The 72,089-nt window shown below is 39.5% G+C and overlaps 2 protein-coding genes and 1 long non-coding RNA gene across 7 annotated transcripts; 2 read left to right on the forward strand and 1 right to left on the reverse strand.

The window, feature by feature from the left end:
* Positions 1–1,806: 1,806 nt before the first annotated feature.
* On the forward strand, positions 1,807–13,572 carry LOC120303314. The gene is made up of 3 exons (XR_005555402.1): positions 1,807–1,896; positions 2,812–2,900; positions 13,485–13,572. It is a non-coding gene; the product is annotated as an uncharacterized LOC120303314 (long non-coding RNA).
* A 3,291-nt stretch (positions 13,573–16,863) lies between these two features.
* ARHGEF25 (Rho guanine nucleotide exchange factor 25) lies at positions 16,864–43,226 on the forward strand. 5 transcript variants are annotated; one of them, XM_039332741.1, is made up of 13 exons: positions 16,864–16,994; positions 17,494–17,586; positions 20,707–20,810; positions 21,313–21,382; positions 23,626–23,715; positions 24,547–24,639; positions 29,705–29,755; positions 30,200–30,277; positions 30,839–31,033; positions 31,770–31,950; positions 36,771–36,991; positions 38,632–38,736; positions 42,750–43,226. In XM_039332741.1, exons 2-13 carry the CDS (start codon positions 17,554–17,556, stop codon positions 42,858–42,860), a joined length of 1,332 nt encoding a protein of 443 aa, XP_039188675.1. In that variant the 5' UTR covers positions 16,864–16,994; positions 17,494–17,553; the 3' UTR covers positions 42,861–43,226. The 5 variants fall into 5 exon arrangements, with proteins under 5 accessions (XP_039188675.1, XP_039188677.1, XP_039188679.1 ...); XM_039332745.1 differs by having other exon boundaries at positions 16,870–16,994; positions 17,520–17,586; positions 38,632–38,747; XM_039332742.1 differs by having other exon boundaries at positions 16,872–16,990.
* Positions 43,227–46,583: 3,357 nt separating this feature from the next.
* On the reverse strand, positions 46,584–56,450 carry LOC120303311 (transcription factor Sp5-like). Its single transcript, XM_039332739.1, has 2 exons — positions 55,855–56,450; positions 46,584–48,898 (listed from the first exon to the last, which is right to left on the reverse strand). The coding sequence occupies exons 1-2, from the start codon at positions 55,921–55,923 to the stop codon at positions 47,954–47,956; spliced, it is 1,014 nt and encodes a 337-aa protein (XP_039188673.1). The 5' UTR covers positions 55,924–56,450; the 3' UTR covers positions 46,584–47,953.
* Positions 56,451–72,089: the final 15,639 nt, after the last annotated feature.

A 72,089-nucleotide genomic window follows, 5' to 3' on the forward strand; every position in this document is an offset into this window, starting at 1 on the left:
GTAAAATCTTCTCCCAGAGACCAGGAATCTCATAAACAAGTTCAGGAAATACAGAAAAAAGGAGAATTCAAGTCCAATAGCAGATTCAATATTCACAAAATTTTCCAAGACCCCAAAGTGAAGGAAAAAAAGAAAAAGAAAAAAAAATCACTTTAAATTAATTCAGTCCATTTAAGCTTCTTTTTTCCACACTCAACAAACACTGCTTTCTTAGAGTAGGGAAATCATTTCAAAAGTGCTCTTTACAGGCACAAAAGAAAAAAGAAACCCAAGAGAGGGAGAAAAAAAAGTCTCACCCAGCTCAGTCACGGTGGTTCCTGTGCTTAGATGTTCTTCTGACTTCTGGTTACAGCAGCAAGGTGAACGGCCATTGTACTGGCCGTTCTTTCCACCGTCAGCCCAAAGGAGCAATCGCGGTCCATGGAAGAAGCTGCCGCTCTCCCACGGACGATGAGGACCTCCTCAGCAGTAGCCGCTCCTCCAAGGCAGCTTTTCAACCCGATTAAGGGTCTACCGGCAGCAGAGAATCAGCTGGCAAAGAGAGCAGTCTTATCGCGCAGCTGCGAGTGCCGCGATCCAGAACCGGAAATACTTAGCTTTTTTGATTATGTTTTACTGGAGCAGTTTCCCCAAACTGGTGCCCTTCAGAAGTGCTTGGGTTACTGTGCCCAGAATTCTCAGCCAACATATGAAAGGCACCAGAGTTGAGAAGGGTGCTTAGATTACTAGTTTCTTTATTCATTGTTTTGATTAAAACAAATCTTACAACTAGCTTAAATTCATGGCTTGCGCTATTAATGTTTGATGGTTAGCTACATTACACTTTTAATATGCAGAAATAATTTAGTCTTCATCTGTTTTGCCTTTTCAACATACTTGTGAGGTGAATCACAATCATTCCCACATGAGAAGATTGAGAGAATATATTTGCTAACAACTTGTTAAATAGAACAAGGATTTGAGTCCAGGCCTTCTATTCTATATCCAGTGCTCTGTGTACTCTCTCTTAACTTAATTGCAACAATCTTCAGCTCTTCCAGATGTGGAATGTTTTATTTGACTCTGTGGCCTGACTATTTTCTTTCTTATTTACTGTTAAATGCCACATTTCTTTCTTTAAATCTGCCTTTTGTTGGTGATTCCTTTTCTTCTTGCTTTTCTTTCTACCTCTTTGATTCTCTGTTAGCTCATGGCTGTGACACCAGTAATACGATTCATATAATTGATGAGATAAAAACTCATGTTCTATGGAATGCCTATATTAGGCTGAACTGTCATACCCTGGAAAGAAAAAAAAATTCAGGTGTACTCATTAATCATTATCATCCTCTTACTCAAGTTAAGGAGCCCTGGTGATGCAGTGGTTAGAATGCAGTATTGCAGTCTGTTTCTGCCAAGTGCCAGCAGTTCAAACCTGATCGGATCAAGGTTGACTCAGCCTTCCATCCTTCCGAGGTCAGTAAAATGAGGACTGTTGGGAGCAATATGCTGACTCTGTAAACTGCTCAAAGAGTGCCATAACGCACTGTGAAGCGGTATATAAGTCTCAGTGCTATTGCTATTTAAATTTATGTAGATTTAAAACAACATTCAGTTTTTTAAAAAGAAATATTAAAAGGAAATGTGAGGCATTTTGTGTTTACCTAATGTACATGAGAGTAGGAATTTCTTGGCAAATTGACTTTGTAGTTTGTCCCATGTTTCTGCCGTCACTTGCATCGATTTGTTATGCCTTTTTCCTCCTCTACTTCCCATAGTCCACAAAGAAGAAAGAACCTCTTTAGTGCTGTCATTATGCAAATAAAGCATAAACAACATCAGGAATAAGGACTCCAAGATTTGACAGTGAACCTTTTTCTGGGACATACAGATGCTCACTGAAGCCAGTCTGATATTGTAAGAACCCAGTTAACTGTTTCAATCAAAATAAGAATTGTCTATTTCAACATAAAATGTTATGAGCCCTTTAGAAAGTTTTTTTTCTCCCCCCCTTCTGCCATCTGTTCTTTTTCAGCAAACTGCAAATCAATTTTATTAGGAACTTCGCAGGGTGAATTAATTATGTAGGTCTTGTGAATCAAATGACCAACTTAAGTCTGTGTTGTTATTGTTTTTTTAAGTGGGGATTAGAATGTTTGGTAGGGGTAATACTGATAAAAAATTAGAAAAATACATTTTAATAAGAATTCCCTCTTCTCTGGGAAACTTGGTGCGTGACTAGGATTAGACATTTCTAACTGTGAAGTTTCATTAGTATCATGAAACTGCAATTTCCAGAATTCTCTTGGGGAAAACTATGATATTTAAGATTATGCAACCAATATATTGCAGTCTAGAATGGAATTAAATGAGGCAAGAATGCTGAATCTAAATGAATCCTTAAGAAATATATTTTTCTTTTTTACTGTTGCACTTGGATCATAGACATTTCTGTATTATCCTTTTGGGATGGGTCCATAACTCTGAAATAATGTGTGTATTGAAGAATATATAGAAGGTCTCAAGTTCAGGAATTTCAGACAGCACAGCTGAAAAAATTCTTCCTTTCCTCTGAGGTCTTAGGCTACCAATGCTATTTAGGCAGTATTGAGTCAGAGACCAGATGGATCAATACTCTAACTCTCTACAGGAGCTTCCGTTATGGATCTATCTAAAGCTGGGCCAGCCCTGCCTTTAGGCGTAGCAGAACAAACTTACAAAATAGCATATTTTGGGAGTGGTAACATTAGGTTGTATTTGCTTTGTGCACTTAAGGCAGCTTGGTGCTTTCAGATGCAAAGAAGTAAACTGTTTATCACCAATGTTCCATAGGCGTTTTAGAGGCTGATAAAAGCCCAAAACTGAATATACCTGCAAAGAGCAACAATGCAAGAGATAAAGGAAGAAGCAAGAGAACAGAGGTGAGCCTTAGAGATTGGCAGAAAACTGTACTAATAAATCAGCTACTGTACTAATAAATCAGCTACTCCCAATTTCAGATATTTCTTCACCAGTATGTAGAGTGTGGGAAATAAATGGAAAACCTGAAATACTAACACAGGAGGTACTAACACAGGTATGATATCATAGGCATCACTGAAACTCAGTGGGATCATTGCTTATATTCTAGTTAGTAGATCACAAGTTGAACATGAGCTGAAAGCGTGATGCTGCTACTAAAAAGGCAAATCTATTTTGGGATGCTGTATTAATAGAAACGTAGAGTTCAGATTATGAAAAATAACTATCCCATTCTAATCTGCCCAGGTCAGACCCCAGTTGGAGTACTGTGAGCAGTTCCAGATATCACCATCAAAAAAAGTAATGGTCAAACTGAAGTGAATTTAGAGGAGGGCCATCAGAATGGTGAAGAAATTGGAAAACAAGTCCTGTGAGGAACAGTTAAAGCAGTGGTTCTCAACCTGTGGGTCAGGACCCCATTTGGGGTCGAACGACCATTTCACGGGGGTCGCCAAACAACGCAGTCCACCATTTTTTCCCCTTTTCCTTCGCTGTGCTACTCCCTTTTATTCTATTGGCTTTAGAAAGCCAATAGAATAGACTCTCTTGAATAGAGTCTAATTCTATTGGCTTTCAAAAGCCAATAGGAATTGTCCAGGCTGTCTCTGCCCTGCTGAGCCCGCCAAAAGTCCCATTCTGCAAATGGTGCTGCAAGTTGTCTGCAGTGAAGGCGAGCTATCTGGAAGTTTCCACCCCTCCCTGCTGAGCAACTACTAAAAATGTAAGTACAAGAGGGCCAGGGGTGGGAGGTGGGAGGCCAGCGAGCGCAGGGAGGGTTGCTGGCGTGCGTGGCACCCAGCGGGTGCCTTACCTCCCTTGGGCTGGGCCAGCTGGTGGCCCAGCCGGTGGTCGGCCTGCTCCATCTCTGCCGCTTGCCAGCTATGCCTCGGCTGGCACAGGGGGCGGCACCACGCATGCGCGGCGCTCCCGGGCAGGGAAAGTCCTCGACTTACGAACGGTTGGGTAGTCCTCGACTTACGATCGGTTGGGGTCACGGCATTAAAAAGGTTGAGAACCACTGAGTTAAAGGAAATTTATATGTTTTACCTTGGAAGAGAAAATAGAGGAGATTCAATAGTAGCCTTCAGATATCTAAAGTATGTTCCTATATAGGATGGAGTGTTTTCTCTGGAAGGCAGAACCAGATCCATTGGATTGAAACTACAGGAAAGTACATTCAGGCTAGGAGAAATTTCATGAGGTCAAGCACTGGAAGAGGCTGCCTTATGTAGTGGCGGCCCCGCTTTCGATGAAGGTTTTTAAACAGAAGCTGGATAGCCATAACAGCATATTTATTCTAAGCGATAGGCTGGACTAAATGAAATCTAAGAATATTTCCAACTCTGTGATTCTGGTCAACTGCCTGGTCACCTCACATTTTGTATATGAAACATAAAGAAGGAAGGAACATGGTCTTATTCTTTACCTCCAGGGAGGAATCTTCCTTGTGCTCACTCTATTGTTGAAAAAAAATGAACTTTTGGGTAGTTTGGACAAACTTCCACACTTTCACTCTATTCTTTCCCCTCCCATGTCAATAACTTTTCTATATACTGAACCTAATAAAGACATCTTTAAAGAAGCAAATGTTGGCATTATCTTGCAGGCTGTTTAAGAGAACCTGCTTTAATCTCTTCTTCATTGCTTTTCCTGGAATGAAGTTTAAGCTTTTTTTTTTTTTTTTGCCCCTGTAGTGTCATGACTCTTTCTTTCTTTCTTTCTTTCTTTCTTTCTTTCTTTCTTTCTTTCTTTCTTTCTTTCTTTCTTTCTTTCTTTCTTCATACATACATACATACATACATACATACATACATACTTTATTTTTCACTTTTTTGAATTGCCCAGCTCCATCAGATTTGGAACTCTGGATATCTTACCATCAATCAAATCTTGTTCATCTATTAGAGCTGCAGTGAAGGAAAACATATCTTTATTGTTACTTACATTCATTCATTCTCCCTCAGATTTGATATAAGAGCCTATATGTGGTAAACGTCTTGTCATCTCAAAACCTTGTGCTATGCCAGAGTTGTTTATAGAGCATTCAAATCTTATGGTCCCTCTGTTCATTTTCTATGTACAAAAAAAATGCCCCCATCTTTTAAAGCACTGGTTCCCAACCTTTTCTATACTTCGCACCCCTAGAACACTTCTGATATATTCTCACACCCCTTACAAAAGTTCAAAATAACAGCAACAAATTATGCATATACACTATAATTTTGAAAACCCAAGTTTTCACACCCCCTGGAATATCATCTCGCACCCCCAGGGGGTGCAAGCAGCCCTTGTTGTGAAACCCTGCTTTAAAGCCTGGTCAATAGACCTATGAGGTTTTCATGGGATCAGTTGATTAGAAACAGGAATTTTTGAAATGGATAAATGCACCAGAAACAGGACATATGCCAATGAACTACCTGTATAATGGAATCATTTTGGCTGATGCATGTGGATCATAGGCAATGCCTTGAATGCAAGGTAGAAAAGCCAAAGATAACTACCCTTTTATCTCAAAGTATAATAGGGAAGTGAATATTGAATAATCTGTTTGCCTGTATTGATAACATCAAATGTTCTGCTGGAGGCAGGCTACTTTGTTGTATTCAGTGAAAAGATAATGCTCTCAGTGTTAACACTTTTAACATTTCTTTTTGTGCTTTGGTATGTAATTTGTTTGTAATACAGTCATCTACATGTCTGTTCAGAAGTAAACCTCTGGATTTCAACAGGATGTATTGCTGGGTAATGTGCATAGCAGTTTTTTCCTACTTTGATACTCTTCAGTTCTCAGAAACCTTAGAAAGCACAGCTAATGAGAACTGAGATCTACTGTTATTTAGGTTGTGGGGTGCTAATATGTAGGGTTGCAGCATTAGGGAGTGAGCATTTCACTCTAGATCCATTTAAATAAAACTTCCCATAGCAAAGGAAGAGCTAGGAAGCCAGCAAGATTATCTCACCAATCCACCCCCAGTCCCTCATGTCCATTTTTGGATTTGGGGGCACACGTCTCTTTATGCTCAGCTAAAGAAAGAAATAAAGGTAGGAGGATCTCTCAGCTGGAAAATTTCTTTTTAACTTATCTACACTCACCTCTGTCCATTAAGTCATATTGAATGTATCCCAAAATTATTTCAGCATTTAGAATTAAATATATTTTCTTTCAAGATCTAAGAGGAAGCATCAGAAACTATGCACCCTGGAGAATAGGTAGGAAGAAGAGAGATACAAAATTAAGTTGGAGGGAACTCAAATTAGTGGATAAAATAGATAGAATCTAGCTGTTTTTATTTTAGAAGAGGAAGGGCACAGTCCATCTGCAAGGTTTTTTGTTTTTTGTTAATAAACATTGCACAGTTACTGTTTATTTCAGTGAGGTTTGCTTAGGAGAATTTCTTAGGAAATTGAAATCCTAAGTTTAATTACTAGCTTTCATGCTTAAAAGGGGGGGAGATATGTCATTTTGAAATATGATTCTGCCTGCTATTAATTCTAGAGTTACTTAAAAACAAATACCACAAAAAGAAGTTGATGGTTTTGTCTTCGAAGTCTGGAGATTTTGGATAACAATATTTTATTTTCAAGACCTTACTCATTATATTTGCTATTGTCTGCAATTAGTGAATCCCGGAGTTGGCTGGACACCTATGTTCATGCTGCCAAATGCCCTTATATTAGATAATCCTCTCTATTTCTGCATTGGAATCCTCTATCTTAAAAATGTTGAAAGCAATGATGATATCTTGTGCTGCTTTATGAGGAAAGATAATGGTTTTCAGAAAGTTGGCACAGAATGCCCTCTCCATTACAAACACAATAATATTACCATCTTTTTCTTTATGGACAGAAAGTCTCATATTCCTGCAGCAGTTCACGGAAAGGCAGTTTTAAGCAAGGTTTCATCTCTAAATTTTGCAGTTTGTGAAAAAGTAATAACATAGAACATGTCTCCATAAAACATGGAAACATTAGAAGCTACAAAAAGAGAAAATTCAACCAAATGGGTTTTGTGGCTTGCCTTCCATTAAACCCCCCCCCCAAAAGGCGGATAATGACTTGTACTGTGCCTCACAGCTGGGTATGTAAACCATGTGCATGATCATGGTTTGAATCAGCCACCATAGATAGACTGGTAGTGTTCTCATTCAAACAGCCATGAGCCCAGCTTTTATTTCTATACTTCCATAGACTTTAATGCAAGTTCTTCCCAAACCTTTTTCTTCATTAGCCAAAACTGCTTATTAGAAAGTCCCTTTTTATCACCATTTATAAGAAAGGGTTAGGGATCAGCTTTTTTTTTTCTTTTTTTGGGGGGGTAATATAGGTTGAGAATTGCCATTTTTTAAAAAAAACATGAAAAATACATTGGTGAAGGATAAAAAAAAATGTGTAAAGAAATCCTCTTCCCCTGTGTTTTGAGCCTTTCTTTCCCTCACATGGCTCCACCCACCAGTACACTGAACTCCTGAAGAACAGATGGTGGAAGGTGCAGCCAGTTACACAGGCCTTGCCAAAGAACGTGCTGTGCACATTCCTCCTCCCCTGATATTAATGGTTGCCCCCATCACCCACAAGAGTAGCAGCAGGAATCTGAAGGAGATCAGCATTTAGCAACATATAGCCTACATGAACATAGTTCTTGCACTCTTTATTCTTGTTTATTTCTGCAGAGCAGCCAGTGGGAATGGACTGGCATAATGTGTGGTTAAGACAGATTTGTACAGCTATTTCTGACATATCTTTTTGGAGGGTGCTCCACCAATCACTAGCTGGGACCCAATAGATTCTCGACAGATCCCCATTTCTTTTTTCTTTGTTCTCCCATGCCAGAAAAACTAGGAGGTTTGTCTGTTGCCAGAAATGATGCTAGGCTAGCCTTAAAGAGGGTGAGGCTGAGGTAACATGTGGTAGGGTGCCATTAAAAACAGTTTTTTTTAAAAAAAGAAATCATATTCCTCATACAACACAAAATAGATTTAATATGCTTTGTGTACTCGTTTTCTATTAAAATGCTCAAAAAGCTCCACTACACAGAAAATGTTGACCCTTCCCTTACCAATGATACCCCTGTAGTCACTCTTATACCTCCTCCAATCATCAGAGTCTTGGCTCAATTGTTTAAATTAGAAATTTCCCCACCTCAAAAAACGTGTGTTAGGGATAAAAGGTAGTTGGCTTGTGGAGTTAAAATAGCACATGCATTTGTTGAAGATGTGGCATACTTAGCCAAATTTACAATTATCTAGACTAGGTAAATACAGTCTACAATTCTACATAAACTGCTCTTAAAGTAGTTCACACGTGCAAACATATAGATACTTCTTGCAAGGTTGGATTATATGGTCAGTTTGAACTTTTCTTTAAAGTCATTTGATTTGGAGAGTCTTTGCAAATATAAATAAAAAACAAAAACTGGAGTGCAGTGAAGCTGCTTCTGATTTTTATCAGTTTAGAGTGCAAATGAGAAGTCCTTTCCATTCTCCTTTCCATTAGCGATCCTTATATAAGCTTTCAACCTTGTCCTAGACTTGCTAGTTTTCTCTAGAATTAGTATTTTCTATGGAAGAACATTTAGTCAACACGAATTTCAGCAGTTATAGGCTTGAGACCGTGGAGTAATAAAGCAGCTGAGGTAAGAATGACATTGCATGATATATTTTGTGGGTGCATATTGTTTTTTTTCCTAAGCCTTCATCTCCAAGTAGACCATGGACATGTACAGAGCTAATTAGTTGCCATAGCAACACCCCTCACACTGTCGTGTTAGTTTCCTAGGTGGGTTTAGATGCCTGTGGCATTGGCTTGACACATCTCTACTTCCTGACGCAGGCAGTGTTATTTCAGGAGCAGGTGCCATGCCACTGTATTGAATTATGGCCCCTGGCTAAATGGGTTATTACTGCAGTACAGTAGTTTTTTTTCTGAAAACAAGACTGTCATCATCTTCTTTATCTTGCTAGTTGCATTGGGACAATATTGCTTGCTTACAAATATTTATCGGTGTGTCTCCAGCATGCATTTTCAAATATAATTCCATGCATTCAAGCTCACTTCATGAGAGTAAGCAGAAAATGGGCCAAAGTAGCCAAACCAAACATTTCTGTTGAAGCTAAGCATGACTACCCTGATTAGTTTTGAAACAGATGTGGGGAAACTGCTTTTTCCACATATGCTGGACTCCAGCTTGCAATATCCCTAAGCAGCATAGTCATGGTGAAAGATTCTTGGAGTTGCAGTTCAACAACATCTGGAGAATAGAAACCCCTTGCAGATTTAAAGCACGTTTGAATCACTTTTCATCAAATTCAGATTTTATGGTGGTATACAGTAAAAACTGCTCAGGCGGAGCCATATTTGAATCATTCTCGCATGTCATACAGCAAGGGTCCCCAACCCCCGTCCATGGACCAGTACCTGGCCACAGCATGCCAGCAACCGGTCCGCACAAACAAGCAAAGCCCCATCTGTGGGATGCAGGCAGCACACAAAACCACACACTCTCTGGTCCATGGAAAAACCTCTCTCCATGGAGCTGGTCCCCTGGTGCCCAAAAGGTTGGGGACCTCTGTCATAGAGTAATTAATTTACACAGTTATGCTGAATATTTAATTACCAAGTCTAAGTGATGGATTTTTATAGAAACGAAGTAGATACAGACTTCACACAACATCCATGAACCTTTATGAATCAGTTTATATGTATGTTCTAGTATTTATAATGTAAATTAAGACCAAGGAGACTTCTATTTATATCCTCATATGGTTATTGCCGGGAGAAATATTAACAACCTAAGATATGCAGATGATACCACTCTAATGGCAGAAAGTGGAACTAAAAAGCCTCTTGATGCGGGTGAAGAAGGAGAGTGCAAAAGTTGGCTTGAAACTCAACATTAAGAAAACCAAAATCATGGCATCTGGCCCTCTCAATTCCTGGCAAATAGATGGGAAAGAAATGGAGGTAGTGACAGATTTTATTTTTCTGGGCTCCAAGATCACTTCAGATGGGGACTGCAGCCAAGAAATTAAAAGATGCTTGCTCCTGGGGAGGAAAGCTATGGCAAATCTAGACAGCATACTAAAAAGCAGAGACATCACCCTGCCAACAAAAGTGCGTATAGTCCAGGCCATGGTTTTCCCAGTTGCAATGTATGGCTGTGAAAGCTGGACCATAAGAAAGGCTGAGCACAAAAGAATTGAGGCCTTTGAACTATGGTGCTGGAGAAGACTCCTGCGAGTCCCTTGGACTGCAAGGCGTTCAAACCGGTCAGTCCTAGAAGAGATCAACCCCGACTGCTCTTTAGAAGGCCAGATCCTGAAGTCGAAACTCAAATACTTTGGCCACCTAATGAGAAGGAAGGACTCACTGGAGAAGGGCCTAATGCTGGGAAAGATTGAGGGCAATAGAAGAAGGGGATGACAGAGAATGAGATGGCTGGATGGAGTCACTGAAGCAGTAGGTGTGAATTTAAATGGACTCCAGAAGATGGTAGAGGACAGGAAGACCTGGATGAACGTTGTCCATGGGGTCGCGATGGGTCGGACACGACTTCGCAATTAACAACAACAATGGTTATGAAACTTCCTTATAGCCTTCTCTCAGGATAACTGGCTCAGGAATTCTGGGAGTTGAAGTCCACAAGTCATAAAGAGCCATCATTCCCCACCCTTGATCTAAGAAGGTAATCATGGAGGATGAACTAGAAAGGACAGGGCTGTGTATATTACACAGAGTTCCATGAAGAAGGTGAGGTAAAAATTAATTCATCTGCGAGCCATCAGTTCTTGGTTCACATATGCATGAATTTTACTTGATTTCTTCCCTCCCTGTGGTTACATTAATTGACGGTTTTGGTCTGGTGCACAGGGAAGTAAAACTGTGTATGTGCTCTTTTATTCATAGATTCAACCAGTCATCAGAAAATAAATAAACCCTAGACCTCAAATAAATATCTATTTGTACGAATCTGGCATAGATCTGCATGCAATCATTCTACTATGTAGTCAGCTTGCAATGCAACCCATGTTTATTGTCTTGTAAAGAATAAAATGATATTGAGCTAGTAACTTGATTTGTTTGAAAAATTACACATATTCTGTAGCTGATCTCATAACTGCTGCTGTACACAGCTCAATCAATCTACTTTCTGACACAGAACTTGGATTGTGTAAATTTAGCCTTTGTTCTCATCCAGATGATTGCATTTTCATACATACTCAATAAATATTAATGCACACAAATGAACACCTGGACCCATCAACAAGGATTTAATTTAAACCTTATTTCATAATGTCAACTCACTACTAGAACATAGGAGAAGAATATTAATGTCTTGTCTTTGCTTCAGATTTCAGTTTCTCTAAGCCCATCAGCTGCAGATAAAGACCATGTCTTTTTTTAAAAAAAACGGTTGTATTCTGTGCTTCAAAAAAGAAAATATTCTGTTCATGATATTGGTTGGGGAGGAAAAGAGAGAATCAGTTTCAGTGCAAAAGCATTCAATTCACTTCAATATATATCCTTAATTTCAGGGGGTGGTAGTTGCTTTTAGTGAAATTGAGGGACCTGCCACTTGCAGTGGCTTTTCACCAGACTGGATGCTGGATGCTTTGTGTGCCATATATAAAACGAATATGCAAGTTTTCTGTCATTTAAGAAACTATCCAGACCAGGCTGAAATGTTTGCTAATTACATGGGACTATTGGTAATGTAATTTCTGACCATCTTCAAGTTGCATTGAAGTTGTCCCAACAGGGTTTACAATGAATACATATAGAGCAGATGTGCTATAAGGCACATAATTATTTGATTTGATTTGGGTGCCACCCAATTCCAGATCAACTCTGGGTGCCTCAAAGCATTAAAAGACAAAATAGCAAATACACTCAATACAAGTAAACTGTAGAACATTAAACAAGATGGGGAATCTGGCCAAAGATAGAAAAACACATATCACCCACCCAGCGGGGGGCACCAGTCACCCTAGCCCAGAATATGGGAAGTTTTCCAGAATACCAGCTGGCTGAAAGACATCAAATTTCAGGAGGAACCTTATTCCAGAGGATAGGTACAGTACTGCAGTAGAGAAATCACACTTCTGAGGTCTGATAAATGACATTGCTTAACTTGAAAGAACTTGGAGCATGCCAACCCTGTCAGATCAAATCAGCTGGGCAGACACCAGGGGGGAGAGGGGGTCCCATGCTCCATGCTACATAGGACTAAACAGATCGTAACCAGCATCTTGAATCCCATCCAGAAGCAGGCTGGCAACGAGTACAACTTACGTAGCAGGGCTGTCACGTGGCATAACACAACATGCTTCTCAGTGCTCAAACTACTGCATTCTGAATCAGTTGAAGCTTCTGAGTGGGATTCAAGAGCAGCCCCACGTGGAGCATATTGCAGTTCATACAAGGAAGCTGTGTTACGCATAAGGACCTGCACTGATTTTTGAAGCATAAAAGCATAACATGGAATTTAGTATTCATTTCAAATAAGCTTGGAGAATGCAGAGGGATGCAGTTAGGGTGGCTTCAGCTCTTTGACATTAAGACCATTAATATCTGGTTGTATGATGATGTGCAGATATCCCATTGCATTTTGTGACTGTTTATATTGAAATAATGTTTTCTTGGTGACTTAGGATTTTTTAGTATTAGTATTGGTGATCGTTTTGTATGATTTTAACCCTGGTTATGAAGATTGCACATATACTACTTTGAGCTGAATACAAGTGAAGCATTCTGTAAACCTGAAAAATAAATAAATGTTCTTCAAATTAGTTGTTAAAGTATGTATCATGGGGTCTGTTTCCAAATGGCTGGGTCCTAATTCCTCCCAGCTCTTTTAACTACTATAAATTTTCATTGTGGTCACCAGTTCAAATATGATTCAGAGACAAAAGAAAAACCCTATCACCCGATACTGCAAAGCATAAAAGGATATTTTGAGGCCTCCAAGATTATGTAATTCATACACATTTCATTAGCTGATCTTTGAAAACTGGCCCACTTTCTGCTATCCATCTCTTGGTAACCATGAGAGCAAATGGTGCAGCAACTTTTTTTTTGAAGCTGGACAGTATGTATTTTAAGGCTAGCCAAAACCCCCATGCATGCAGCAATGAATTCTATTGTTGAAGGAAAATAGATAATAAAAAAAACCAACAAAATAGAAAGTTGCTTTGGGAAGGAAAAATAAAATAAAAAATACATCAAAGGGCATTTCCCATCTTACTACCTCAGGTTATTTCAGTTGGACTTATTTTTACGTGCAACGTGTATACTGCAATATTGAGTGATGATCCTGTCCTCAGAATGTATAGAATGCCATAGAGTACACTTTCATAACTAATGTAAGGACTTAAAGGTTATGGAGTATAACTTATTTGGGCAATCTTGAGTCCCATTTACTTGCATATTTGGCTTTGGTGCTTTAGATTTGTGATGATACACTCACTGTCTCTGTTTTCTTCTTGCAGATCCATATTCTGTTGCAGGCAGTGATGGCAGCATCTCTGCCTCAGTGGCCTCAATCCAGCCACAGGCATCCAGCAGCTCAGCTCCCAGTTCCCCTGCTTCCCGCCACTCAGTTAGCACCCTCAAGAAATGGCTTACCAACCCTGTGCGCAAGCTAAGTGGTGGTGGGCTACCTCGGGGAGAACGCCCACTCAGGAAAACAGAAGGTCGGACAAGGCGCCATGGGCGCCAGGAGGATTGCAAGAGTATTGACCTCGACCTCCTCAGTCAAGCAGAGGGACCCTTTGCTGTTCCACAGGAGTCAATCAGCACAGTAAGAACAAAGAAATGCATGCCTGTGCAAACAAAAGCTATTTTGTTCAGTCCCTCACTGTGAAGCAGGATTAGACAATCACCAGCCCTCACAGAATAGTCAACATTGAATCCAGGCTAGCTTCATGCAATCCAGATGTCTGTGGCTGAGGATTCTCTAAATTAAGATCCACACATGTGGAGGGTACCCAAGTTGGGGAGGTTGATTTAGATTGTAAGATATAGAACAAATAGTTCATTTGAGCAAACAAGACAAGACACATGCTGTTGAAGAACACCAGCATCATTATGCACATGATACTATGAATCAGAGACAACTGATCACCTATTGTCCATCAAAGTGAATTAGAAAGAGTCAACTTCAAAATTGCATTGGATGATTGTCCTTTTTAATTTGTCAGTACAATAGCATTAGTTATTCTGATTTGTCTTGTGACGTGTTTTTATATGGAGCCAGTTTTCTAGATGCACCTTGATGCCTTTTTTTGAACTTTACACTTGATTTACAGAAAGGCTTTGATTAAGTGTGTTAATTTTGCTGGTAGAACAAACTGGCAGCTGTATAGAGATTTGTGATGCTAAAACTGTGTAATGATGTGAGCAATAGTGCCGTTATCCAAAGGAAATTTAAAAGTGGAGGATCAGAAACTTCTGTATACCCATTTATAAACCTGGACATGAAATTGTTTGATACATTTCTCTTATAATTTCAGGATGGCAATACTCATCTACCAGACCTTTCCTTGCTCTCTAACCTGCTAGAAGGAGATGGCTCAAAAACGCTCAACCAGGTGGGGAGAGGCAGGAAGAAAAGATGTCTTGTATTAGATGTTATTCAGTGCACATCTTGATGGATGCTGTTATATCTAAAGCAGACTTTAAAGAAGAATCAACCATTTTTTTGTGAAGCAGTGAACACATTTGGAATTTAAAGATTGAGACACTATAAAATGTCTTCTTACTCCTGGAAGCAAATGTGGGAGGGTTTGTTTCACCAACTCTCAGGATACTTTTGTTATTTATTTATTTAATTAAATGTATAGGCTTACTTTATATAAATATAAATTTATATATTTTTACCTTTTCTCTGAGAAGATAGGTACAGTTCCCACAACATTAGGATATAGGCTAGAAACCTCCAAAGTTGCACCCATGTGTACTATGTTGCCTACCTTGGTTCAGAAAAATACTTTGACATTGAAGTTAAATATTTGCAGTTCATGCACTTAGTGTTGCATGAAATGAGATTAGCTGCAGACAAAGGCGGGCAAAGAATAAAAGTAACTGGACAATCTTGTGATGACTTCTTTAACTGGTCTCAGTTGTGCTTTACATCCCATTTTCTCTCCTTTTCTTTTTCTTTCCATTCTTGAGCCTATTTTCCCTTTTAAAGAATTATGTCATCTTCATAGAAACCAATCTGTACTATACTTACAGCTCAGATGATACCAACATTCACAAGGAGCTAGGAGAAAAGACATTTCTGTGAGAAGAATTTTAAAAGAAAGTAAAATAAAAATGGCGACAACAGGGTGAGGTTAAGGGAATCTTCCAAAATCTCAAAACCACCTAACTTATTAATAACTGCTATTAATAACCCTTTCTTGTGAATGTTGGGTTGCTTATCTGAATAGTTAAATAGGATAGCTTTATATGTAAGGTCCCAAATTTAATCCTTTGTCTTTCCTAAATACAAGATTTAAGAGAAAAACTGATGGAGCTATGGAGAGTTATAGCCATTGTGTTTAAGTAGTATAGGACGGTTGACCAGGTGTATCCAACCTTTTGGCTTGTCTGGGCCGCATTGAGTGAAGAATTGTCTTAGGCCACGTATAAATATATAATATAGTTAATATATACACAATACATAACAAGCTTCCTTCATTTTTAAATATTTTTATTATGATCTTGTGGGGTCCTATTATTAACTTTCTACGGTTGCATACAGTCCATGGGCCGCAATTTGGATATACCTGGTTTAGACCATTGGATTGATTCCACATAAGATAGGTTCTTATGTTCAGATGAAGCCCATTGTTACTCAGATGTTTATGTACAAACATTTCTGACTACAGTCTATTAATGCTTTGTTGACCAAAACATTACTAGCAAATTTCAAGATATATTTGTAATAGGTGTTCATTGATTTATAATCATGCCATACAGATTCAAACTTTAAAAGCCATAATACTGTAGTTAGGTAAGGTGGGAAAAGTGTGATGTTTCCATATAAATGTTTCTCTAACAAAAGTGTTATAGAATGAAACAGATTGCACTCAAGAACCACAGAATTCAATAATACTTTCATTGTGAAATTTGGCAGGCATTAAAGAAGGATGAATGTCTAGTTTTTACAAATAACCTCAGTTTTGGAAATTGATGTAAGTCTTATTGAGAAGCAGTTCTTGATTTGCTCACAGATTATATACCTCTTTAATTTTCTTAAAACAGATGACCTGAGAACCAAATCCACGTAAATCAGTTTCACTTTCCGTGTATACTGTATATGAAAAATAAGGCATTTAAACTGGGAGGCCTTTTTTGTTTTGTTTTGTGTGGTTTAAAAAGAAATGGGTTCTGTAACTTTCTTCTCTTTGACAAAGAATCAGCTACCTGCAAAGCCTCCAATAACTTGGAGCATTAGCGTATTTTCTTTCCCTTTGGGATTTTTGTTATCGCAAAACCTGGAGCAGCTCATGGTAGGTTAGCAATTTGCTTTATTTACCTCATAACGTCTAAAATTTCAGAAGTAAAGAGGTTTCAAATTGCATTTCAGAAGCTGGGAAATCAAAAGGGATGTATGCCCAATGTCAATAGTGTCTAGCATCAAAAACAAGTAATCTGCTCCAAACAGGAAAAGTTAACTTGGATTGGTGATTAATATTCCTTCCTGAGCACCGTCAAACTTCTCATATTCTGAATGAGATTAGAGGAAATGGGAAACCAAGTAACTCTTCTTGCTTGAGTAAGACATCTTGAGTTGCATTGGGTACCCATCCTACCTTTTAACGTATTATTGTCTATTGCAAATTTTAATATGAAATGGAATCTTTTTCTCTTCTTTTTTGACAGGATCCTGAGCCCTCTCTGCTCCCTACAGATCCCAGAACCTCAGCGTCTCCCTTGGAACCTCTTGTGCAGCCCCCAGGCTCTGAGGAGCAGGAAGAGGAGGAGAGGCGTAGTGCCTTAGAAAAGAGTATGTAAGTGATTTTCCTTGGTGCAGTAGCTTACAACCATGACGGGAGAAATGGTCAAAGACAGGACTAGGTGGAAGGCAAATGTAGCAGATGTTGGGATATTGAAAAGCACGGAGGCACAAACTTAATGTGGGTGAAACAAGAGTTATTTCATAGCTTTTATACTCAGGGCATATCCCACAAGTCCTAAGTGTTCATTCCAAACGTGCTATGACTACATGCTATATAGAATCAATTGTTAATTATGCATCAACATTCCTGTAATACTTCAGGAAAAACTGACTGCACGGATATTTGCAGCATACTGTACTTGCTTTATCACATCTTAAGCAGCTTGCAAACAAGGTCCTTTCTCTATGTCATACAAGTCTCTCCTCAGCATAGAGAAGGCTTTAGTGTAGGTCTGTAAATAGCACATGTATGCAGAATAAGGAGATGGGAGGGATGCCGTGCATAAGAAAAGAGGGAACAGGGCTCACACAATGCATTTCCTTCCCCTTAGACACTGCTGCTTCGTCTTGTCTGCAGGTTTGTTCTCAGGGAGTTGATTGAAACCGAGAAGATGTACGTGGAAGACCTGGGCCAGATTGTGGAGGTGCACACATATACATTACACCTTAGACACTAATTCCCTATCAATCAGCGGGCCATCTCCAGATCTTTTGGGATCTTGGGCAAAATATTTTCCATCCTCCAAACAGAATAGATTGCTTGAAACTGCCTGTCTTCTTGCTTGACGAGAGTAGAAGAAAAGAAAAATTAATGCTTGATTCTAATCTTCAGTCTGAAGAGCCATTCAAGTACCTATGGACTGGCCCAAGGCAATCCTGTATGATTTGGGGAATTTGTTGCATTGCCACTCAGGACATACAATGCTCCTTTGAGGTTTGAAAACCCCAGTTTCTTATGAAGAGAGGACTTTCCCTTCAATTTTTTTTCTCCTCTAGTCTGTATCTTGTTTTTTTGAGATGGGCTGCCCATGTCCAGAAGTTCACAGTATATTAAAATTTGACAAATGTTTGTCAAAAGTAGAATCCCAAAGACTCAAAATGACAACTGGTTGCATGCTTTATGGGTACAAAATATTTATTGGCTATTGGGGGAAACATAAAACAGGGTGAGATGTAATATCCTGTCGAGAGCATAGTATTTTACAATACAATATTCTGTTGAATGTCTTAATTGTAAATTTTAACATTGAATCAGCTTGTTCTTTGTGTTTACTTCCATTTTGAACCCTATTTATTTATTTCCATCTCCTATTGCTTGTCTTTCAAACTAGCAACCAGTCCATCCTCTTATGTCTTGACTAATTGTGTACAAATTGTTTGGCGTTCAAACTCAGCTTGAAAAGCCCAGATTTTTAATTCAAAAGTGCCTATTTCAACCCTAACTGTATGTGGGTCAAACGTGAAACAACCTACTTCATTTGGAATTGGAATTAGAATTTAGAAATGGAAATGTTTGCATATATCTCTATATTTGACTGCTGCATATGCAGGGTGAGCAACATTTTTGTAGTCGGGAATTTCACTCATTAAAATCACATTTTTCTGCTAGGCTGGAACTGTTGACTTCTTTTATATCTCTTTTTGAAAATTTGATAAGGTTTTTCTTAAAAGCCAAAATATGTGGGTTCATCCTTTTGGAGGCTTGTTTTGGAAGAAATATATTAGAGAAATAGTGCTAATATTAGCCTTTTAGTACTGAATATCAATGATTTTCCATCAGTTTTCAGCAGCAGAGTTGGGGAATCATTTAGGTTGTCCCAAAAAGGAAGTTGAAGGTTGCATGGGAGCTGCTTTCTCATCCCATTATAGCTTTCTGAACAGCTGAGAATACAGTACTCACTGGATCACTTACTGTATCTGCAACTTTATTATTGACGACTCTATGGTACGGTATTTTAAATGGCTGGCAGAGCAGAACCTCCCTTCACAAAAAATCTTCCTTAACAAGATTTGTGCTTATGCACATTTTTACAATACCAGTTATCTTGAGTTTTCCATCAATGTATCTCAGACAAGCCTGTAATTTCCTGGATGTTGTTTTCTTTTTTCCTCTCCCTCAACCCCAATCCCTTTCTTTTAAAAGTATTGCTAATATATTGGCTACCTTCCAAGTTCTCTGTTAAGAAGTCGGATTTAAGAGATGTTACACGTTTTATCTCATGCTTCAGCAGTTCCTCAACTGTTCTTTAAGATCTGTTGGGTGAATGCCACCTGGCTGCAAAGCCCTGATCTGTTTTGGGGAAAAAAAAAGTATTTATTTTCAATCAATTCTGATTCAGGCAGGGGTACACTTTCAGCAACTTTTAAAGTAAAGACCAATGTGCAAAATTCATTTGATTCATTTGCCAATTTCCCTGATTCCTATAATGACTCCTTTTATATTGTTATCATATAATGATTTCATTGCACTTCTGGCTAATTTTCTGCTTCTTATATTTTTAACTTGTATTAAAGTAATACAAGTGGTTGTGTGTTTAATATCCTTAAACAAGTGGTCTTTCATTTTCTGGATGTTTAAAATATTTTTCAAATACAATTATTTTGCAAAATGTGCATTCAGTTACACTTTTTCTTGAATTGGGCAGAAACCTCCCTTTGTAATAAGAATAATGCTTCCTTTTATACTTTACTGACTTTAATTTTCTGTCTGCTTACTGCTGGTCTGTCTTCTTTCATTCCTCCTCCTCTTCAACTTGTTACCCATTTTATTTGAACTTCTATTACTACATACCTAAAATGAATTTGTATTTTAAAGTGTCCTCAGTTCATTACTGCCAATGAGTTATTTCTAGCTGAACTCTCATAGTTTTGCCAGAATTCAGATTTTTCAGGTTTATAGTCAAAGCGCTATAGTCAAAATGGTTTAATGGAAAAGCGAGGGTAGTACAGAAATAATTCCTAAACTGGTGAATACCATGAAATGGAAGAAAAGTTAGTAGTAATGTGTGTTCCTTGCTTGTCAGTCATCCTCATATTTTCTGAAGACCTTGAAAAAGAGCACCTGTTTGCTTCTTATTGTGCAGTTCAACTGGGTGCTTCTTTTCCCAAATTAATAAAAGCACTAGCGAGGGAATATAAATCTCTCAACATAGTACAGTACTCCCCAGATATTTTGGTTTTAAACTGCAATAATCTCTTTACTTTGAGATACTGTTAACTGGACTAATGGGAGTTAAAGTCCAAGCAAAATATCACAGATGCAGAATGCCTATCTTACTATGAGATAAAGGCTTACATTCTAGGTAAGGATTTTTGAGTTCATAATGCTTGGTATAGACTTGGTATTTGTACCATGTTCAAGGTAAACAATGTGATCTTTATTTTAGCAGGTCAATGTATTGTTAACCATTTCTCTCTAAAGGCATCTTACCAGCCCCAAAATCTTCTTCTGTGACATTTCATTGATGAAATGGGCAGACTTTTTTTTTAAATGGAATTGCTTAACTCTGCTCTCATTGAGGAATCTGTGATGTGTTTCTGAATATCAGGGATTCTCAGGGTTTCCTCAAAACCCAGAACACCATAGTTGCTATAAATAAGGTCTTTGCCCATGTACTCCCTTTCTCCCAGTTACCAAGTCAGAGCCCATCACTCTAATTTCTGTCAGGACAGGAATCCTGTCTTAATTCCTCCTTCATTCACTTCTTCCATGTTTTAAAGAAGAAGCAAAATAGTTCCTCTAGCCTATTCTTCTGATTTTGCAGGGCTATATGGTGACCATGAATACCCGTGGCATCCCTGAAGGTATGAAGGGCAAGGATAAGATAATCTTTGGGAACATCCACCAGATCTATGACTGGCATAAAGAGTGAGTGAACAAGCAAACAGTCGTTTCTGGGTAGAGCATGGCATGGGGTAACTATATTTCCTGAGAATGGAGCTTTCTATTGAAAGGTAGAACTTTCCAATAATTAGGCCAAATTGCTATAATGGGAACTGTATTCCAGTGGCCATATTTGGGAGAAGTCTAGTGTAACTTTGGATTATGACTTGGCAACTGTTTCAAGGGCTAATATTGACTCAGTGATTACCTAACTAGGTTAATGTGGCCAATGTGAAATTAGCAAGATAAGGGACAAGAACTACAATGGGCCACTATCTTATGGCTGAATGGATTACTGATCCTCTTTCCTTTCTTTCCCCAAAGAATCTGGTCCTGAGAAGGACTCCTATTTCTTAGCCTCATTTTGAAAAGCACTTTGATTTAAGTCTATAATATAAAAGCCGGGGGGGGGGGGAAATGGGAAGATGGGATAAGGGCACATATCTCATGGATACCATATCTGCTCCCTCTCCTCCCCCAACTGCAGTTATTTACTCAAGCAGCTGGAGAAATGTCTGGAGGACCCTGATCTTCTGGCTGAGCTGTTCATAAAGCACGTGAGTCCCTACAATTGCTATAAGGAGGGTAGAAGAGCTGTCAAAATAGAAGCAGAATGATTAAATGAAATTTCTGAATCGAGGAGCATATGGTTTTGGTTTCTAAAGACAGAGACAAAACAATTATCCTGTTTATCTGCATTAAAACATTTTCAGAATGGCATTGTCAGAAGCAGAATGCTGACCTAGATGGAGCTTCAGTTTGATTGAATCAGCTAATTCCTCTGGAAAGCATGTCCCATAGCCCCATTAACTCAGGGATTATGCAAGTTTAAGCATAAAGGAGGAAATCTGTTACTCAGCTTAAAAAAGCTAGATGCTCTAATGATGATGATATTGATCCCTTTTTCTTATCAAGCATTTGTTAGACTGATCTATGGCATATTTGATAGAAGAGATTTTTCATTGTCTTCTAGGAGTATTGGTAATTATTGTCCCACTTCTGGTGATCATAGCATGATCACAGTGCAAGTGAAATGAGGTATAGAGTTGCAAAGTGAAATGTTATTTACCTGTGGCACAGATTTCCCCACTTTGTTGGATTTTAAATCTCATAATCCTCAAGCATCATAATTTTTGGCCATTCAGTTGGTGATTATGAGAGTTACCAATTATATGAAGATTGGAGAAAGGAACATTCTTCTGACAGAATGAAGGTGGAATTGACTATCCCATATCAAAGGCTGCATCTGTCCCAGTCAATTCACAAGTACAGCATAGGTGGCACCATGCTCAATAGTAGTAACTGTGAGAGGGACCTCGGAGTCCTAGTAGACAATCACCTAAATATGAGCCAGCAGTGTGCTGCAGCTGCCAAAAAGGCCAACAGTGGTAGGCTGCATTAACAGAGGGATAGAATCAAGATCAGGTGAAGTATTAATACCACTCTTCAATGCCTTGGTAAGGCCACACTTGGAATACTGTATCCAGTGTTGGTCACCACGATGTAAAAAAGATGTTGAGACTCTAGAAAGAGTATAGAGAAGAGCAACAAAGATGATTAGGGGACTGGAGGCTAAAACATATAAGGAACGGTTGCTAGAATTGGGTATGTCTAGTTTAACGAAGAGAAGGACAAGGGGGGCCATGATAGCAGTATTCCAATATCTCAGGGGCTGCCATAAAGAAGAGGGAATTAAGCTATTTTCCAAAGCACCTGAAGGCAGGACAAGAAGCAACGGTGGAAACTAATCAAGGAGAGAAGCAACCTAGAACTAAGGAGAAACTTCCTGACAGTGAGAACAATTAACCAGTGGAACAGCCTGCCTCCAGAAGCAGTAAATGCTCCAACACTGGAAGTTTTTAAGAAGAGACTGGACAGCCATTTGTCCAAAATGGTGTAGGGTTTCCTGCCTGAGCAGAGGGTGGACTAGATGATCTCCAAGGTCCCTTCCAACTTTACTACTATTAATATTACTATGCTGCACAAGACCATTTAATAAAACAATTTCAGTATACAGTAATGAAGAAGTCTGGACACTATAAATTTTAAAAGCACCTTTGAAAACTAGGAACGTTGCTGCCTTAGAACCGATAACTTTGTACTTTTTTTTTTAAAGGATTCCATTCTAAATAATATCAAACTCCAAAGAGAGGAGGGATGCCATGAATCATTCACACCCTGGTTGGATCTTGTTTTCCACAAAATTATTTTGTTGTTGCTCCAGTGAATTTCCATGATCAACCCATAATTGTAAAAGGAAAATTTGTTAAAATCATATGTTTTTCCTAGCCTACTATTTGACTGTAGCAATTCAACAAAATAAGCTCCTGTAATTGAACAAAATTGACTGTAATCATTCAACAAAACAAGCTCTGATTCCAAATAAATGTATGTTATATACGTGTGTGTGTGTGTGTGCATGCACACACACATGAGATCAGGAAAAAAATATTATGTTTATTTCTTAGTAAGTATGTATATTCAATAGTACAACCACAAGCTGTGAACTATAAGCTATGAAAATTATACATGCATTTACTTATAATTTGCTAGAAGAAACTAATTCTGAGTTCCCCAAAGCATAATTGGAAGCATTATAGAAGTAAATGCTGGCTTAAGCATAGATAATGATGAAACAATAAAAATGTCTCAAGGGCAAAGACAGCATGTGTCATAAAATAAGATTTTCATCAGAATTAGTAATTTGTATAAATTGCTCAGGAGGCCTGGCTCTTTAACATACGTGTTGTTAAGTTTTATCCAAAGTGTTCAACTGAATTGTTTCCCTGTTGTATTCTAGGAGCGTCGTTTGCACATGTATGTTGTTTACTGTCAGAACAAACCCAAATCTGAGCATATTGTTTCTGAGTTTATTGACACTTACTTTGAGGTAAGGGGCTATGTGCCTTGACTGCTGCTTTGTTCTTTCTTTTTGCCCTCAGCCTCTGCCACATAACTTGCTTGTGTCTCACTCATCTCCTGCCAGCATAAGGGACCCTTGATCTTGTGCTGTTGTGTGCCCCTCTCTGAGCCAATGCAGATGAACTCCAGGCAACCTCTTTGGTCCGGTCACCTAATAGCTCCCTTCTTGAGGAAAAGCATTTGTATGGAGCCAGTGCCACCCAACACATCTGCCTCTTCTTGCACACTACCACACATTCATCTAAATGTGGGTAGGCAATGATTTGTGAAACCCATGGGAATAACTCTAGGCATCTGTTAGCCATAATTGAGGTGAGAACTCCTGGTTGAGGAAGACTTTAAAAGCCATGTACCATCAGAGGTTGCCTGTATTAACTCTTTAAATTGGCATAAGGAGTAGATGAGCAGCTGGTTGACTGGCTCCAGGCTACAGAATTGTCTTTTCTTTCAGAAATACCTTTCTTTGAGCTAAGTGGGAAAGAAAGGTCTTTTAAAAGAATGATGAATTTGCTATCTCTGGGGTCCTTCTGCTCAGAGATAAAGAATAATAGACTGCAAATGTTCTTCTATACTAACTTCCATTCTAAATATGTAAATGTGTGAAGCTGCTTTTAAATGTTAGCTTTTTTTTTTTTTTTTTTGGTCCCATCTTGCTTTCCCAAGTCTCTAAAACTAGTCTTTCCCTTGCAGGTGTCCTTTTAAAGCATGTCACATTTTGTGTGGTATCTGTATAGCATGCACAGTCAATCTCCCACACATTTTTTACAGACTTGGCTGTACATCATTTTCTCTTTTCCAGGAACTGAAGCAGGAGTTGGGGCATCGCCTGCAGCTCAATGATTTACTTATCAAGCCTGTACAGCGGATCATGAAATACCAACTGCTGCTCAAGGTGCTGAAGCAGAAAGTGGATTGTTGCTCTCCAAAGCTAAGGCAAAAAGACTAATCTCCAAAGGTCCCCAAATCTGAAGGCAATTCCAGCAGGGAAGAATCTGTACACGTATTTCCTGTTGATCTTTAAAGAGCAAGCTTCCCATGCCTGTTGTTCTCCAGATGGCTGAAACTCCAATTGCCTTAACTCCCATTAATTACATGAATGCCCATCTGGAGAGTACCAGGTTGGAGGTGGCTGCTGTAGAATCCAGAGGAAAGCAGTTGGTGAAAAGGGATTCCTAATAGCATCTGGGTTTTCTCTGGGGCAGTAGGCCAGTGAAATGTCACAAAAGGAGTGGCCACTCCAACTGGTGGTGTTCTGTCACCCCCTACTGGACATTCATTCTATCTAGTCCGCAGAGAGAACAATAATTCAGGCTGAGGGCAATTCCACACTGTAGTCTAAGCCACTTGTTTCTTATGCCAGCTTCAGACATTCTACTCTAGACAAGGGCCACTCCAAGTTCCAATTGGTCTTTTTGTTTTAGATTTTTTTTAAATCCCACCTTTATTATTTTTGCAAGTAACTCAAAGCAGCCAACATACTTAATACAGCACTCCTTCCTCCTCCTATTTTTCCCACAACAACTCCTCTATGAGGTGGTTTGGGCTGAAAAAGAGTGACTGGCTCAAAGTCACTCTGCTCACTTTCATGCCTTAAGATGGGACTCCTTCAATGAGGAAGATGCGTGGTTTAAAAATGTAATAAATTAAGTCACCATCTTCTGCTTTGTTGGTTGGATCCTGTGAGTACTACTGTACTAGTGCCTGCCTTTTCGCTTTAGAGATTGCTTCCTTATGCCTTGCCTTTGCTTCTTCAGAAGTTTGCATGCATAAATGCCTCCACCTTTCCCTTATCAGATTATTTCCTTTGACACTAAATGCAGATGCTATGATACCTTTACAGCTCCAATGATACAATGATACAGCAGGGGCTGGTCTTAGTCATGTTATCTGGAGCGAGTTTGAGCATGTGACCCCTGATGAAGTGGACAAGGCCGTGAGGGCAATGAATGCCGCCACCTGTTTATTGGACCCGTGCCCCTCCTGGCTGGTTTCTGCCAGTAGGGAGGTGACACGAGGCTGGCTCCAGGCGATAATCAATGCTTCCTTGATAGAGGGGTCTTTCCCGCAACCTTTAAAGGAAGCGGTGGTGAGGCCCCTCCTCAAGAAGCCTTCCCTGGACCCAGCTGTTTTGAAGAACTTTCGTCCCGTCTCCAACCTCCCCTTTGTGGGGAAGGTTGTAGAGAAGGTGGTGGCGTCTCAACTCTTGCGATCCTTGGATGAAACCAATTATCTGGACCCTTTTCAATCTGGTTTCAGGCCCGGCTACAGCACTGAGACTGCTTTGGTCGCACTGACCGATGACCTCTGGCGAGCCCGGGATAGGGGTCATTCCTCTATCCTGGTGCTTCTTGACCTCTCAGCGGCTTTCGATACCATCGACCATGGTATCCTTCTGCGTCGTCTCGGAGAGGTGGGGGTGGGCGGCACCGTATTGCGGTGGTTCTCCTCCTACCTCTCTGACAGGTCGCAGTCGGTGTTGGCGGGTGGACAGAGATCGACCCCTAGGCGCCTCGATCATGGGGTGCCTCAGGGCTCGGTCCTGTCCCCCCTCCTTTTTAACATCTACATGAAACCGCTGGGTGAGATCATTCGGCGACACGGGGTGAGGTATCATCAGTACGCGGATGATACCCAATTATATATCTCCACCCCGTGTCCTTTCAGTGAAGCAGTCGACGTGATGTGCCGGTGCCTGGAAGATGTGAGGGTCTGGATGGGGGTGAACAGGCTTAGACTCAACCCTGACAAGACCGAGTGGCTCTGGGTCTTGCCTCCCAAAGGCCAACTGGATGGTCCATCTTTAGTCCTGGGGGGGGCAAATTTACCTCCCTCAGTGCAGGCACGCAACTTGGGTGTCCTCCTGGACTCACAGCTAAATCTGGAACAACATCTATCGGCTGTGGCCAGGGGGACCTTTGCCCAGGTTCGCCTAGTGCACCAGTTGCGGCCTTATTTGGACCGGGAGGCTTTACTCACAGTCACTCATGCCCTTGTCACCTCAAGACTGGATTACTGTAACGCACTCTACATGGGGCTACCCTTGAAGAGCGTTCGGAGGCTGCAGTTGGTTCAGAATGCAGCCGCGAGAGCGATTGTGGGCGCGCCAAGGTACGCCCACATGTCACCTATCCTCCGCGAGCTGCACTGGCTTCCTGTGGGTCTCCGGACGCAATTCAAGGTGTTGGTTATCACCTTTAAAGCCCTTCATGGCATAGGGCCAGGTTACTTACAGGACCGCATACTGCCGCACAGCTCCCAGAGACCGGTGAGGTCCCATAGATTGGGCCTCCTTCAGGTCCCGTCGGCCAGACAATGTCGGCTGGCGGGCCCTCGGGGAAAGGCCTTTTCTGTGGTGGCTCCGACCTGGTGGAATCAACTTCCCCCCGAGGTTCGAACTACTCCCACCCTGCCGGCCTTTAAGAAGGCCGTTTAAACCCTCCTGTTCCGGCAGGCCTGGGGCTGATGTCCCCGGGGGGCCGGGATATGATCGGACTCGTGGTATGACTGTTTTATTTTATTGTTTTATCATTGTTTTAACTTTGTACGCCGCCCTGAGTCCTTTGGGATTGGGCGGCATATAAATATTTGAAAATAAATAAATAGAAATAAATAAATAAATCATCAACGCAATAGGGAAAAGGGTTGTTTGCATCTACATTTCTCTACAGGACTATGGAATCTGCAGCAAGGAAGAACTGATTATTCAGCTTCACAGAAGTAAAGTAGCAATGTTTCTACATTGCATGTAAAGATGATCAAATGAAATGAAAGGCAGGAAAGGAAAGGGAAGGGAAAGCTCAGATGCTGGAATACTAAGGGCAGGACCCCCCAGTGGAGGAGAGGCAGTGTACCAGGCACCAGAGCCAATCAGAATTGCTCTTAGAACAAAATGGAGCATGGAGACCATCTTCTCCAAAGAATCCAGGATGGCTTGAGTTTGAAAACAGCAGTTTTGAATTGAAGATGGAAAACTTGAGAATGGGGTGCATTTGGAATGGAATTCGAGTGGAAGGAAGACAGTCATCCATTCCTGCATTCAGAAAGTAATGAGTCGCCTGCATTAGTGATGGGCCAAACAGAAAGTATGCCCAGTTCAGACATTAATGACAACAAATTTGAATTTGTCATCCTGTCTACGTTTTTTACATCAACTGTCTCTTGACTTTTGCCACCATTTTTAATCCTCCTCCTCCTCCTCCCCCTCCTCCCCCTCCTCCTCCGGTGGCCTCAACCATTGTTGATGGTGTTGTAATGTATCTTTGATGTTGTCTGTCCATCTTCTTCTGGGTCTACCTCATGTTCTTCGGCCTTCTCTTTTTGTATATGCCATATTTCCAATTCCCTGAATACTAAGGCCTTTAAAGGATAGCACTGTTGGTTTTTGTTTCCTTTGGATAAAGAGAGCCCTGGATGTTTTCTGTTTTTGGAATGGTGTGTTATATACACAAATACAGGCAACACAACTTAGAAGCCAGATAAGCAGATATCCATCTGAGCCAGATTCCCATAGAGGAATTATTACAACATTATTGCTCTCCCTCCTGCTCTGTTGTTCCAACTAAAAGCTGCTTTGGGCCCATTTTTTGTTAGGTACTGCTGTCAACCCTATACCTACCCCACTGAGTTATCCTAGAAGCATTAACATTCTTTTTTTTTCTATTTAGAAGAAAAGTCACTCACCGATTTCCCCAAAAGTTCAGTTAAACTGAAAGCCAGCACATAATTTTGTTAAAGCAAGGTTGCTTCTGTTGCCTCTAGTACTATAATAAACAAACCTAGAAGGGGGTAGAGATTCAGTTCCTCTAAACAAAGGAATTAATTATGTAAATTAGAATGTAGATGTGATTGGATATAACAGTACAAGTGTATTTGTTTGGGTGTAGCAACACATGATGTGTTTGGAGAGGTCAATTGTGGGCTAGATTCTATTAGGCAATGGGAGCAAGTACTATAAAGACAATGATGTATTTGAGAAAACAAAGAGGCAGTATTTCAGGCAGGGAACTTCTTTTATGTATTTATTTTCTAATGGTTTTACTTGCCTGAGCCTTTTTCATCTTTTAATATCTTCTAAATTTATTGATATCACTCAGGTTGTTGAGTATTTTATGGCAAAGCTAACAGGTTTTAGTGTTTCCCAGGACCCTGGGAATATAATTTAGAGAAGGGGATGCTCTGAAAGAATTATATTTTCTCTTACATTAGTCCAGTTATACAAGCTTGCATTTTTTTAAAAAAAAAATTATTGTTCATCTTTAGAATTTTAATTTCAGTGTTCTCAAGATTAATATAGTTTAATGTGTTTTGTCAAGATAGTCACAATGTGATGAGTGTGATTATGATTTGAAAAACTGGCAGATGTAAAAAAAATCCTCAATATTTTTGCTCCAAATGGCGTTACCTCTGCACAGTACGTGAATGTACACAAATGTCCATGTAGCTGATTTAAAAGTTGGGAAATTGATCCAGTTATAGATTCCTGCCTAATGGGAATGTTGGCCTTTATGCAAACAAAATACACAGCGGTGAGGTTTTGTAATGGCTCTGCTGCTGCCAACGATCTTCGGATAGGATACAATTTAGTTCTAAATCATGACTCATCTCTTCTCGAAGGAGATTGGAGTTTATATCACTCTTGCCACATTTGGTAGCCTTCAAATGTGTTGGATTGTAAGCTTTCATCAGTGGTCATGCTGTTAGAGGATTGTGAGTTTAGTAGATGCTGAGTGCAAAACAGTCAGTTATATTCCCAATGTATTTGAAGGGGACACCAAATTGGTGTAAGCTGATGTAGGTAAGTCATAGAACAATGGTTACTAGGTAATGGTAACAATGGTAACTATAGAACAATGGTAACAATGGATGGAACTCATGAGCAACTAGCTCCTGTTACTCTCTTTCTCTCCCTTATAAAAACACTTATTCTTCCCCTCTTTTCTTTCTCTTGCTCTCTCCAGGATTTCCTGAAGTATTACAGCAAAGCTGGGAAGGACACGGAACAGCTGGAGGTAGGAGTTGAAACCAATGAGAGCTATCATAGAGCCACTGTTCCTATATAAATAATCTTGATATTACACTATTGCTTTTGAATGAAAAACTACAGTCTCATGGGTCAATTGAAATATCATGTGGATTGGCTGGAATACCACCCAGCGTTTACAAGATTGACAGCTGTGAGAAGATTGGCAGATGGAGAATCCACATCCTATATCAGTTATTGTATATTTGATATACTGTATCTTCAGATCTCAGGCCAGTGAAGCCTTCTATATGACTAGCAGATCTTATTTTGTGATTTCCCCTCAATTTTCCCTCGCCTTTGTAGTTTAAGATGTAGAATAAAAGGTTATTATAGCTCATTGATGAGCCCTGAAATTGATATATCCAGTGGCATCAGTCTTGGAGAATCCAGTACATCTTCTGTAGCCTCATTCTCTACATTTGAATTTCAGAAAGCTGTAGATGTTATGTGCTTTGTTCCCAAACGCTGCAACGACATGATGAATGTGGGACGTCTTCAAGGCTTTGAGGTAAATTCTGAAGATCAGTGTCTGGTTGGAGACTCTTAGTTCTGATTTTTCTGATTAGCTAGCTCAGTATAGTAGACAGCATTGAAACGATTCTCTTCTTCCACCGCCCTCCCCCCTATCATCACTCTAGTCTTACAGTGATAGGAAGGCTGTACATCTTCAAGGAAGGGTCTTAATTGGTTATTTCTGAAGAATCTCAACTTCAATACCGATTTACTTGGGTATGTGAGCCTAAAATATAGGATATCATATGGGTGGGGGAGGGCAAGATTTAGGGACATTTTGGCCAGAAGGAAAATTTAAGATAGATGTTTTGAAATGCTTGATGGTGCAGTTGTTGAAACTACCACTTCAACTATAGTGGCATGTGTGAATGCTGTCCCAAGCTACCTTTTGGAAAATTGTTGACAGGGAAAGCTTCCATTTTGGCGGGAAAGAACCTTTGACATAGAGCAGCATTAAAAGGGTGTGCTAGGCCGTACTAACCTTCAGCTCTCAGAGTAGGGTAATTTTATGCCATTTAAACAGTTGAATAAATTGCAGGTTACTTTTTTTCTTTAGGGGAAGCTGACTTCTCAAGGGAAACTGCTGCAGCAGAACACTTTTTTGGTAATAGAGCAGGCAGGCGGGATCCTGGCCCGGGCTCGTGAGCGCCGCATCTTTCTCTTTGAGCAAATTGTTATCCTAAGTGAGACCCTGGAGCGAAGGCGTGGTCCATATGCTGCCCCAACATATGCCTTTAAGAGCAGCATCAAGGTATTCCAGAGTTAACAGTGGGGAACTGAGCTACATTTAAACATCTGGCACTTAACTCATAAGGGACTTTACAGTGAAAATGTTCCATATCCAAAATTAGGTGTCCCATCTTTCTACAGGGGCCTGGTCTGTTTGTATACTGTAATATCACATAGTAAATTTGGTATGCTGTTTGATATATGCAGATATCTGGACTTACAGCTGCAATTCGAGAATATGTGGATAATACTAATAGTAAACAGTACAGCAGATCTAATGGAAAAAAGTAATATTTGTTTGATTTCCATGCCTTACGCCAATCAATGAATGTAGCTTCTGTTTGCATCAGGATATAACCATATAACCAAAAAGCCATACAATTTCTGTATTGGCAGCCAAAAAATAAAAGATGATGTTGAGACTGGGGTTGTAATACTGTACTTTAAACACTTGTAATATATCACTGTATGGCACATGTTTTATGTTTTATGAATTGGAATAAGCTAAGTCTAAGTCTTCTCTCAAAAAAATAAGTAAAGACTTGTATTTACTTGACTGCTGAATCTCTTCCTCTCTCTGAGTGCCTATTTTATTAATATAATTTTCTTGCTTTTTAGCACTGTTGCCTGGGAAAAGATACCATACTCATGTGGTCTGGATTAATCCTGGGCCAATTTCACTTTATTGTCTTTATTTAATCTAGTGTCTCAGTTGCAGTCACAACTCTAGGTTGATCCATTATCCATTTCTCTTCCAGGTAAGCTCTTTGGGCCTGGAGCCTTGTGTGGACAATGATCCCTGCAAATTTGCACTGATCTTTCGTGGCGCAGAACGGGGCACCATCCGTTATGTACTGCAGGCAGAAACACCGGAGATTGCCCAGGCCTGGGTGACTGACATTAACCTCATCTTGGAAACACAACGTGACTTCCTTAATGGTAGGAGTAAAAACATAGCTGCCTACCAATTTTGGCCATTCAAATCATGCATTTGGAAACTGCCTTTTAAACTTTGCCCAATCTTCCTCCATGGCTTCAGGATTCCTTACATCACATTCTCAGCTCATCATGTGGACTGGATAGGATGACAACTATGAAATTTCCACACTGCTTTGTGGAAATATGGGAAACAGTAGTTCATAGATAAGAAGGAAAATTTCAAATTGTAATTTGAGTTAGAGGCTTTAAAATAATATAGTAAGTTTTGGCTTTTGCGGAATTTGATATATTTTGGATTAAACGCCCAGAGACTAAAACATATGAATAACGGTTGCAGGATTTGGGTTTGGCTAGTCTAAAGAAAACAAAGACTGGGGGGGGGGACATGATAGGAGTATTCCAATATTAGAGGGGCTGCCACAAAGAGGAGAGGGTCAACTTATTTTCCAAAGCACCAGAGGGCAGGACAAGAAAAAATGGATGGAAACTAATCAGAGAAGCAACCTGGAATTAAGGAGAAACTTCCTAACAGTGAGGACAATTTACCAGAGGAACAGCTTGCCTTCAGAAGTTGTGGGTGCTTCATCACTGGAGGTTTTTAAGAAGAGACTGGACATTCACTTGTCTGAAATGTTACAGGGTCTTCTACTTGAGCAGGAGGTTGAACTAGAAGACCTCCAAGGTCCCTTCCAGCTCTATTCTGATTAACTGATCTTGTATTTCACCAAGTCTCATAATTTTGATCCAGGTACTGTTTCATCAATGAAGGGACTGTTTAATTCTCCCCTTATTAATTATTTTGCTTTTTTTATTCTTGACCTTCAATATCATATATATCAGTTTCTTATCTCAATTTTGCAGCTTTTTTTCTTTGCCACAGCAGTACCTAGGTTGATCACTGTAGGCAGAAATTGGGCTTATTTCTCAGGGAATCCTTCTAATAGGTAAGGAACCAGGGCAACAGTTCCATCTCAGCTTGCTGCCTACATGCTGGTTTTCTACTCCTAGGAAAGTTTTTGTTATTCACAGATGTGATTCCCACTTGTCAATTCGTCTATAACTTTCATTCTAATAAGATCAGGTCTTAATGAAAGTGAACAAAGAAGCAACAAACATATCTCACAAGGGGGTGTTTTGATTTGTACAGATCAAACACAGTACAAAACACATTTGAAGGAAGGGAGCCCCAGAATCCCAAATGGAGGTCGTTCTACTCATTACATAGAACGTGGAGGCAAAACCTGCAAGTTTGCTTATGCTGCCTTTTCAATACTTCCAATTTTTTAGTTGGAATATTTACTTTTAATTTTAAAATTTAGAAATTATCTGAGTCCACAAGACAGTAGGCAACTAACAACTTTTAACAACAAGAATGATAAAGAAGCAAAAATCATTGACATACAAACAAACAATTCATAACCAATGACAAATCCTACAAAGGCTTGATACTATTCCTATTTCAAGGCCTGGGGAAACAGCCTGGTTTTCTGTCAATATTGACTGGAACCAACCACAAGAAAGAAGAACCTCTAAACATGGTATCATGATATCAAAATCACTGACAGACCAAGGAGCAGATGCTTGCTTAGCAAGGCCTGAGCCATCTTAAACAGAGCCTTTGGGAGGCTAATGGTATATGCAATAAATGTGAAGAAGTAATACCATTATACTATTCTTATGCTTCATCAGATTATAATAAAATTAGCACAATAAAGAAGTAATCTTATATTAAGCTCTGTAGTGTCATTGATATTAGGTATTTCCCCCCCCCAAAAAAATCAGGAAACATTGTGCAAATAAGCACAGATATATATGTCTAAACAAAAACAATTTATATCTTTATAAATTGATTATAAATCTTCCTGGTCATATGATATAGTTAACATTTCAGTTGTTTATAAAAAAATTGGCCTTCTGAATAAATGAGAGCCAGAATATAACAGCTCTTCTCTAAATATTACACTGCCATGAAAATAGTTGATAAGGAGTGCATTTCAGTATAATAAATCCCCTATTATTTTGGATTGGTGACAGCAAGTGTTTAAAGTACATTTATTTATTTCCAAATTAAATTTGCTATTTCTAATCAAATAAACCTGGTTTCAGCACATGAAGCCACAGCAATATAATATGGATTCCCAGAGGAGTTTGTTTGTTTATCTATTTATCTATTTATTTATTCAACTTGTATACTGCCAAATCAATTTATCTGACTAAAAAGCTTTTAGAAAAAGTGAGGCAGAAATGAAGAAAATCTGAGGAAAAAGTTAGTTTTAAAGAATAGCACAGAAAATTAGAAACCATAGAGAAAATAGGTGCGTAGAAAAAAGAAGAAAATTGATACAATAGCACTTAGATTTATATACAGCTTCATAGTGCTTTACAGCCTTCTATAAGCGGGGGCCCTCATTTTACTGACCTTGGAAAGATGGAAGGCTGAATAAACTTTGAGCCGGTCAGGATTGAACTCCTGGCAGCGGGCAGAGTTAGCCTTCAATACTACATTCTAACCACTGTGCCACAACGGCTTTTTGATTTAACAAAACTTAATTCCATTTCCTGGACAATAAACAAAGCTAGCTTTTTTTTTTTTAATGTGAGGACAAATGGTTTTATGTTATAAAACCAGCATGAAAGGTATGAGACTGTTACTGACTAAAAAAAAAGAGTAGTTAAAGAAATGAAATATTTATAAATATTTTCAGGGAACAGAACAGGTTAAGGAAATAAAAGCTGAAAGAAAAGAGAATAAAACAAAGAAAATTCAAATGGCTTTGAGATATAGAGGCTCACCATTATGAAAAAGAAATATTGCAAGTTAAACTTCAACTGAACGATACCATTAGGTTTTATCATGTATGGTTGTGGAAGATCCTAATCCATACATCTTTCTGTTGGTTTTTAATGGAACGTAAGAAACAAGAACTTAATGATATTCATACTATGTTTGATTTGAGGAGAGCTGGCAGATATATACAACAACTTTTCTGAAGAACAAGTGCTTTGAATGTCTTTAAACCAACTATGTGCAAGAGGTTTACATTTTTTTCAGCAACTTTAAATACACAATAGTTGCAGAAGAGTTACATAGAGGACAAGTTATACTGTAACTGTGGTAAGAAAAGGATCATGTGAAGACTATTATTTTAGGTAGCCCATTCTGGCCAAAAAAAGGAAAAGATAGTACAATTGAAGTATGCAAATATGGGCTTTTAATTATGAAATGTGATGGAATTGACAAATAAGAGAATCCCAGTTTGAGGAAATGAGAAACATATCTGCCTCCTTGTCTGCTTTATATAGAAAATCAGTGGATAGAAAAAATATCTGTATTGACAGACAAATTAGGAAACTAAAACCCTTTTGTATCACCAGTGGCAAGTCTCTCAGTGAAAGGAGAGGAAAAGGAGGGTTGCTTGAAAGAACTATAATACAGTGCAGCATCAATTTGTACCATTTATTATAGAAGGGTTACTGTGGGTCCCAATACTAATCCTTACCAGGAGACAACAGGGATTATTAGATTGGATAACTATATTCTTGATCATTGTATCCCTGATTCAGAACATGGGCTGAAGCTAAAGAAAAGGTAGGTTGTCTAAAGGAATCAATTAAAAAAAAAAAAGAAACTGAGGAAAAAACTATTAAGAAAAAAGTAGCTGTCAACTGGATATTTGGGGGGAAAAGAAATACTTGTGGTTTTGGTTGCTGCAGAACATGCAGGCCTACTTCAGTAACAGAGGTATTAATAAAATCTGTGGTTGAGGCAGGAGAAGAAAAACATTATGCTCAACAATTTCTGCTGTTAAAAAAATGGAACGCCCTGCTGAAAAGGCAAACCAGCCAGCCACAGTTGTAGTTGGGGGGGGAAAAAAATCAAAGCCATCTCTACAGAAATTGATTGGGAAAAAAAGGAAGAATTTAGAGAATCCTTGAGCTAAAAAAAAAAAAAAAAAAGCACTGCCTTTCCAAAGGAAGTTATTTCTCTGGGTGATGTCAACCAATGACATAAAATAAAATCTGAAATTGCTGCTGAGGTAGAAAGAAAAGAAAGGATGATTGGATAAAACAGGATTTGAAGGAGATACAAGGGAATGCAGTGTAGCTACCTTGGCTCTGACAGTAACTCTGGTTTGTAGATTGTCTAACTTTTCACATGGTATTAAAAGTGCTAGAACTCAGCAGTCCTATTTGGGCAAACAGTTGATGGAGTTACAGACACTTTCCATATTGTTAAAGAAAGAGGGAAACTGGAGAAGAAAGAAGAGGAGGAAATATAAATCTGGCTAGATTTTTTGAGAATTCCAATTGTTTTGGGTTGGAGGGCAATGACGTTTTAAACTATATTTATCCCCAAAATTATGCTACTTCAGATCAAATAAACCCAATCTCACCAAACATGCCAGCAACAAGAAATCTATTGTTAAAGTCTAAGAAAAGTTATTTTATTTTTATTTATCAATTTTCTATATCACCCATCTCGCCTAAGTGCCTCTGAGCAATTTACAGAATGATCACTCAAAAATGATCAGGGTTCTCACTCTCCAGCCTTCTCCAGTAGCCACCTCAGTACATTAGTCAGGGGAGCAATTGGTAGATGATGTTAGGGTACAGATAAGCCTAATCTATGATGGCTAATTCAGACAGGCAAATCATCATGTAGTAATTTTACTCAATGAAATTACCTCTTGGTTCAGAAAGGGTTTCTTGTTATTCTCGCTGAACACCATACAACTTCTTTTTGGCATGTACATTATTTTATGTTCCCAGGTTGACCCCATTGTTCAAAGTCTGTTCCTATTGTTTTTTTCCCTTCCCAGCACTGCAGTCGCCCATAGAGTACCAGCGTCGGGAGAGCAAAACCCACAGTCTAGGACGAACGGGGGCTCTGCACCACTCACTGACAGGTGGCTCAACTCGGCCCTCCTCCTCAACCTCCATGGACCAGAACAAGGGATCCAGCCTCCAGGCCCACAATGCCTCCCTGCCCTCCCTTTATCTTCCTGGTCCAGCCCCATCTGACCCCCTCCCCTCTGTCGAGGTAAGGCAAGAAGGTCATCAGTCGGGCTCCCACCTCAGATAGTATAGCAATTTGGTGTGTGTAGCTGACACAGATTTTCTACTTTGGAGAAGAAAGCTTAACGTTCGATGCAGTAATTTGATTTAATTAAGCAGTAGCGATGAGCCTACTCAGAATTTGAATGCCCAAAATAACCATTATATAAAAACAGCAATTCATAATTAAAATAATTCTATCCTGTCTGTTGCTTGAAAGAGGTTGTGAACAGGCTGCCATAAAGACAAAACAGTTTCTTGCTCCATTCCTAATCAATGTAATTTTGTAAAATTTCCATTATTGATGTGAAAAAAAGAAATAGGAGAGGAGGTTATTGGCCATCTTTTAATAGAGCAACTCAACAAATAATGAGGAACTGGGGCCATTTACTTAATATGTTGCTCTTTCCTAAGAAAACTGTCCTAAAGATAATTATAGTGAAAGATACCATGGAAGTATTGAAAATAAACACTAATATATTTGGCTACCATACATCATTTTATTTAGAACAACTCAGTAGGGTCAAAGGACTCTGAACCTGTGCCCAGTGTACGTACAATATATATGTTTATCTGTCTATGAATTACAACTGCTCTGTCCAAATGCTGAGAGTTGGAGATGATGGAGTCATAGTCCAATGAAAAGGATGTCAGGTTGAGAAAGACCTAGAGGAGGACTTCTTAACTCTGTTCCAGCTCATCTAAGATGAGATGACTTCTTCCTTTTGTTAAGGAAAGGCCATTCAGATGAACAGAATGGGTTTTCGTGGTCTCCCAGAATGGGCAGTTAAAAAAATAGGAAAAATGAGTGAGTGAGTGAGTGAGTGGGTGGATGGATGGATGGATGGATGGATGGATGGATGGATGGATGGAATCCATGCCCCAAGCAACCCAATTTTTTGTTTGTTTGGTCCATCCTTGAGGCAGAGATACCAGAAGAACCAGAACAGGGCAGGTGAGAGTATATTGTCTGCTGTTGCTACTAAACAATTATTATTTAGTATCATTCACTGAATATACAAGGGAAAAATCTTTGCATGCACATATATAGCAAAGTGTTGATTTACCTATCAGAGTGTTAGGGAAGAGGGACTGAGAAAAGGTAACTTTAGAGCAGATTAATTGATGTAGATAAACCAGATGCATGTATTGTGAGGCCATTCAGACAATGATTATTATGTGTTTACTGGTCATTGATCATTTGACATCTTTTTAAACATCTATTTGATCCTTCTATTTATTAAATTTGTATGCTTATGCTTATTAAATTTATATGCTTATATTTATTAAATGTATATGCATGTAGGCATAATAAAAGGGAAAGACTTGGGGACTGTTTTTTTTTAATCTGTGAGATCAGTTGATTCATTAATTCATTAGATTAATGGAGTCCATGCTTCTCATCTTGAGAGCAATCAAAATATGTGCTAAATTAATGATGGTTTCAGTGAAGCTATGAATGGTATGACATATCTTCAGCGCAGAAAACCATCATGTCCTTTTAAGAGTAATTTCTTATGTCCAGTGCTAAATGTAGTACTCATCCCCAAAATGCTCAGCTTCTGGTTTGTTTTTCTGTACTGTTTCTCTCCAAATTAATCTCTTCATCCCACCTTTCACTGACAGCCATCTCACAGCCAAAGCTCTCCAGGGCCTGAACCTGCTCACATACCTTCTCAGCAACCTGATACGCAGCTCTCCAGTGTCCCTCAGCAAGAAGCCCAGCAATTGGTGAGTTCTTGGTGAGTTCAGAATAATCACAATGATCAGATTATTCTGGTTCCGTTGAATTTCCCTTGTAAAATTATCTCCTTTCCCTTTTGCTGGAGCTTAAATTTCTACCTGCATGTGTGCACACACACATACAGTATGTACTCATTGGTCCTTGACCTTTGGCATGTAACCAGTGTTTTGTTTTGGGAGAGGGTAATTGTAAAGAACTTTCCCCTCCCCCTTTGGGATCTTGGTAAGCACAATCACTGCAGACAGCAACGATAAACAATTGAATCCAAGTTTAAATGCAGTTGCCCCTTCAACATATTTCTCAGTTTAAGCGTGTTGTTGATCAGTACAATTTTCACAACTAATATAAGCAGAAGGTTTGTAAAAATTAGTAATCAGATAACTACCAAAAACAATCAGATTATTCTGGTTCCCTTGAATTTCCCTTGTAAGTCTAGGAAGAGTTCCCAATGTGGGAAAGATAAAGGGAGAGGTAGCAGGCAAACAGGAGCAAATAAAGTAATTAGCTGTAGAATAGAAAAAACGTTGCATGTTACGTGCACCCACATGCACACACATATACCCTTTGCTCACTTTGCCCAGTTTACACACTGAGATTCTCTTTGTCTTCTATTTTATAACCTAAAATATTGGTCTTGCGACAATTGGCTTTTATCAATCTCGTAATGGAATACAGGTAATCCTCGACTTACAACCATTTAATTAGTGATGGTTCAGAATTACAACGGCACTGAAAAAAGTGACGTAGGTCCATTTTTTCCACACTTACAACCATTATAGTGTCCCCATAATCATGTAATCAAAATTCAGATGCTTGTCAACTGGCTCATACTTAATGGTGGTTGCAATGTCCAGGGGCCATGTGATCACCTTTTGACATCTTCTGACAAGAAAGCCAATGGGAAGCAAGATTCTCTTTACAATCATGTTAGTATTTTAACAACTCTGGCAAACAAAGTCGTAAAATGGGGCCAAACTCATTTAACAATGATCTCGCTTAACAACAGAAAATTTTGAGCTCAATTGTAGTCATACGTTGAGGACTATCTGTATTCTTCCATTTACAAGACAAAACTGAGATTTAACTACCGTGGCTGTTCTTAAGCAGCTCTTGATCATGGAAGCTCATGTCTGCACTCGGTGCTGTTATCCCTCTGTAATACTTTGAACTTCTTCTGATCTTTGGCACATTATATAGTCCACCCTAGCATGATGTTGCACTTTCATGCATTCAAATGGACTGTACGTATTAAATTAGACTGGCTAGCCATAATGGAGTTCATTAAACTCATTATCCAATGATCACCAGGAAACGCCCTTTGTTGCCTAGAAAAAGTTGCATTCTGATCAAACATGGGTTCTCTCTAGTTTATGGTTATGCCATGAGAATGCAAATAGCCAGAATCTTGTACATCCCCACATGACTGAAATGCAGTAGCATTCACCATTTCTGATTATCAAATTGAGGAAATGACTCATAATTCTTATGGATTCGTTTTTCTATGAATAATTAGTAACTTACAGGGGTTAAAAGATTAGATGATTTGCAAAAGCAATAGATAGTACCTGGGCCATTTCTTTTCTGTTATTCTTTTTCTCCTCTCTTTTAATGTGTCAATAATGTATCAAGAAAAACTAAACATGTAGGAATTGCTTCTGTGTAAACCCCCGTGAGACTGGTCTGTTAAGCCTATTTTTAAAATATCAAAGCACCCACAATTTTACTGATCAAAATGACACTACAGGCTACCTCAGAGGGCAAGACATTCAGGTATTAATCTCATCTGCTAGGCATGTTATTTCTTAGGAATCTGCTACTCATGGGTCTCCCACCAGGTAAAGTTCAGCCGCTCACTTCTGTCAACAGAATTTGGTTCTTTTGCCTGATTCATTTCTTTTTTCTATGAAGTTGGATTGTGATAAATAATATTTTTCATGATCGCATATCATAATAGCAGGGGTTCCCAACCAGAAGTTCTTGCACCCCCTGTGGGTGCAAGACAGTATTCCAGGGGGTGCGAAAACTTGGGTTTTCAAAATTATAATGTATATGCATAATTCGTTGCCTTTATTTTGAACGCTTGTAAGGGGTGCAAGAATATATCAGAAGCGTTCTAGGGGTGCGGGGTATAGAAAAGGTTGGGAGCCGCTGATAATAGAATGGCAAGGACTCCACTAAAAGCTTTGACACTCTGTCCCCCTTTCTTCCAACTTTTTCTTCTCTACTATCCAGGCATGGAGACTACAAACCAAGGAAATATTTGCACCCAGGTGCACTTTGTACAACACACATATGTATTAGCAGGTAGAGAAGCTACTGCTATAAACTACATTTTCAACTTCTGGCCATTAAAACCACACTAGGTTCTCGTACAATGTTTTTTTCCCCTCTCATTTACTTGTAATTTTCTTTAGTTGATGTGTGTGTGTGTGTGTGTGTGTAAAAATATGAGCAGTCATTATACGTCATAGTTTTTCTACGAGTTATTATGTAGATAAAAAGTTCCTAGACAGAACTGTCTCATTTCATACACAGTCATCCGTCCCGGAGAAAAGAACTAGAATTTGGTAACACCTATTTGGACTAACAAATGTTATTAAAAAGTGTCATTTTTGTGAGCTGTAGCTCATTTCATCAGATCCATAGAGAGACCAGACTGATGTAGGATTAAATTGCAGTGAGTTGCGAGAAAGAGGTGAGTGAGAAAAGGGAGTAGAAGATGGGTTGATTATGCAGGTGCAAGTAACATAAGAAGCAGCTTGCAAATAGCTTATCACTTAGGCTTTTGATACCCATCATTTCTCTCTATTATATACATATAAAGTTAAATGGATACACTACATATTATTATTTACATATATTTTGTACATTTTTGTCAGGGAAGTGATACCCAGTAGTTTCTTGATTTCACTTTTACAATTCCTTTTTGTTGAGGAACTGGAGGTGGCATACATTGTTTACTGCTATGTAGTCATTATTATTCATGCAACAATCCTGTGAGTGCAGTTAGGGTAAAATACTCACCTAAGGAACTTCATGGCTAAGAGTGGATTTCTCTTCTCCTAGTTTAATATTCTTGACCACTTCACTATACCATCTTTCGAGTTTGCAGAGGATTTATTGTGTGCTTAAGAGATTCAAGAGACTTTGGTTGCACTTGCAGTGACGCTACAATTGTCCCTTTGTCTTTGGGACAATCATATAGTAAATATTGAAGATGCTGCTACTGATACATTTCTTGCTCTGATAAAATGGCTGATAGAAAAGTGTAGATCATTGCAAGTAGGGTCATTATTGTTATAATTAGCTGAAGGAAGGTAAATCGTAAATCAATTATATATATATGTGTGTGTGTGTGTGAGAGAGAGAGAGAGAGAGAGAAATATGCTTAGATAACATGTCTGCCTACAACTATCAAAATTTTGTATTTAATTCTCATTTTAAAATAATAGTATCAAATCCCATTTTGTGAGACTGGAAACAAAAGGTGATTTTTCATATTCTAGAAATAGGCTTTGGGGAGACAAAATATTGGATGGTCCCAAACCTGGACTAATCTAACACTTAAATTTGTATATTGCTTCACAGTGCTTTACAGCCCTCTCTAAGCAGTTTACAAAGCCAGCATATTGCCCCCCCCCCCCCAACAATCTAGGTCCTCATTTTACCAATGTCAGAAGGATGAAAAGCTGAGTCAACCTTGAGCCGGTCAGGATCAAACTCCTGGCCAGTGGGCAGGCTGCAATATTGCATTCTAACCACTGCTCCAGCATGGCTGTTAATATAAAATATGGTTCACATGCTCTAATATAATGAAATTATGCACAATGTATGCAGATCAGAGTGCAGCTTTTCTTAAGGAGGAATTTGGATTGCTTTGCTTGACAAATTATTTTTTTTCTAAACATACTGAATGAGCCTGGCAGAATGTTCCTGACAGCAGCAGTTTTGGAAAAGATTTCTGTAGTTGATCATCTCTTTGTCCCCCCCCCCCAATTAGGTCCTGATTGAAGATGATGCCAGGCTGCTGCTCCCCGATCCTGAGGTCCCAGAAATTAACGTTCCTCAAGGCAGCGCCCAACTTGCCAAACTTGATGAGGATGAACTGTGACTCTTGGACTGCAGGATGGCCTCTGTCAGGCAGGCACTTCAGCTGGGGATATGTAATGCCTCTCCCACATCCCTCCTCCCTCTCTTTGGCTGCTCTGGAGGAAAAAGAAATGTGGCGACAGCAGGATGGAAGGTTTTGCTGTCCTCTGATCCTGCTCAAAATGCCCAGACTTCACCCCCTTCCTTGAATGGGTGCAGGACCCCATATTGGGAATGGAGCGTACTGCTGAAGGCCCTTCCCTAGACTCCAGTATATGCATGCTGTGGGGCTCTAGGGGCTTTACGTGGGGGCTCTTGGATGAGGGGTTTAGATTATGTGAAATGAGAATATTTTGTTTGTTGTAATAAAGATTTTAATTAAAACTAACAAGGAAGTGAATTGCACCACACAAAAACTGCACAGGCGTCATGAAAAGCTGATTTCCACAGCTTTCTTCATGAGGCGCTTGCGGGCTGCATGTCAAATTCTGTTTTCTCCAGAACTAAACATAAAAGTAAAGCGTTAGGCAGGTAGACTTCAAGACAGTCTTGATTTCTCATTGTACTAAGGGAATAATTTCTTTCTTTCCCATTTTTAAATTATACTTTAAACTATCCACACATCTATTTAGCCCACCCCTCGTCATTTAGATCACAGGGTCCATCATCCTAGTCATTAGAGAAAACTATCATTGCATAGGAAGAAGGAAGGTGTGAATGTAACTGTTACATTCTAAAAATTTTGAGATCTTGGTTTGATTCTCAGCTATGAATCCATTTTTGTTGTCGGCACCTTATTGCATACCAACTCAAGGAGCTATCTACTGTATTAGTATGCAAGATTAGTCAATTAACATCAGTATAGAGGGATCAAGGAAAACTTCCTGTCTATAAATCCTGAATTAATAGGATTGAACTTAATACATGAGAGCAAAGGGTTGGGGAAACGGATTTCTCCTGTCAATCCCCTTTTAACAACAGACTCAGAGATATAAATGAAAGAAGCTTGGTCCTTTTACACTTCAAAGGCCACATAGCCTATTTTGACAGAGGCAGCTCTGCTTACAAGTTGATCCTGATCGTGGTCAGAAATGTGCTTTATGAAACAAAGAAAAAGGTTGTTTTCAATTAAACAGTTTTTGCATTTGTTTCCTCTAAAATTTGCAAGTGAAAGGAATATCAGCCATCTCATTCACCAGGTATTAAGTTCAAAAAATGCCTCTGTTAAAAACACACAGACATTTCTACCTAGTAAAACAGGGTATGAAAAACTACTGGAAGCACTCATAGAAAAAAATATATAGCTCCACCAACATCTCAAGACAATAAATACTAACAATAATACAATTTTTTAAAAAAATCAGAAAAAATACTAGACAAACTACAAGAGAATTGCACCCCCGAGTACTTGTTACCTGAGCAATGGCCAGCTGATACCCTCCATTGTTGTTGAAGAAAGAAATGATGTGGGACTGCCAAACTTGCTTCAGGAGGTTTTACCTCCGAGGTACTGCCCTTTTACTGGCGTATAGCTTGGGTGGTACTGGAAACGGGCCTTCTTTTATGGGCTTGGGTCCAATCCCTGGGGGTGGGGGCCTAACGCTTAGTCCAACCTGCCGCATCTGGGTTAGATATTACTGCTGCATCCCTTTTGGGGGGGCATGCTACAGCAAAAGGATACCAATGCATATTGATAATTTACACACAAGGTATCGCAAAGACTAGAGCAACTCATAAATGTATGCAGTTGTGCATTCATCTTGGTTAAAACACCAGCTGACTCTTTTCTCAAAGATTCCACCGTAGGGTTAATTGTGTTAAAGACCCCATTGTGATGTAGCAGGGACAGTCCCATGGACACAAAGGTGATGGCTGGTTTCCGTGGCAATTAAGTGGAGGAACAGAGGTCTCTGGAGTGTTCAGTCACAAAGGAACTGACACCAATAATGCGCAAGGATTATCTCAAGTGGAGCTGGAGGCAGTGTGAAAGGACCTATCCTTCCATTGGAGAAAAGAAATCATCTTCTCACCTCATTCCCTTACAGTAGTCTATTCTTCTCATGAAAAGAGGTAAGTGGTCTCAAGACCTTTGTAGAAGGAAGAATCGGCTACCAGTTCACTCTGCTTCCATATGGTTCTGGGTGTGCATTTTTTAAGCTGGAATTAAGTTATTTACCAATAAAGGAGAATATTTGTAATTCAGGGTTGAAATGAAGGGTCCTTGATGCTCTCTGAACTTGGTTGTGCACTGATGATGTTACCTAGTTTGGGTAAGGAAACGTCTGCAAGAAAACAAGTTCAGACAGCACCAAGGACCCCTCATTTTAAGATGTGTGTAGTCCAAGGTTACATATAGATTAGCTTTTTTTTTCTTCCTCTTTTAAGCACAATTTTGCTGCAGAGGTTTTCATGAAGACAAGCCACCAAGCCACACCAGCTTTTCCCACCATTCAAAGAGGGACATCTTTGTATGTGCGGATGTGAATACATGCACAGAGGAATCCCAACACAAAAGAGCTGTAAATTTCACAATATGAAATATGACAAAAAGTTGGATGGGGATGTGCCTTGAGGGCGCTTCATTTTTATTTCTGCATTTTCATTGAAAGATAGGCTTAGCCTCAAACTTTCATCACTTAATATCAGAGAAGTAGCAAATGAGATGGTAAAAATGTTCGTAGACATTTTTTTTGTTTCTAATTGCAGGCAGGGAAATCAAGAGATTGAGTGCTTCTACTAGAGGGCAGGGGAAGAGGGGAGACACTGCATAGATGAAAGTAGCATATCAAGGAGAAGGCCATGTCTGAATTTTCGGTCATCATCATGAGAATGTATATATTCATGTTCACAAGCATATGAGTTTCAACACTCACAGCTTCACACTAGCTGATGGAGTCCTTTTCATTGCATACTGGTTTGCTTGCTTAAATCACAGCAAAATGGGGAAGGCTGGTTTAGTATCGATGAATATTAAGCTTAGCTCTAAATTCTTATATTTTTTTATGAAATAACCCAAGAAAAAGGCAAAAGAGCCTGTACATCCAGGGAGGGGCATCAACCTCTAATTTGTTAATGTTCTTACACTTTTAGTGCAAAATAGATGTTTAAAAGAATTCAAACTATGTAGTTTGATGAACTGCAAAAATAATTCAAAACCTGTGATGCCAACACCAAAGGTATAGGACAGAGCAGTATTTCTCAACACAGGCAACTGTAGATTTAAAATCCCAGAATTCTCTAGACCAGAGGAATTCTGGGAATTGAAGTGTACACATCTTAACATTGCCAAGATTGCGAAGCACTAGGATAGAGAATAGGAAAGAAACTGATTTAGATGCTAGGCTTTCTTTCAGTGCTATGGAGACCAGGGGGCAAGGTGGTGACGGAGGCAATAACAACATTTTATTACCACGAGACTTGCAATTGGTCAAGTATACTTATGCTTCCCCACACCAGTTTTGACTGTGGATGTGCTCTCATGGAGTCTTTGGACTTGCCCATATTCTCTTATATATTTCTGGAAATGAATGGAAACTGCCTCCTAGCAGACCTTGTCTAGAATCAGAAGTTAAGTGGGATTGTCTTCTGTGAATATTAGGATGGGAGATCACTTGGAACCTCACAACTGTGAGATGGGAACATAAAAAAAAAAAAAAATCCCAGAAGGCAGTTAAGGTGAACCACTTGCAAACTGACGTATTGATGTGTTTGTGAAGCCCCCAGAAATCAAACTCAACTCAAAGGGGACTTTGACTGAGAATTTATTTAAAAGTGTATTAGATAACCCATGCTGCATTGGCTTATTGTTTCAGAGATATTTCCTTTCCTAACAGAGAAACTGAATGACTATTGGCACGCAAAGCAGTGGGAGCAAAAGCAACTTCTGACTTCCTGCCAGCTTCCCCACTGACTTTTCTTGTAGAAAGCTGGAGGAAGCATTGGAAACGGTGATCACATGACCATGGCTGACTGCAGCTAACTTTGGCAGTGAGGCAGCACTGAAGCAGCCACTAATTTACCACCTTTCATTCAGACAGGAGTCATGGATCCCAGATTTTGGATGCATTCTCTCATTTGAGATACATTGATTCCAAAACGGTTGCCCCATGATGCACTATTTCACCCAGTTGAAGGTTACAAACAATCAAACAGATACAAGAGTTTTAGAAGTATATAGATTCATCTATGTGGGCCAACTCTGTTTCGTACTTGCTACAAATTCTCAAGGTAACCCAAGGCATTAATTACCTATTAACTTCCTTTCAGTGCATGCATTTGATTGTTTCTGTGGACACTTCCCTGATCACCATTAGGCACCTTATCCAGCATGACAACAATATTTTCAAGAAGTTTTAAAATAAAAAAGCTAGTTGGAAATTGGCCTGCCACAAAGCAAAGCACTAGTCTCTTTATTTCCCAAGATTGCCTTCAGATCTAATAACCACATTTAAAAAATAAAGTTACTTTGCATTTCAACCCAGTTTTCTGTTAGAAATGTACTCTTGAGGATAGATAAAGGAACATCTAGATAAAGGAACATCGCTCCTCCCAAAAGTAATCTAGGGTTATAAAGAAGGTAGGGTGAGAGAGGGGAGGTTTGAAGTAGTTGTGGGGAGTAGTGGGGAGCAACTCACCAATTTGCCTTCTGGAAATAGAAGTTTTGTGACCTGGCAGCCATTTAGTCCTAGAGAGCCCAGGATTTATTATCTGGCTCCCTGACACAAAAGAATTATCCGCCTGCTCCTGTTTTTATACCAGTGGAATGGAGGATGTTCAGGAATCACCATTTAACCAATCATTCACTCTTGCTAGGGAATGTTTGCAGGACTTCAGATTTACTGACTGAGATTTCATAGCATCCCACTGATCTACAGTTGCCAGGCTCTTGGGAAAAAAATATGATTGGTCGATATTAATGTTGGGTGTAAAATGAATTCAGTTGCACCTTAGCAAGGACTGCAAATCAGTAGGTGGTAGAAAAGTATGTACTACAAGCCATCTCTTTGCTGATGATGGCTGTCCAGGTTTTTGCAATCCAGATACCGTAAGCCTGCTGTAGCCTTCTCCTTGCTTCCTTGACCTCATCTCTACTCTTTAAGGCCTCTTTATTTAACATCACTCTCGCTTGATGCCCACTGCTGCTGCTGCTGTCACGACAGCCACATTCTGCACCCGCTTTCCCTGGTGGGTCTTGACATGCTTTGCTAGGTGGTCACTCCGCATAAATCTCTTGGGGCACAGCTGGCAGCCAAAGCGCTTCTCCCCTGTGTGTGTCCGGAGGTGCCTTTGCAGCTCATCTGAGCGAGTGAAGCTCTTCCCACAGTACAGCCAGGAGCAAATGAAGGGGCGCTCGCCTGCATGCCAGCGGAGGTGGGCCTTCAAGTGAGAGGTTTTGCCATAAACCTTGCCACACCCTGGCAGATGGCAGACATGCTGCTTCTTCCTCCCTGGCTCTTCAAGGGACCTGCTGGCTCCCTGGCAATTGGGGCATTTGCAGCGACGACAGCGGCGAGCTGTACTCAACAGCCCTTTGGGAGGGCTCTGCAGGAAGGGTGCGAGGGGAGGCTGGGGACTGAGGACTAGTGAATGTCCAAGAGAGAAATTGCTTGGCTGCTGCAGGGTCCACCAAGGGGCATCCTCAGTGCAGGGGGGGCCTGGAGGGACAGCTGTACCCAAAGGCCACGGGCCCTGTAGAAAACTGGAGGAGTCCTGGGCTTCCGGGAAAGCATATGAGGGATGCACTGTGGGCGCCAACATCTTGACAGGTGACCACTCCAATGAGTAGATGGCCTCAGCTGGTGGTGTCAGCGACAGTTCGTGGGATGAGGCACTGCTATTGCTAGCCACCATTTGCTCGTGATATGGCATTTTGGGTCGTCCAAACGCCATGGTTGTGTGAGAGCGTGTTGGCATCTCATTGTTCCAGAGTTGAAACATCCCCATAGATTCATAGGACCCTGGTGAGCTGGCTGAAGAACAGGGCAGAGGAGGTGCTGCTCGGAAGGCCAAGGTGGGGTAGTTGACAGTGATGTCCTCTGGAGATGAGTTAGGAGACCGGTCCTGAAGCAGAGCAAACAAAAAACAAAAAAATGAGCAAGAGTGTAGATGTTAATCCTCCTAAATCCTTAGCCAACCTCTACTCGAACTCTGCCCAAGCAAATCATCTTCTGTAGCACACTTGCTAAATCTTGCACTTTGCATACATCCTCTGATTAACTTTGCCTGCCACGCTAAAGTTACCAAAGATATGGCCATTTTATCCTCCTCCCCTGTCATGCATAGATCTTTAATTTGGCTCCATGAGTGATGTTTCATCTTCTAAGTCTTAAACTGCCATTATCTGTAATGGGTATTGTATCAAACGTCTGTCATAATCTGTTAACTACAGAACCAGTTTTCTCAAAAGAAGAATTGCTTGGACAATGCAGTATGTAGGTCAGCAGATAGAGCAGGTTACCTTTTCTCACTTTTTAGAGGAAGAACAGGAATTTCCTGAGTTGAAGACCAGGTTTGGTTTACACAATACACTGAGCCCTAATGTGGTATCCGATACTTTCTACACCCAATTTCTGTTTTCTGATCAAAGGAACTCGATCTCTCTGGATGTTGCCGAATTTTGTTAGGCTCTTACTGAGATAAGTTTCAAACTAATTGATCCCCATCCCTCAGCATAATGTAACTGTGGCTAACCGTTGAAAATAAAGGGACTTTTTGAACAACACTCAATAAGTGTAGATGGATGTCATCCCTTCCCATCCTATTCTATTCCATTTGTCTTAGAATTTTAGCTCTATGTAGAATCTCAGTTTTAAACAAACAACATTCTCTTTCTTACTTGCAGAGTTGTAACTTACCCTGATATTAATAGTAACAACAATATTCTACAGATTTATTTGGAAGCAGAAAAGAGGAGCCTGACCCTGACCTCAGAGGGAAACACTCCAATTTGGAAAGGGATTATAAGTGACAAAGGTACAGGCACAAGAAAAGTGCAGGAGAAGAAGCAAAGGTAGAATTTCTCTTGAATAAGGTTCTATTGATGAGCAAAGCCAAGTCAACCTTAGCACTGATTCATTTTGTGTCCCAGTTGTGCCCATTCCTGGAACAGGAGGCTTTTCTTACAGTCACCTACAATGTGTGACTATTGCAATGTGATCTGTGTGGAGCTAACCTTGAAAATCATTTAGATCCAGAGGCATTTGAGGGCATAACACAGTGCACCCAATGCATCACCTTTGAGAGTTGCCAATGGGCTTTTCAGATACAATTCAAAGTCCCTGACCTACGAGACACTCCCTATCATAGGTTTATTTATGAGACAGACCTTCTGTCTCCAGTAGTGTCTGCTTGTCCTATATTGTACAATCAAATTGGGCATGCTTTCAGACTCTTTGCTTAAACAGTATCATCTGATGAAATGGACCTTCTCTCTCATGGTGCCTGCCCTCTGGAACAGCATTGCCCCAGAGATTTGAATGGCCTCTACCTTTGAAAGCCTGACTCTTTCCCCAGGATTTGGGTTAGTGTGGTGGGCTCTTTTGAGAAATCCTATGGGAAGATTAGGGATATGTTTTTAATTGTTCTCTCTTACATGTTGACCACTTTTTTTGTTGGTTGTGTTTTTTTTTAACTGTTATTAATATTATGTGCCACCCAGAGTCATTATGGACTTTGGCATTTTTAGAATTTTGACAAATAAATCATCATCACCTCTTCATCATCATCATTTTAGCCATTGTCTATCCACTGCAGGATGAAGGCCTCTTCCACATGTTTCTAACCAATACGGTCCTGAGCTTTCGTCAATTGGGCCCACAATACTTGCTGATGTCATTGATCTCTTTGACTGAGTATTCCAGCAAGCAATAATGAAGGCAATGCACAACCGAGGTGTAGACACTGCACCTTATATAAACTTACTACAATCAATATATGAAAAAACAACAGCAACAATTAAAGTGGAAATTATCAGAGAACGAGGTGTACAACAAGGTGATACAATACCATCTACCCTTTTCTCAGCCTGCCTTGAAGAAGTATTTCGTAAACTAGACTGGGCAAAAGATGGAAATAAAATCAATGGCGCCTATTTAAATTACTTAAGATTTGCAGATGATGATGTTCTCTTCTCACAAGACCCAGAAAAGCTACAAAGACACATACAAAAGCTGCACAAAGCAGGAAAACCATTTGGCTTAAAAATAAACCTGAAAAAGAGCCAGGTTATGTTTAATAAATTCACCAAAGAAAGAAAAAATTGGCTTAAAAAATAAACCTGAAAAAGTGCCAGTTTATGTTTAATAAATTTACCAAAGAAAGAACAAATTTTATATCTGGAGAAGAATTAGACATAATAGACCACTACATATACTTTGGCCAACGGATCTCAATGGAAGGTGATACTGTATAATAAAGGAAATTGAACGTGTTAAATGTGATTGGCAGGCATTTGCCAGGCTAAGCATAATTTTCAAGAATTAACTCCCCTTAATGCCTGATGAGAAATATTTTGATCAGTGTGTGCTACCTGCTCTAACATATGCCAGTGAAACATGGACCTCACAATCGAAACAAAAGCTAAGAGCCATGGAAAGATAATGCTCGACATTATAAGACAAGATAGAAAGACCTGCACACGAGCTAGAGAACAAACAAAAGTATATGGTAACATCAAGAGAGTAAAAGAACTGAAATGGAAATAGGCTGGTCACAGAGCAAAAAGAATTGATGGCAGGTGGACCAAGGCAGTCACAAAATGGATCCCATTTGATAAAAAGTGTCCACAAAAGAGATCTAAAACAAGATGGATCAAGTATTGTGGACAAATATTGATACTTAAAAAAATGTTTCAATAAATACCTGCTGTAATTATAACCTAAGCAATACCATTATACAAACATTGTTAGATGGGAATATAATCTATGGATGTTCAAACCTTTGTATCTTTTTTTTTCAAGACAAATGTAATAAGGAGGGCTGGATGAAGCAAGGACAATTTATGAAGCTGCTTTGGTTCCAATCACTGGAAAGAGATCCACTTCAGAACAGGACTTTTATGCCTTCAGTTAAAAGCCTGTCAAAAGATCTGCAAGTCATTTTTCATTGCCTGAGGTTATGCTTGGGGAAAAGATCCAAAGGCAAAGCAGCTGATTTGATGTGGTAAAAAGGCTTGAATCTGATGCTCCTCCTCAGAGGTGTAGAAGGCACATTTTATCATACTGCAAGGGCTTGTTAAGGCTTCAAGGCCTAGTATTAATAGATACTGATAGTTTCTCTTTGGCATAGTTTTTGCTGTTTTTGCTTTGATCTTTTCATGCTGAAATATATTTAAGAAAGAAGAAAAGCAGAGGAGGCAGAATCCTAGAAGCATTACAATTAAGCAGGAAGTTTTCCATTTGTAAATCCTGACTGAATGTTTACAGATAGTCCTCTAGTTACGACCGTAGTGGAGCTCGCCCATCATGGTTGTAAGTTGTAACAGTCATAAAATAGAAATGGACACATGACTGTGTCTTTTGCAGCAATTGTTAAGTGAACACTGCAATCATAAAATGAACTCATTGTTTGCTGTGGTGCAATTTTACTAGCAGTGCTGATTTTGTAAAATGTGATTGGCATGCTACAAATGGCAGTAAATGCGGCTGTGTTGCTGAGCACCCACAGGAGGAAGTGACTATCAAAACTTTGGATCTGGGTGATAAGCTCCCTTTCCCAGGTAGGTCGCAATTTCAAATGGCCACTGAGCAACTGGTTATAAGTCAAGGACTATTTACATTGGAAAAAGAAGGACACCCAGAAGGGAATGTTAACTGCAGCTATTTTAGAATTAAAAAAAGAGAACGCCTGTTCGTCATTTCATGAGATGATATAAAATACACAGCTGCATCACTTAAGGTTTAAAAACAAAGTCAATCCTAGGATCAATCTGTATTATACCTTCAAGAATGTTTGGAAAAATGCTCAGTGGTGAAACTTCAGAGTTAATCAGCATCAAGTAGGAACAACAGGATGCGGGATTCAAGCTCCCGCCAGTATCACTCTCATCCAGAATCTACTGGCTTCTAGTTCCATTCCTGTTATATTGGCCTTCCTGGAGTAGTTTTAATTGTGTTATATTTGGAATTATGAAAAGAGTGAAAGATTTTAAAGCGATTGGAACTTTCGAGCAATTACAAAGATTTTGTGTGTACACAGGATTAGTTACTATGTTTTTCATTTTGTCATTCCCCCCAAATCAAGATGCTTCTTTATTATGAACTTCATTGGTCACTTGATTTCATGTCATAACAATTTTCTCTGCATTTATTGGAAAAATAATTTTAAAAGTCATTCATCCTGCCCACAAAACCCTTGTTTTGTTTAAACATTTCCTTGGTTGAACTTTTCCAGTTCAAACCCCATGCAAAACTCTACATTGCCAGAAAGAAAAGCTTGCTGAATCATTCTCTTTAACAAAACCAAAGTCACTGGACCATTTCCTACTGAAAACCCATAGATTGGGAGAGAGAACCAAAAAAAACCAAGAATCAGTGATGGGTATTTAAAAGTCGGATATGCTTCAATTATGTGCCACCTTTTAATGCAGGAGTGTGTGTATGAAAAGTGGGAAATAGCTCCCAAATTCTTTTGCAACTTTTCAAACTTGCATTAAAGCATCATTGCTATATATTCTTCCTAGGAAGGAGGTCATAGTGAATCCACTCTTGAAAAGTTGCAAACAGGCAGGATATGCTCCAACTAATAAAGGTTTTATCCATCTGATCAACGGGAGAGTTTTGAGAACGGAACTTAAGCCATGTCTATCACCTGAATTGCCACAGCTCCTGGAGTAGGAAAATAGCCAGCACTTTTTTTCAGAACATGTTTTAAGATGGTCATTTGCAGTTTCTGGGAGAATTCCCTGCTGTGAAGGCACCATGCCATTTCTTACTTAAAAAGCCTTTATTATAGCTGTGATCCCAGGAGGATAGCAGGAATTCTGTCCCTGCTACTTCTATCAGCATGGAAAATAATCAGTTTTTTTTGGGGGGGGTGTTAAACAGAAGAGTGTAAAACTAACTAGGAACTGAAGGTTCTCTTCCTTGCAATAAATAGATTGCAGCAGATAAGAGCTTGTTTACACCTAAAAGCTGAAAGGTTGGTGAAGCAAGAGTCAAGCCAACAGAAGGACAGAGTGCCCTACAGCTTTGTTCTGGTTTTAAATAAGTCAGGAGGAGGCAGAAGAAATGTTGGCTTACCTCAAAATAAGCCAATATTATGGGTAAAGGCAAATTCAGAGTCAATCAGGAAGTTGTACAATGGTGGATACAGGGTGAGCTCCTTAATCTACAACTAAGCATTGGTGACAGTAGTGATCTACCTTTTAGGCCTGTGGTTAGGATAAAGGAAATGTATGTTTTTCTATGGAATGGCTTAAATGGTTGTGACTTTTTAAATTTGCCTCAATAGGCATTAAAGTGTCACATTTCCCTACTCAAAGTGTCACCTTCTTCTAGCTAGAATTAGATGCCCAGCCAATATTGTCTAAGCTCAATTGCAAGGGCTTATCAAGTCTTAAGCAGATTCTTCCCAATAATTCAGTATCTAGTTTTTCATTTGGAGATATGTGAGAACTGAATTTGCAACCATTTCTAAGCAAAGCTATACTACTGAGCTGTAGTCTATTTCTAAGTAGTCCTCCTGGCACTGAATAAAGCACAATAAGATCTATTTCCCCTTTCTACAATGTATATAATATTCTCATATAATAATATACTCATTTTGCAAAACAAAATAAAAAATGCAATACTTTCATTAGATGTTTAAAATATGTATAGTACCCATAAGCAAAAAATTAGCACACTATAAATGTACCTCCCAGGAATCATACAACAAATATATAGTTGAAAATTAAAGTTTTCATTCAAAATAAACAATTCTGTCCACAACTTAAACAAACAATACCTTAAACATTGTCTGTACCCCAAATATCACATATTGTTAACTTTTGTTTCTTTAGAGACAGAAAACACATTCTCCACTTTTTAAAATGTTCTTACTATCTAAATCTTAGCTGAGCTCACCTGCTAAAAGAAAATCACCTTCAGTTAGGATTGGTTCCCTTTCCCTTTCCATCAGCATCTCAGCAGACTCACTAGAGTCCAAAGTTAGCATCTTTCTAGTACATTTCCTATTCATTTGCACCCATTTGCTCCTTACAGTTCAGGAGCAATACCTAGCTTGAAACACACAGGTGAAATCCACTTCTCCCTCAGAGTCCCTGCTTAGCTATTCCCCAAAATGAGAATACAGGTTTCAATACTGAAACTTAGTGGGAGATATAGAGAAGGAAAGCAGATATGGTTAAACACGGGGAAAATTCAGAGGCTAACCGTCCTTTTAGTAAATCCAAAAGATAATTTGCCCTGCCATTCCCTGTAATCAAGAACGCTGCATATCCTCAAAATTTACACAATTAGAACTCCACAATCTCTTACAGAATGTCGAATTAGACGGGAGGTACATACCAAAGTGCTACAATCAATTGGTAGCTGTTGCTAATTATAAATTAATAGTTTGTTAATTATTTGCTCTGCTTTAATAAGAATAATTATACGTCTGCATCCTAATCCCTTCAAGGCAAGGCTGCTTACTCCAGAGTTCCTCTGAGATTATCACATTTATGCGAATCTAAGAGTAAGTCTCCTTGAGTTAATGGGATTTACATCTCAACAGAAACATTACGGGATTGCCCGGAAAAACGTTAGAGCGCGCTTTCCCCATTCCTTCCACAGCAGAACCACGCCGGTCGCGTATTAATTTAGCTGACCAACGTCAGGCTGAAAAATCAACAGGTGAAGTTTTCCCAACTGCTGAATCTCCGCACCAGGAAAATCCTCACTTACTGAATTGCACGCACGCACACACACCCACACCCACACCCATGCACGGTAAAAGACCCCGGAGGAAGCTCGCACTCGAGGCGAACCCAGAGGGGGGCCACTCCACTTCTAATCCGGGGAGATTCCTCCTCCTACCTGCAGAAACGAGGTGAAGTGGTTCGCCGACTTCGGCACCGCCAAAGTTGCCATTGGGATCGGGGTCATCCAGCTCTAGCCACGGAAAGGGCGCCTAAACTCAGCAGAGCCGGAAGCCCCGAAGTGGCAACCTGCTCCGCTCCCCCTCTCTATGCCAAAGTCCTCCTTCCTCCCCAACCTGCAATCTTTCTCCTCCTGCGCTCAGATTCGCCCCCTCCCCAACACTTTGATTTTGGCTCGCTGTCAGCCTATCAGGATTGTGGCGATTGGAGGCGCCTTTGATGTCGCCCGAGCGAACCAATCATTAAAATAGATTGAGCGATTTCAAAGAGGGGCCTGGCTAGATCGCCTTTAAGGGCCGGGTTCCCCCGCTGGGCCGCTTGTTAAGGATGCAAAAGGCCTTGATTGGGTTTGCGTGCGACCAAGAGACCCAGGCTGCTCCTTTTATCTCTTTAAAAAGGACTGTGCGAGGCCAAGAGCGGGAGTAGACAGGTTCTGTCTCAGTGCATCAGAGTCCACGGATAAGCCACCATGAGCTTAGTGTACTGTAATTATTTGATTTGTAAACCATTGGCTTTAATGTGTGAGTCAGAGGTCACTTCACCCATGTTTAATTTAACCTTTGGCTTAGAATCATAAGTAAAGTTGATTTGTAAATACTTAAGTATTATGATGATGAGTGCTCAATGCACAGTCAGCCAGATGTTTGGACTGGATTTGGCCTTTTTAGTCTCCTACTGACTCCTTCCCAAGGACCTGGGAGAGAAAGAAGTTGTTTAATGGTGTTAAAAGTATTGTCACAGGATGTAAGCTGTTCCAAATAATGCTGCCTTTAGCAATTGATCGATGGCAATTTTGCTAAGGCTGATGGTATTCAATTGGTGCTCCAGATATTTTGGGATTGCACGCAAGGCACTTATTACAATCAGTGCTTTCTTTTGTCCCAGTCATTCCACAGCTATTTGCAGGTCTTTGTGTTTTGTGATTTTTTTCCAGTTCTTTCTTTTCTATTTTGCTGTCTCCAAGTAGTGCTTTATTAACTATCCAGACTTTTTTTGTCTGTCTTATCAACAATTGTTAAATCTGGGGTGTTATGTGGCAGATATTATTATTATGGTTGGTTGCAATCAGCCAGATTTTTAGACTGGATTTGCCATTTTTGTTATATTTTTATTCTGCTTTTTAAAATATTTTTGTCAACTCAAGCCATTGAACATACCTAATAGTCCTGCTTCCTATTTTACCCATAACAACAACCCTGGGAGGTGGGCTGGGCTGAGCAACTAGCCCAAAGTTACCCAGCTGGCTTTCATGTCTAAGGGAGGTTTAAAACTCACCCTCTCCTGTTTTTAGGCCAGTATCTGAACCAGTAGACCCAACTGGCTCTGTATACACAGTTTCTATTTATGAGGAAAGTATTGGGATAGACAGAGACTAAATGAATGGAACATGCCTAAGCATAGGATTGCCTTATCCAGCCTTTAAACATGCAGATGAAGGCTAGATATAGGAAAAGGACTTAGCTAGATCACTTTGCCACACCTAGTGATTGCCTAGAGTTATATAACCATTTATGGTAGCCCTAGCTAGCAGCTACAATCCCAGTTCATTTTTCAATGTCTGTTGATTTTTACACTGTTGAACACAAACCATTCTCTCTACCAGGGATGAATGAAAATTAATGCCACCAATGTCATAAATTGCCAATAGGTGGCAGTATTCATGCATTAGATACTCTGGTGTGTTCTTTAATTTCTATTCTTCCACTTCAGTTGGTGAGAAGTTTCTGTGTAAAAGGTCATGCTGCTATTGTGCAATGGAAACTTTTGATGAGTATTAATGCAGACTAAGCAGTGTCTTGTAACTGAATTTTTGACTGTCTGAGAAGTCCATCCAATTGAAATTCATTGCCAAATGCAATTGTTTATGATGATGGCTATGTTGATGGAAGCATAATAGTCCTCATTTAACAATCTTAGAGGAGACTTACAACTCTGTTAAGCAAAATGTGGTTGCTAAGTAGGAAATCATGTGACTGTGACTATGCTTTCCAGCTGGAAAGAGACAAGACTACTCAATTTTGCACATTCAGCCTTAGGTTTTCACCTAACCGCTTTGTTGCCCTTTGTGTTTATTGCCTTATACCAATGGTTCTCAACCTGTGGGTCGGGACCCCATTTGGGGTCGAACGACCATTTCACGGGGGTCGCCAAACAAGGCTGTCCGCCATTTTTCCCCCTTTTCTTTGGCCATGCCCCTGGCATCCAGTGATGTATAAGTGGTTGGGGGTCACCACAACATGGGGAACTGTATTATGGGGTCGCGGCATTAGAAAGGTTGAGAACCACTGCCTTATACACATCAAAAACAATGTGACCATGGCAGTAGCGAGCCCTGGGCATGTTACACAAATAGTTTACACTACTCTCTTGAAATGTCTATCTTTCCAACCCCCTTGTTCTGAGAGGGTAGCAGAAGGAAGTGATTTCTATAGGCAGTCTCTCCTTTCCTCATCCTTTCCTGCTGCCAGCACAATTGAACTGTTTTCAATGTGTAAAACAGGGGTCTTCAAACTTGGCTCTTTTATGACTTGTGGACTTCAACTCCCAGAGTTCCTCAGCCAGCGTGCCTGGCTAAGGAATTCTGGGAGTTGAAGTCCACAAGTCATAAAAGGGCCAAGTTTGAAGACTCCTGGTGTAAAAGAACAGCAGCTTATTCTCTTACAATCACTTCCTCTCCGATCTCTCTGCTCTGCAAGGAGGAAAAAGAAAAATGCAGGTCAAACACAGAACAATGTATACTACCTGTAATGGTGTTCATGTGACTGTGGAATGCTGTGAAAGTTGAAAGTTGGTGATAAAGTTGTTTTTTTAAGCCCCATCATAACTTTGAATAGTTGCTGAATAAGTGACCAATAAATAAGGACTACCTGTACTGTGCATTGTTGGGACAAAAAATATATAAAGATGGTGCACTGGGAAGAGCTGATTTATGTAATCAAGAAAGGCTGAATTGTTAAGGACAATCAGAGGATCACTCAAAGGAAAAATTCTATCAAGCTTGGCATTTACAGAACACGTGGATCACATGATTGACATTCTTCAGTATCAGAAGATTTGCTCAAGTTGGGTCCCTCACATGCTAATGGCAGAGATGAAAGCCTCAAGATTTGAAATTTAGCAGCAATGATTTTCATGTATAAAAATGAAGGTGACACATTTCTTCACAACATAGTGACAGGCAACAAAATATGGGCTTATCATTATGACCTGGAAAATAAGCGCCAGTCCATGGAATGTCTTCATAAAGTTTCACTGGAAACTAATTATATTATTCATTTTGATTTACCTGAAATTGGCATCAATATCAACTTCTTTTGAAAGAACAACTCATAGTTTCAAACATTTTGAAACAGTTAAACTGAGTTCAGAAATACAAGAGGGAAATTTTGCTACACTAGGCCTTAAATCTCAAGATCACCCAAGAGGAATTGCAAATTTGGATCTTACCACCTTACCCCATTTAGTCTAGATTTGCAACTTCGACTTTTTCCCAAAATTGAAGGAATAACTTCAAGGGAATCTGTTAGACTCAAATGAAGAGGTTGGTGGCTAAAAAGATAAAGTATGATGTTATTTTTGATGACTTCAAGAAGTGGTCCATTGTTTGCAGAAGTTACGAAGTGAATCATAGACTTTATGTGGCAAGGAAAATATAGCTAATGAACTCATTTCAACAATTATTTTCCTGTTACCTTTATTAAAATATCCCTGTTTGAACTAAAGTTATGGAGTTGGAGGCAATACTTTACATTTGTTCTTTGTATAATAACATCCAGGATGAGTGAATGTAAGGGGAGGGGATGTCACAGTCTTTTATGGAATCAACTCTGCCCTTTTGAACACAGAGTTCTTATTTGGGAAAAAGGATCTCAGCTGTTACATTTAATAACAGTTCAATATGTGCCACCTAGAGTTTGGCCAGCTCTCTAAAAAAATCAGTCTGTTTAGGGGTAGTTCAAAACAAACAGATGAATGTTGTTCCACCATCCAAAAAGTAAAAAAAAAAAAAATCCCTCTGGGAAATTTAACATTAGACAGTGTCAACTTGGTTTGTGTTTTCTGTCAATAACTATGCAGCCAAAATTCACAATATACTATACTTGAAAACCCAAGGATGGTCTCAACTTCTTTAGGCAACAACATATGGAGAAAAGGGTGCTTTGGATAATTCATCAAAAGCAGCAATAACACTAATATATGCACATTACTTGTGGCTATACCTTGAATTCAAAGTTTTATAATCCCATAATCCTAGATTAAATCAATGGCATACATTGGTAGAAAAGCAAAGTTACCAAGGCCATTATGATATTCTGTCCTTGAAAAGGTACAAACGTGGCAGAAATCAAACATGGGAATGTATGTGCTGTTCTCGTGAACCAAGGGATTCGCTTGGTAAATGACTATGGAGATTCTCAGTCATCCAGGTCATGGTTGTCCCAAAGGTGTTTTTCAGGAGGCAACTGAACCTTCTTGTTTTTCTTTGAAGATGTTTCATTTCTCATCCAAGAAGCTTCTTCAGTTCCCCACCATCTAGTTAGAACTGAAGAAGCTTCTTGGATGAGAAGCGAAATGTCTTCAAAGAAAGACAAGAAAGTCCAATTACCTTTGGGATTCAACTTGGTAGAAGAGATCATGGCAAAGCGTTTAGGTATTAATGACTTCTGTGGTACCTACAGCCAATGCAAGAGATTAAATTACTTGAGATAAGAGCATCACTAATCTTATTTCTTTGTTTATAGAACTACAGTATATAATATATATAATATATACTGTATTACTTGATTATCTCTTTCCAAAAGTGACATTTACATTACTTTTGGATGGACGTGAGAGACAGACAGACACTAGAAATAAATGGAGATGTTGATCTCAACTCCTAGCTGCCATGTAGATAGAATTTCTCCGAGATCATCTGTCCCCAACCTGAGTCTTCAGGTCTTCCAATAGTGCATCTATCGCTGCTCTAATTGTTCCATCCACCATGCTGTTGGGTGTCCTCTTTTTCTCTTCAACTTTTCCCAGAAGTTCTGTTATGGATTTATGAAGGAAGCTGGACTTTTGTATAATGTATGCAAAATATGATCATTTGAATGTGGTCTTTTTTGCCTTAAATGAGAACTATGGATTAATTTGTTCTATGATCCATTAGGGGGTTGGGGGATTAAGTTTAAATTAAGGAAATGGTCTATTAAATTAAGTTCAAAGTATTCTCAAGAGGGTTTTTCCCCCTAAAAATTTAAAAGTTTCAATTTTCTTTCTGTCTTCCTTTTTCAAAGTTTAACTTTTGCTTCCAGAGAATGTCATAGGGAAAACCATTGTCTGCTTAGTTCTGATTATTGTAAGTATAGATAAGTCATGGTACCTTAATATTTTTCTGAGTTTCAATACCAAGTGTGTATTTTTTTTCTCTGGTTTTATTGCTGCTGATTATCCTTTTTAAAAGGCAGAACCTTTCCTCCACTTCAATGTTTTTATTATGAGTTTTAAGACTGGTTGTTGTACCTGTTGCCATTATATTTAATCTTAATCCTAGTCCCTATTGCTTCCTTTTTTTGTTGTTCTGCTCCATGACTAAACTTGCAAGTATTTTGCATTTTGAGATATCCAGAATCCCCAAATAATGAAAGTTATTGATTGATCCAATAGCCAATGGTGTAAACCATGGTTTTTCTTCCAATCTAGCCTCTTAAGATATATTTAATATAGTTTCTATAAATAAGGCAATAATATATATTCCTACGGTATCTATTTCATTATGTTCCATTTGGTCTCTGACTTTCTATCCTCTCTGTAGGTTTTCTATGAGAACAATGAGATGTTCTGAGATTTTCCTGAGGATATTTCTTAGCTTGACACAATTAACACAATCAAAATGCTTTTTATAATCAATGAAGCACATATTGTTTTCTTTTTTGTACTCTTTGGTATTTTTCAGTTTACCAGCATGTTTCCTGATCCTCGGTTTTTCTAAAACTAGCATTGGACATCTGGAATTTCCCTTTTCATCTTTGGCTTTGGTCTGCATTACGTGATTTTAAACATTATTGTACAAGCATCTGAAATGAAGGATATTTGGTGATAGTTTGCATAATCTGTAATGCCTTCTTTCTTTAATATTGGTATATAGATTGACTTCATCCAATCTATTGGCTGCTGAATCTTTCTCCAAATTTGCTGGCATAGTTTGCTTAGAAGCTTTACCAATTCTTCTGCCTTGCTTGCCATAATTCACCAGTTTCTGTAGCCTTCTGAGGGCCAGAGTGAAGATTTAACAAGAGGTTCTCTAGATGTGTTGATGTTGGCATCTCAACAGTACAGAATTTTGGACAATTTCTTCCATCTTTCTTTCTTCTTCTTCAAATCAGTTACACTCTGTCTATTGGATCCTGTGGCATACCAGTTCAAGGTTGGAAATTCCTTCTGAATCTGAAGATCTTTTGAAAGACTTATTTTTTAATGTTTGTTTCTGTCTTCAGTTTCTTTATAGATATTTTGGAGCAGATTGTAATATTGCTTCATATCTCTGCTGACATCTCTTTGAAATTATTTGTTAAATTCCTTCCTGAAATCTTTGCCTTTCTTCGCCTTGGCCTTTTATATTTCCACTGTATTCTGACATTCAGTCTGGATTCTTCTATTTCTTGGTCTCAGGCAGCCTCTTTTCATATTTTTCCTTAGCAATTTCTTTCATTACTTGATTATTTTGGAAAAGAAATCCAGAGGCCATTAGAAAAATATCAAATGCAAAAGAAACATTTGTTAAGTCCGAAGAGTGGGGAGAATTCCAAATAAGAAGATGGTAAGGGAAGATATTACTGACTTGCAATATTCTGTTATTATAGCTTATTTCAATAAAGTTCTAATTTTCCTGTGGTCTTGGTTTTCTGTTTGGATCTTGTGGAATTTCATTCCACAATTTGTCTTGGTTCACTATCAGTGAGATTCAGGACTTCAAAACTATTCTTGATATTCTTGAAAATGGTGCTTATATGCTCAAGATCACATTATCAAGATCACATCATGGAACCTTGTTGAGTTTGTTCTTCCACTTTAGCTTGACATGGAACTTGCACGTGAACAATTTGTGATCTCTTACACAGCAAATTTCTAACTCTGTCTTTACTGTTATAACTGAGCTCTTCCATCTTTTTGTATCTATAATTTAGTCAGTTTGATGTCTTTGTGCTCTAGACTCTACCTGGTGTTGTCCATGTATGTAGGCATTGTGTTGAAAGACTATGCTAGCATTTAAAAAAAATAATTGGATTGGCAGAAACTGATATTATTCTGCTTCATTTTCATTTTGTTTTGTATGGTTCACCTACATCTTCCTCATTACTGTTTCCAATTTCAGAATTCCAGTATATAATCTTGGTGTACATCCCCTACATTCTATATTCTTCCCCTGCCATAATGAGGTAGCATAGCAGCATTTGGGTGTGTGAGTATAGTTAAGATAGCTTAATAACTTTTGAGTCAATATTGATACCTAGCGACTTCACAAATATTTGTCGAGTTTTTCTGGCAAAAACAAAGCGATTGCTCTTCATTTCTGCTAGGATATTTTTTGATTTCCCAAAGTAGATTATAGCCTCTGATAATTTCCCAATCAAGTTTAGCCTCAGAATTCAAACAAGGACAGCAAGATGCTAATACCTGCTGAGATATTAATAGACACAGTATATTTTTTCCTTACTATTATAGTTAATTTGGTGTCCCTCAAAAAATATCACAGGCCACTATAATATATAGTCTTTCTCCTTTGACACCTTGGAAACATGCTTCCCATTTTTGACCCTTTGATTTGAGTTAAACATCTCACAAGGGACCTTCCTTTGGAAATATGGAGGAACAGGCATCCACCAGGAGACACCTACTGTGAGTTGGATGGTCATATAAATTTGTTTAATAAATAAAAATATTATTATTTATTGATTGATCAATAGTAGTTGCTGCTGCTATATATGGTGGATGGGTTGGGGTTTTATGTTGTGGATTTTTAATGTCGTAACCCATCCAGAGTCACCTTTTGTGTGATATTGGGTGACCAAATAAATTTGTTTAATAAATAAATAAGTAAAACTCTTCATTTATTACCCTCCAGAATATTGTCAATCTGTCTTTTCCAAAGTGAAAAATTATAAAATGTGCTAAGTTTTGGTCCTTTTGCAGATGGAGACGTAGTGTGAATCCTTCCAGTAAGATACCAAGCCAATGCAAGAAATTTGTCTATTAGGTCAGGCTGTCTCAGCTCAGCATGATGCCAGATTGTAGTTGCTGGGCTGAGACGGAAATGGATTGGTATCCAGGTGGTTCATTGTGGAGGGAGAGTAGAGAGGTCAGGCAAGGTGGATGGAAGGACTTGATGTAGGTAACTGTTCCAGCCTTACAGAGAGAAGCAAGAAGAAAAAAATATTTCATATTCTTTCTTACTGGGATCTCATCCTACGTCAGGGGTGTCAAACTCAATTTCACTGAGGGCCACATCAACATTGCGGTTGCCCTTGGGGGGGCAGGTGGGTGTGGCCAGAGTGGGTGCAGCTTATTGGGTGTGTGTGGATGGAGTGGGTGTGGCCTACTGGGTGGACATGGCCAGTTCTACATCATTCCCGTCAAGGGTGCCTGTGGGGGCCTGGGCAGGAGTGGGACAGATCTGAGGGTCTCTGGCAGAAGGGGGTGGGACCGGGGCAAGTGCCAAGGCATGGTCCACTGGGGCAAGTACCAAGATGGCCACCACAAAATTGTACATTGGCTCCCGGCTGGCCTGGGCCAGGGCCAAGGCAGCAGGGGCCATTCCCTCACTGTTTCCAGGATGGCTTCGCAGGCCACATGAAATCACTTCGCGGGCCGCATCCAGCCCCTGGGCCTTGTGTTTGACATTTCTGTTCTACGTGTTTCTTTAACAAGGAATTGCTATGGATTCACTTTGATTTGTTAAAACAAGTTTTAATTAGTGATCTTAGTAATTTAATTACGATATATACCATATCCTGATATGATTTATTAATACAGAGTAAAAGTTGATCTATTGTTTTACCCATGAAGAATGACTTTTGCTTTTCAGTTGTAACTTATTTCATACTTTAGTGCCTCCATGGAATATCTATATTGTAGTTTTGGTCCCCAGATGACATTTTAAAAGAGCAGTTTATTAATAACTGGAATATTCTTTCATAAAACGATAGACCCAGTTTGGCTGATATGTGTACTGGATATATACCTAGGGCTCAGATTCAGTTTAAAAAGACTTTTGAAATATGCAGGAGTGCGAATGCAGTTGCATCTTTTTTCAAGGATCATGGAACAGTTGCAAAAGATGTATGACTAGGGAAGAAATTCAGCTGTGTCAAAAGGATGCTATGTTCACAAAAGCACTTTTTCTGAATTATTTCTGAAGCTTTGCACAGCCTTGACATACTCATGCTGGGAAGCTGTAAATCAGTGTGGGCAAACTGCAAGTCTAATATTGCTCTCCAGTTGCACACAGATCTGGGGATATTTCATCTTTACCTTGGATGGAGTTCTTTTTCTCTTTCAAGTTTACTGTGCAATCTAGGGGCTTTCCTAGATTCACAGTTTCTGCTTGAAGGGCAGGTGGCAAGTGGGCCAGAAAGCCTTTGTACAACTTTGTCTGCTGTGCCAGTTACAGTAGATCAGGAGGCTCTCCAGACAGTTGCTTATGATATAGTCAACTCGCAGCATGCAACTCCAATGTGCTGCATATGGAGCTACCCTTGAAGATTACCAAAAAGTTTTAGCTGGTCTAGAGTGCAATGGCATGGGCAGTGATGAGCATGCCTCAGTATGGGCATATAACACCTGTATTTCGAGTTGCACTCGTCACCTGTTTGCTTCCAGGTGCAATTCAAGATGCTAGTTGTTACCTAGAAAGGCCTATATGGCATAGGGCCTGGTTACTTGAGGGACCATCTGTGTTTTATTACATCTGCCCTGCGAATTTGATCTTGCAGACTTGGTGGTCTCTGGGTTCCTTAAATTAAGCAATGCCATCTATTGAGATCCTGAAATTGGACCTTCTCTGTAGCACAATAAAATTAGATGCAGTCATTGTATTCTAGGTTTTGGAAAGGAACATAAAAGCTGTTGATTGTTTGGCTTTTCTAGTCACACGGTTGTGTTTATACAAAACTGTGGCCTTCTGTGTGTTGTGGAAACACTATATTTTCAACCCTGTCAATCCTGATTGAGTGAAACCAAGAGGCCCCAAAACATGCATAAGTGTGTCTATGCAAGTAGGTTAGGCTGAAAAGGAGATAAGCTATGGACACAATGAGATAAGAATTCTTATCTATGAGATAAGAAAAGAATACAAACCTTGGATGGTTATGAGCAATGCGTGCTCGAGGCCTTACAGTTTTAAGCCTGAATGGAGGCCCATTTCCTGCACAGTACTAATTGAGAAGGACCCAGATCCTTTTTCACTCCCCAAAGTTCTTTGCCAAAGTGAAATTTCACCAAGTCTCAGACCAGCTGCCCACAGCTGTTTTTAAACTCCAGCAATTTGCACAGAGCTCTCCTCTGAAGGAAAAACAGCAAGCAGCCTTGGCTCAGGAGGATAATCTGTTTCTCTCAACTAGCTTCTGTTTCATCTCCTCTCCCACCACCTTAGATGATGGAAATTAAAGGAAGCAGCTGAGTGATTTCAGTGAAGTTGTACAAAGGCCCGGGAGCCCTGTGTGGGTAACCAGTGACTTGTCCAATTTGCTTGTGCCACGTCGGCCTAGCTTTGAAGATAGCTGCTTAGCATAAGATGGTACTCAGCATCTGAGCAGCATCTGCTGCCAGTCCCATACCATTCAATTAAAGAGAAAAGAAACAAGCCTGGGAGGCGGGCAACCTCCTCTTTCTGTATTAAATTTCCCAGCTTTGGGCAGGGGAACCAGAGAAAAAGTGATACTTCTGGAGTGGGATGGATCCAACTGTTGAAACTCTGGCTTCTCTAAAATTTCATTCTTGCTGGCATGCTGAGAAACAAACTGCATTCTCTGACTGCCTCCATGAGGGTGCATTTCTGACAGGCTCAGGACGGAATATTTGTGCCCCTTCTCGTCATTTCCTCTTACTGTACCTTTTTTTTTTTAAAGCAAAACTTTAATTTGTATATTTTAATGACGGCTTGAAGGTAAATTCTCATTTAAAGAAGGTTAACATTTAAATTAATGTAGAAAACCAGATCTCGATCATTCTGCATGGGCTTGGCAGAATTACAGTATGTAGCCCGAAGATGCTTTCACTGCTGTACGCCAACTTTCATAAAGGAAATTCTTCTCACATGAGTGAGCAGTTTGGTAACTGGAGAATTGGACTCTGAACAAAATCATTAACCCAGAGTTTACTGATCTGGTATCCTCAAGGAACAGAGGGAACATGTTCTCCGAATCCTTCTGTTTGAAAGGGCCAGATCCCCCTCTCAGAAATTTCAATAGTAGAATAACGCACCTTAACTATAGATGAAGAATTCTTTGATGGATTATGGAATCCATTAAACCCAGCAGCTCTATAGCAACAATATGAATAGCTGTTTTGCTCCAAATGACAATTATAAGCAATATTTTAGTTACAAATACCTTGTCGGTAACGATGAGAAACTAGTCCAGGACATGTATATCTAAAGTTTGGAAGTCCATTTGAGTGAATGATCTGTTTCAGAATTTTTATGATTTGAAAGATGAAGTCTGTATCCTTCCATAACTCATCCATTTTCCTTGAAAAGTAATGTCTTTTTAGGAAATGTACCACCAAGAACTATCAGGCACCTGATGGCCTTCTTCTTTCTAGATACTTCCTTGCAGGCTGTGGCATGCAGCTCATCTGAAATAGCACCAAGCTGAGGCTTCAAGAGCTCATGGTTCTGATAACTAAAAAATATCAATGTGTAATCTGCCCCCTTTTCTTCACACCAATCACAGGCCAAATGCATGACTGTTTCAATGATTTGACCTACAGAGGGTGCTCTGTCAACAAGACTATTGTTTGTAGATGGCTGTGATATTATTGCATCCAATAAATTACCTACGATAGTAACTTGCCAAAGTAAAAGATCTGTGTTCAAATTGTGACCTGCAAACAGCCAGCAAAGGAAAGGTAAAGGACTGTTCCACCTAATGCTTTCAAATACAGTAGATATTGTGGAAACTGTCCCCATTGATTGTGCGCCTTGGGTAATTATTTCAATTATATCTGGGGTCCCCAACCCCTGGGCCTCTGGCCTGGTACCGGATCACAGCCCGTTCAGAACCGAGCTTGCAAACTCATTCGCCGCTTGTGCAAAGCCATCCCCTCTCCTCCCCCCCCCCCGCCACAGGTCCACAAAGGCAGAAAGATTTGGGGACTGCTGCATTATACAACCCCTGGTCTTATTTTCATTTTTTTTAATACCTTCCTCTTCTTTTATACCCTTCCTTCCTGCTACAACATAGCCATGAGAGCATAATTAACGATTTGCCCCAGGAAAATATCTATAATATATTGCAGCAACAATAAAAATTTGAGATTTCTTTTTTTTTTTTTCATTTGACTTTCTGGGGCAGGAGTTTTGAAGAGTGAAATTGACCCTTAAGCCAAACTGAATCTTAGAACTTCTGTTTTGTACCTTTAAAACTCCCAAGCAAGGAAAAAAAACAGCCCAATTTGGGAAGGTTCAGTTTTTAAGAATCACCTGAGACACTGATAAATCAGAAGGAATCAGTTAGCACCCGACCAACCAATTCTACTAAAATGTTTGTGAACCACGGCTTCAGGAAAGCTAATGCTAACTTGATTAGTCTGAAAGGGTGCTATCAAACTCCTGATTGTTGGCTACTATAACATAACATAGCTCTTCTATAGTTAAGACACTTATAGGAAACTTTAATTTCCCCCTCCCAAAGGATGGCATTTTGATGATTCTCAGGGATCTGGTAGGTCTTTGACACAAAAAGAAACATAAAATAAAAAGAGCAGAAAGCAATATACAGTAAGTAGAAAAATAAAAAAGTGAAAGATAATTAAAGAAGCAATTTCCAATCTTCTCTATGGCAGTTATAAACAAATTTATTATCCTTCTTCCTCCTTTGAAATGACAAGGTTGCCTTCTGTCCCATATTCAGTCTTTTTTTAAGTGGCAAATCCAGAAATCACTAGTTCATTTTTTTCCATTTTTAGCTAGAGTAAAATCCACAAAAGGCTTCTAGTCTCTTATAAATGTACTTGTTTTATTTTATTCTAACATATCAAATATTTTGCCATTTCTGCAAATACCGTCATCTTCACGAGCCATTCCTTCACCGTGTGTGTTTCAGTATTTCTCCATCTTTGTGCGTAATCTTTCTGCAGTAACCATATACAAAAACATTCCTCTGCAAGTCTTTTCTGATAGACTCTCCATAAGCCCAAAGTCTGCACATCTTGAAGCTGCCACCACCACCCTAAGATATGACATTCTGAAAATATATGCTCCATATCATGAATTGGTTAGTGTGTGTTAGTCACAAAGAGAAATCTCCAGCAAATAATTGCAAGGGACAAGGAAATGATTTTTGGGGTATTACCTTGTATTTACAGTGGAGCAATGCGTGAAGAAAGTGCAAGCTGCGTGATCACACTTATCTTGGTGTACTCTACCTTATCCTTCCCTATTTCACTCCATCAGCCCTTATGATTTTCTCCCCATCCTGACTCCCCGTAGCTTTCCACAGCATGTTTCTTGGTAAGGTAAGCATTGATAGTTCTGGCTCCTTTTCAGTTCAGAAAGTGATGAAAAATCAAACATGGAAATGAAGACGCTTGAGTTTGCAGATCAAAGAGCCTGAATTTACCTTTTGCTTCACTTGATCTTCAAACTCAGCCTGAATCAAAGCTGCCCAAGGGGAGCCAGCACACAGAGTTCACGCTGGGAAATAGGGGGTGGGGTGGAGGGTGGGGGTTGAGAGGAGAAGTTGAGGGTAAAGGCAAAAAAAAAAAAAAAAAATTCAATGTGCATTTGCTTTATAAATACAGTAGGGGAATTTCAGAAGTTTGTCTTAACTGTTTTCTCTTCATCTATTGGCCCTTAACAGTTGGTGATGCTTGCTGGGAATCACCATGTGCATTTGTGTACAGGAGTATATGTGTGTAACATTGAAAGAAAGAGAGAATAAGTGCATCAGACAAAGACTCAAGTTCTGCCATGGAGTCATAGTGAAAAAAAGTGTACAATCTAGAAGTGGCCCTTAGTGCAGTGACTTTGAGCATCCATGTGTCATTACAGAGCAATTGCCAGGAACACAGTCCATTTGCAATTTTTTTTATTTATGCTTAAAAGGAAGTCAGTGGAGATTCAACTGGTATTTTCTAATCTTTGCTTTTATTTACCAGTGAGCAGATTGAGCATAGCCAGAGGCACGCTTAGCATTTCAATGCACACCCAAAGTCCATTATTCCCTCATCAAATATTCCAGACAGATGGTCAGGCCAGGAAAATATTGCTTGTTTTCAAATGTCTCCTCAGCCTTTCTTTACCAGGCGTTATGTGTTCTATAATCATAATTCCCAGGATAAATGGAGAGCTTCAATTAGGGAATACTGGTTTGCATAAGGGAATGCTGGTTTAAAAGTCAACTCTCTGCCTTTCTCAGTCTGCTTCAGCTAAGGGAGATACAAGTCTACAATTTTACCACATCTTCTCATAGACTGAGAGAGCTGATTGAGAAATATACTAAGGGCTGTAAGTCTGTAGACCACTCCTCAGCACTTCCACTTCTTCCTCCTCCCCTGTTGGAAGAAAGAAAAAAGACTGAAGTTGTAATGGGAAAAGGTGTTTAAAAACAGGTAATCCCCTCAAACAGTTAAGTGAAGTCAGGATAATTACTTTAAAAAGTCTCCTCTGGAAATTACCAGAATGGAGAGATGAAGTGGACAGAAAACAGAAGGAGATGTCAGCAAAAATTCAGAAACCCAACATTTGACTAGATGCAAGAGAAATTGATTTGTTAAAAAGCAATTTACTTTAAAAGCAGTAAATTTCAGTTTACTGCTTGCTTGTTTACCTTAGAGCAGGGGTAGGCAACCCAAAACACTTAAAGAGCCACTTGGACCCGTTTCCCACCAAAAACAAAACACTGGGAGCCGCAAAACCCTTTTGATATCTAAAATGAAGATAACACTGCATATATCCTTTTTTACCTTTATTATAGGTGTGTGTGTGTTTGCGTGTGTGTGTGTTTGTGTGTGTATGTATGTGTGTGTGTGTATATGTGTATGTGTATGTATATGTATGTATGTATATATGTATGTATATATGTATATACACACACATACACATACACACACAGGTAAAAAAAGGATATATGCAGTGTTATCTTCATTTTAGACGTCAAAAGGGTCTCTCTCTCTCTCTCTGTCTCTCTCTCTCCCTCCCTCTATATCTGCCCTTGGTCTGCCACTCCTCTTCCCCCGCTCTCTTTCTTTCTCTCTCTCTCTTTCCTCTCTCTCTCTCCTTCCCTCTCTCTCTCTCTCTCTTTCTCTCTCTCTCTCTCTCTCTCCCCCCCTCCTATCTGCTGCTCACCTGGCAAGCTTCAAGCTGTTGTCCAACAAGCTCAGGGGTAAGCAATCTCGTCTCTTTTATGACTCATGGACTTCAACTCCCAGAATTCCTGAGTCAGCCTAGCTGGGCTAGCTAGCTCTCTCCTGCCCTTCCTGCTTCCTGCAGAGATGCAGCAAAGGGAGGAGCTCCGCCCAGTAAGCTTTTCAGCTCCTCGGGGAACACTGTGAGTGCATTCTCTTTTACACATACACACAGACACAGACACACACACACACACACAAAAACACAAACACACAGAGAGAGAGAGAAGCAGGGAAGCGCAATTGCCTCTCTCTGTCTCTGTCTCTCTCTGCAAAGGCAGAGGAGGCTTGGAGCCACAGGGGAAGGCTCAAAGAGCCGCATGCGGCTCCGGAGCCGCAGGTTGCCGGCCTGTGCCTTAGAGTAAAGTTTTAATATAACTCTAGAGATGCTGCTGCTGCATAATAAAAATAGTATGGAACTTGATGTTGGAGAGGGGAAAGCTTCTAGTGATGAAGCTCCCACAGCTTCTGAAGGCAATCTGTTCTATTGGTTGATTGTTCTCACTAATTGTTCTCACTGTGAATTGATACTCCACCTTTCAGCTGTGAATGACATTCAAGGTAGAT

Source organism: Crotalus tigris, unplaced genomic scaffold, assembly GCF_016545835.1.
Source record: "Crotalus tigris isolate CLP2741 ecotype Arizona unplaced genomic scaffold, ASM1654583v1 scf7180000024462.759394, whole genome shotgun sequence".
Lineage (NCBI taxonomy): Eukaryota > Metazoa > Chordata > Lepidosauria > Squamata > Viperidae > Crotalus > Crotalus tigris.

What these genes read in the sequence shown, in the direction of transcription:
- ARHGEF25 (XM_039332741.1), top strand. Translation starts at nt 17,554, where the DNA reads ATGTACGTGGAAGACCTGGGCCAGATTGTGGAG. An exon ending in AATACCAACTGCTGCTCAAG is followed by an intron (nt 24,640 to 29,704) that starts GTGCTGAAGCAG and finishes TGCTCTCTCCAG; the next exon opens with GATTTCCTGAAGTATTACAG. An exon ending in CCTTTAAGAGCAGCATCAAG is followed by an intron (nt 31,034 to 31,769) that starts GTATTCCAGAGT and finishes TTTCTCTTCCAG; the next exon opens with GTAAGCTCTTTGGGCCTGGA.
- LOC120303311 (XM_039332739.1), bottom strand. Translation starts at nt 55,923, where the DNA reads ATGACCCCGATCCCAATGGCAACTTTGGCGGTGCCGAAGTCGGCGAAC. An exon ending in ACTTCACCTCGTTTCTGCAG is followed by an intron (nt 48,899 to 55,854) that starts GTAGGAGGAGGA and finishes GCTCTGCTTCAG; the next exon opens with GACCGGTCTCCTAACTCATC.